The 71,556-nt window shown below is 41.5% G+C and overlaps 3 protein-coding genes across 8 annotated transcripts in view; all 3 read left to right on the top strand.

Moving 5' to 3' along the window:
• Positions 1–22,439: 22,439 nt before the first annotated feature.
• Positions 22,440–29,270, top strand: fgf17 (fibroblast growth factor 17). 2 transcript variants are annotated; one of them, XM_071481829.1, is made up of 5 exons: positions 22,440–23,078; positions 23,171–23,207; positions 23,511–23,655; positions 25,265–25,371; positions 28,513–29,270. In XM_071481829.1, the coding sequence occupies exons 1-5, from the start codon at positions 23,047–23,049 to the stop codon at positions 28,801–28,803; spliced, it is 612 nt and encodes a 203-aa protein (XP_071337930.1). In that variant the 5' UTR covers positions 22,440–23,046; the 3' UTR covers positions 28,804–29,270. The 2 variants fall into 2 exon arrangements, with proteins under 2 accessions (XP_071337930.1, XP_071337929.1); XM_071481828.1 differs by having other exon boundaries at positions 22,446–23,078; positions 23,478–23,655; positions 28,513–29,268.
• Positions 29,271–31,732: 2,462 nt separating this feature from the next.
• fkbp15b (FKBP prolyl isomerase family member 15b) lies at positions 31,733–58,498 on the top strand. Of its 4 annotated transcripts, none has more exons than XM_071481824.1 (30): positions 31,733–31,913; positions 34,147–34,250; positions 34,327–34,405; positions 34,634–34,703; positions 34,791–34,865; positions 37,545–37,643; positions 37,872–38,021; positions 39,635–39,703; positions 41,051–41,194; positions 41,325–41,479; positions 41,568–41,616; positions 41,700–41,816; positions 43,238–43,322; positions 43,640–43,734; positions 43,837–43,924; positions 44,158–44,267; positions 44,357–44,455; positions 44,598–44,692; positions 45,672–45,774; positions 48,110–48,142; positions 48,846–49,017; positions 50,163–50,299; positions 51,312–51,467; positions 51,678–51,830; positions 52,029–52,121; positions 52,351–52,464; positions 54,352–54,459; positions 55,077–55,678; positions 57,116–57,224; positions 57,412–57,916. In XM_071481824.1, the coding sequence occupies exons 1-30, from the start codon at positions 31,864–31,866 to the stop codon at positions 57,487–57,489; spliced, it is 3,591 nt and encodes a 1,196-aa protein (XP_071337925.1). In that variant the 5' UTR covers positions 31,733–31,863; the 3' UTR covers positions 57,490–57,916. The 4 variants fall into 4 exon arrangements, with proteins under 4 accessions (XP_071337925.1, XP_071337924.1, XP_071337926.1 ...); XM_071481823.1 differs by having other exon boundaries at positions 41,325–41,485; XM_071481825.1 differs by lacking the exon at positions 48,110–48,142 and having other exon boundaries at positions 41,325–41,485; positions 57,412–58,498.
• Positions 58,499–70,706: 12,208 nt separating this feature from the next.
• ccn1l2 (cellular communication network factor 1, like 2) overlaps positions 70,707–71,556 on the top strand; it is a 5,721-nt gene continuing 4,871 nt past the window's right edge. Inside the window, exons 1-2 of one of the 2 annotated variants that reach the window (XM_071481821.1) lie at positions 70,707–71,014; positions 71,187–71,403. In XM_071481821.1, coding sequence (XP_071337922.1) covers positions 70,946–71,014; positions 71,187–71,403 — 286 coding nt within the window. In that variant the 5' untranslated portion in view covers positions 70,707–70,945. The remainder of the gene's footprint in view (positions 71,015–71,186; positions 71,404–71,556) is intronic. The other variant, XM_071481822.1, reaches the window with a different exon arrangement.

The raw sequence follows: 71,556 nt of genomic DNA, 5'->3' as shown, positions 1-71,556 counted from the left end.
CAGGAGTTTTACAGTAGGCTACAGCTACAATAAATATTATTAACACAACAATTAACTCAACTTCAGAAAGTATTCAGACCCCTTCACTTTATTGTGTTTTAAATAGATATTTTCCCCATTATTATACACTAAATAACCCATAATGACAAAGTGAAAACATGTTTTTAGAGTTTTGCAATTATATTAGAGACCACAAACTAAGCCTTTGCGGTGACTCTTCAAATTGTAGTCAAGTGCTTTCTGTTTGCTGTAATTATCCTTGAGATGGACTCCAAGTCAACAACTTGACTGGAGTCCATCTGTGGCAAAAATTAACAAACTGGACATAGTTTAGAAAGACTCCCACCTGTGTATATAAGGTCCTACAATTCACACTGCAGGTCAGGGCTAAAAGCCAGCCATGAAGTCCATGGAGCTCTCTGCAGACCTCCCTGATAACAGGCTTAGATCAGAGCAAGCACAACCTCAGACTGGGGCGACAGTTCACCTTTGAGCACAACAATGACTTGAAGCACACAACCAAGACAATGCCAGAGTGGCTTTGGGGCAAGTCCCTGACTGTCCTTGAGTGGCTGTTCACAGATGTTTCTAATCCAATCTGACAGTGTGAGAGGATCTGTCAGGAAGACTTGGCAAATCCAGGTTTGCTAAGCTTGTACCCAAGAAGACTGGGGGCTGGCTCAAAGAGATTTGAGTTTTTGATTTTTAATACATTTGCAAAAACATCTCAAAACATGTTTTCATATGTTCTTTTTTTTTTAATCAGATGAATTAGGTTTGCTTCCTCTGAATCTACTCACACCCCGTACTGGAGTGCTACAAAATTGCAAAGCAACAATTATGCAAATTTGTTGCAATGAAATATTTGCTTATATGAAATATTTGCAAAAACTATTAGTATTGGTGAAGGTTTATAATTTTTTGGACCATGACCTTGTGGCCTTAATGCTTCACATCCACTAGAGGGCATGGTATTCTAATTTCTGAATGGAAGTTCCAAAAGGACACAGGATTTACTGTTTTCCAGTTCTCTCAACAGATTTTCGAATTATTTTAAGATAGCCTTTATTAGTCCCACAGTGGGGAAATTCCTGTATAAATATTTCCTGTAAATGTAAAAATTTATAATGCTGGAAGAACACACACTGACACTGAAATAGAGACATCAAACTGTAAAGTCCCATTATCTCCTTATGTAGTAAATATGCTGTTTTTATGACCTTATGTCTTTTTTGGTGAGACAAATTAAAGCATTTTCTTTCACAAATTAAAAACTTTTCATATGCATTATACAACGTGTGCAAATAGGCAGAGCTGGACTTTCATTCTCACCCAGTGCACAATAAACACTGGATGAACATATGGATCTGTGCAGTAATATTTTAGTGCATAAAAGTGTATAAACCCTGACCTGTATTCAGTTATCTGGTTGGTGTTTAAGTCAGTAATTGTATTCATAACACAAAAAACAACACAAAATGAGCCTGCTGAAAAAAAAAAAAATGCATCTAATGACCACTTCACAGACTCTTTCCTCAGCAGGGATTTGAATAGAAGTGAATCAAAGCTTGACTGTTTGTGCGATGGCTATTTATTTTTGATCAAGTGTGTATGTGTGTGTACCGAACTGCAGATGACACTGCAGCTTGAGGTGTGTGTGTATGTGTGTGTGTGTGTGTGTGTGTGTGTGTGTGTGTGTGTGTGTGTGGGGGGGGGGGGGTTCTCTGTGGTTGGTAGAGATTGGGGGTGGGGGTGATTGCCTGAACAGAACTTTGGGGGTGACACAAATGGGAGTGAGGTGAAGAGGTCGGCAACATAATTCTGAAATGCACAGATAAATCAGAAGTGTCCATGCCCAGTGGTCCAACCAGCCACCTGATGTTTCCTTTCCAAACACTCACCCCTACCCCCAAGAGCTGCTACACTGTAAAAAAAAACCATGTTTTTCCTCTTGAAAAATGTGTATCTGGTCTGGTGTGACCTGTCACTCATGGTAGTTACTGGTGGATAATTCTGGCAACTGTTGATAAATATTCCAGTAAAACTGATATTAATGACCCAGTTCCCTTGTTTATTATTATTATTATTATTCTGCAGTTTTTGTGTTATTCCATCTTCATTTTAAACAATAATCTTTAGTATATAGAAGAAAACAAATCACACGGCTTGTTTCATGTGATGCTGTTTCCAACACTGGCTCAATATGTCTGCTCTCACCAGGTCTACACAAAGATAAACCCGGTCTTTTCAATTACTGTATGTGCAACAAATTTAGGATATTTCAGTCATGCTAACAGTGTGGCTGCAGGGGTGAGACTGTTATTCTGTCCACTTTGATTCAAGTATCTCAACAACTGGGTGGACTCTGAACTGACTTTGACTTTGTAGCTCAAAGTGAAATATCTTGACAACTGTTGGATTTATCAACATGAAATTTGGTTCAGATATTCTCTGTCTTTGTTAAGTCCCCCTCACTCTTCATCAGGGTGAAATTTCAAAGAGTTCAAAATCTTATTTACCTGTTTGGTTTTAATGCAACGACACAGCCTCACAGAGAGACATTAGCACAGCTTTAAATGCTTAATCATGTCTGAAACTTTTAATTTAACCAAATAGATATGTGACAGAAATAGTATTGTTGCTGGTTATGGGGGCTTCACTTTTTGCAAGCTGCACAAAAAAACAACGGTTTTCCTAGACTATGTATAGACTGGAGTTTAATATTACTATTATCTATTGAAATTATGTAACTGTGATAGCATTTTCTGCAGTAGCAATATTTCTAAAGCCAAGTCACTCATCAGTTGCTTTTCATGGCTGCAATCAACTTCCTTCATTTTGCACTTGTCAGGCTGAACCATACACAGACATGTGACTGACTCCTCACAGTTGATGACCATAAGAAAAAAGCCATGAACGTCTTTCCTTCAAAGATGAGCATTGTTAGAGTTTCACCAGTTGATCATCACCGTAAAGAAAACAATGGACTTCAGGTCCCTTGTTGATTGTGTTGTTATGTTTACCATTCTCTCTGATCAATTAACATCCATTTATCCAGGCTTTCAATACACCAGACCTTCATCAGAACATCGAGTCATACTCAGGTAGATCAAACACTTTGGCTTAATGGATGTAAATGGTGTAAATCTGAATGTGAATTGGATGTGAACTGGTCTTTCTGGTGTCTTTGTCTCAGTTAGGTGAACACACCCCATCTGAATCACTGACTTGTATTGTCAAGAGGTGGCACATTCAGACTGAGAAGTCAACCTCTCGCCTGAATCAACATTTTTTGCAGTGTACCACAGGCTCTAAGAACTTCCACAGGCTGCCCCTGCATACTGGAGAGCCAGGGCACACAGAGGGCATTCACACCTTGTTAAGTTTTACAACTTGTGCATTTGTCGGTCCCAGGCTTCTATTGCCCCTGTGACTCAGTCCCTGCTTTGAAGTGACCATCTCCGTCAGCTGAGGTGATAGAGAAATTTAGGGTTTTCTCTGATGAATGTGAATGCAGCACACATCAGGGTGCATATGGCCTGCTGAAGAACTCAGAGTCTAAACCTGGATGAGATTATCTTTAGAGACAATTAAGGGTTAACGTGACATTAATGTAATTACAGTTGACTAACAGGGCAAGTAACTAGCAGGGGGCTTGTCCTGGGACTGTAAATTAAAGGGTAACACTGCTTAATTACAGCTTGGCTCATATCTTTGTGGTTTTAATTGTCATTGCTACCAGCAATAAATAAACTGTACTTACCACAGTCATAGTGGAGATCTGGGGCAAGAAAGATCAGCAGCCAGACAGTTAGGTGGGTTACAAACACTTTACTGTCAATAAACCAGTGGATCTAAACCTCTTTGAAACCATGACACCAGTTCGTAGGGATCTGTAGTATTATTTTCATGGCATGGTCACTTTTGATTCACTGTTTTCATGCTACCCAGATTTAAACAATGGATAAAACAAAGTATTGTGTGGTCATTAGTTTGAATGTATTTCTTCCATTGAACTGTAAAAGTAAAATGAGCTTAAACTGTACTGTTACAAGTAGAAACATTTGGAGCCTGTGCACACTCTCTTGATGTGACATGAAGTTGAAGACAGTTCATTCTGAAGGTTTGATTTTATTATCAAGTGATTCCTTGTCTTGATTTTCATGTTCTCCAGAGATAATGGCGTCAACTCACAACTCAAATGATGCTCAGAGCCCGGACAGTGATGATATCCCTGTCCCCACATGCAGCCGAAAACCACGTCTACTAAACTGCAAGCTAAAGGCAGAAACATGCATCTACGTGCTGAGTTGAGTTAGAACCATGGAACCAGCGACCATGAGCTGTCATGTCATCCAGCTGTGACATCAACTGAATGTTGAACAGGGTTGTTATTAGAGTGGGCTGCTGTAAATGTTGCCTTAGTTGTAGTGAGACATGAAATCATGTGGAGTTTCTGACAATGAGCTGAGCTGTGGAGAAATGCTGTGATGAATATGTCTGTGTTTTATTTAGATCATGCACAGGTGCAAAGAAGTGTAGCAGAAAACTGTGATGTTAAAATGCAGCATTTACAGTTACTAAAATAAAATAAAGTGATTTATGAAGCTGGAATAACATTCAACACATTTTGTTAGACCTCTGGGATGCACACACACACACACACACACACACACACACACACACACACACACACACACCATCACACTGTGTTTTGGTGAGAAGCACATCATAATTCCCCAAACTCCTGTGGCAGTTTTGGTTTCACGCATAGCTGGATTATGAGAAATGGGCCCCTGGGAATGGACAAGTAAAAGACCCCTCACTCCTCCTACATTTATCAATGTGTGTGTGTGTGTGTGAGGTGGTTTGGAGTGCTGTGGCAGGTGTTTATATGTCTGTCTGTCTGTGGACTTACTTTGTCACCGTGATAGCATCACAACCATGTAACACACAGTCATGAAACTTCACAGGCGTGTAGCTGAGATCAAAACGAAGACAGAGTTCGGAGATGAGTGTGGTCCGACGCATGGGTTGGAACACCAACCTGTTGACAGGACGTCGTGGCTGCTGTGATCCCATAGCAAGGTGGTCTCGTCTTGGGTCATTTTGCATCTCTTTGCGTATTTTATGTCTTTTCACTGAACTCTACAATTTTCAAGCCAGAAATATTACACTCACTTCATGCAGAGGCTCTGTCTCACCGGCCTGTGCCTGGTGGGCCCATTCAGTAATCAATCCATGATTTATCACTGCTTCACTTGGTGGTAAAACTGAAACAGTTAGACACTTTGCTTTGTGCACTTGTTTTCTCTTCTAAATAAACCCAGAGGTTCGCTACATCTGAGCAATTTAAATATACATGAAATGAAGTAGGTGGTGCAAATACAGGTATTTCATGTCAAACATACAGATCAGTGAATCAGTTTGGTTTCCATACTTCATGACTGAGTCTTCATAGAATCTAATAAGTGAAGTGCTCCTCTTGTCCAGTGTTGGTTAGAGTTCCAGCTTCCACTGATTGCTTCACCTTTCCTTTGAAAGAGCCCCCCCACCCCCTTTACCTGTGCACGACGCAGCACCGTAAAGTGCATGAAGGAATTCCTACAGAGGTGATAACAGGAGCAGAGAGCAGGTGACATTTAAGAGCAAGGGGAAATTTCATGTGAGGCTCAAAGCGCTGCAGATGAGGCTCCTGTAATCCTGTACCACCATGCCATCCTTTCACATGCATGGCCTACTGTTATTTGTGTCAGCCGCTCATCAGTTACACATACTGCAGCCAGGAATGGTATCCTTGTCGATCAGGCCTCTGTGAAAAAGCACGTCCATTTAGTGGAGCACGAGTGAAGGGTCCTGATAAGGATCAAGTTCCCCCTCTACCGTGTTCATCTGTGAAGGAAAGAACTCACATACACACACACTGTGTTTTTTTAGGAGGTAGACAGGAGGCACCTGAAACAGAGTTGTATCCACTTTTTCAATATGAATGACTTTTTTTTGTCGGGTCTGAATGTGGGATTAAATCTTTAGAGCACACCCACTGTAGAAGCTGAGTGTGAAATAAAGGCTGCTATTGTGTGACAGTGGCTCTCCCCAAGGGCCCTCACAGCTCCCCCGGCCCTCACAGCTACCTCACACACTCTCTCAGCCCTGAATTAGACAATAAGATGGTCAAATCAAAACCTTGGAAACTCGGGACTAATTGTTTATAGCAGGTCTTTGAACAGGGGCATGTTGTTCATTCAAGACAGCTTCCCTGCCTCCTTGTGTGTCATACAGGGGAGGGCACTGTTCCAGCTGGGAGATTAGCCACAGGCTCTTTTTTTTTAATACCACAAAATAGACTAATTTCCACCTTCCTTTCATGGTTCAGGTGCACTTGTGTATTGAGGCAGGCAGAAGTTGCAGTGGGTGGGTTGGCCTGATGGATAGTACCTGGCAAGTCATTCAATGGTGTTAAAAATGGTGTGAATGGGGATTTCACTGCTGTCCGGCTTTTTTCTGCACTTTTTCTGGGGGGGGGGAGGGGGTTCTAAAACAATTGTCTCGACAGTTGTAAAGACTGTGTGGCTGTGAGACATATGGTGCATTCAGAAAATTTTCAGACCACTTGACTTTTTTCACATTTTGTTATGTTGCAGCCTTCCTCTTCAGTCTACACTCAGTAATGACAAAACAAAAACTGAATTTTACAAAATTTTTTTTGCTGATTTATTCAAGCCTGAGGCTCATAGCAAGGGGGGGGGGGCATCATATTACTTGCAAGTGGCAGTCATGCATAGTAACTGTGAAACCATTCGGTGGTCTGCTCTCCAGCAGAAAACTGAAAAAAAAAGCACAAAAACAGCGCGTTCTTTTTTGCATTCCTGACAATAATCTGTCTAAAAACTGATGACAAACTTTCAGTGTGCGAGTGATGAGTGACAGGACCAGATCACCTGATCCTCAACACTGATTGTTGGGTGTCGAGAGAGAGAGAGAGAGAGAGAGAGAGAGAGAGAGAGAGAGAGAGATTGCTCTGACCTTTCATACAGTTTTCAAAAGTCATCATTAGACTTACACTGATGACGGAGAAAACATTGACATGCTTTTATATGAGAGAGGGGGCACAGTGAATGGAGTTGGGGGCACTGCCCTCTGGTGCCCACACTGACATATTCAGACTCTTTAGTCCTTAGTTGAATCACCTTTAGCAGTGATCACAGCCTCCAGTCTTTTTGGTTATGATATGATAAACTTTGCACATCGGGATTTGGGGAATTTCTGCCGTTCTTCTCTGCAGGTCCACTCAGGCTCTGTCAGGTTGGGTGGGGACGTCAGTGGACAGACATGTTGAGGTCTCTCCACAGATGTTGCATTGGGTCCAAGTCAGGGCTCTGGCTGGACCACTCAAGGACTGTCACAGAGTTGTGACAGCTACTGGCACACTGTGTTGTCTTGGCTGTGTGCTCAGGGTCATTGTCCTGTTGGAAGGTGAATATCTGGCCCGTCTGCAGTCCTGAGCTCTGGACCAGGTTTTTATTCAGGATGTATCTGTGCTTTGCTCCGTTCAGCATTGCCTCAGTCCTGACCATTGTCCCTGTCCCTGCTGCTAAAAAACAGCCCCACAGCCCGATGCTGCCTGCACCATGCTTCACTGTTTGGATGGTGTTGGGGAGGCAATGAGTGCTTCCTGTTTCCTCTAAACATAACATGTAGAACTGGGGCCAAACAGTTTAATCTTGGTCTCATCAGACCAGAGAATCTTGTTCCTCACAGCCTGAGAGTCATTAAGCTGCTTTTTTTGCAAACTCCCACTAAAGAGAGGCCTCGTCCGGCCAGGTAGTGAAGGGTGCAGTTTGCAGTTTGGTGCTGTCGCCTGTGTGATGGACAGTCATGCAGACGGGTCTGTCGCCCTCCAGTCCTGGAAATGTTTCATCAGATTTTCATTTGATGCTTATTGCACCTTCACATATGTGACATTATCATGAAAGCTGTACTTAATTGATTTTAAATTGATTATGAGTACAAAATGCATGTTGTTGTGTTCAGGCGCACCACTCCTGTGTCAGCACAGGATGAACGATTGTTGCATTGTCATGTATGTCCATGCATATAGGTGTATGGTCTGTGATAAATATAATAGCAGACGGGCTGTTTCAAAAACAACATGAGTGTGGTTAGTGTATTGCTGTATAATGTCCTGGGGAAGACTCTGTTATTTACATCATAGAAAACTCCTCCATGATTACAGCCAAAATAAAAGCTATTACTCATATTTTGAAACATCTCTCTCCCAACAAGTCCAAACAGCCATGATGAATTAGAGGTGCTCCTTCTTCTTCTTTGGTGTAGAAGATAGACGCTGTCAGGAGCGGCCGTCTGATTCTTTCTATCTGTTTCTGACCTGCTGTCTGCACTGGCCCTGAGAGCAGGGAGCTGCTTCTCTTTTAATTGGAGTGTGACTAGAGCTATACTGGGAGTGATGGGGAGCGGGGTAATGCTTGTCTATCACACACATACACACACACACACACACACACACACCCACACACACCCTGCTGTGGACCTCTGTGTCTGCTGCTTAGCCTGTCAAATTGAAAGGGAGAGGGAGGGAGGGGGTGCTGGAGTGCTGAAGTGAGGTATAGGCAGACGTTTTCTCAGGAATGCTGGGAGCTATCAGAAGTGACATGTAACCGTATCCACTGTCAGATCTCACGCTTTATCTCTGCTCTGCTGTTGACTGTTCCTTCAGTCCGCTGATGCCTCCTGTCTGAACCTGAAGCCTCGCCAGGAGCCGATCCTCCCGCCTGCATCCCCGCAGAAACATTTCAATCTGGACATCAGGCTGAATAAACATTTGTAAGAGCCCCTGTGGTTTCATTACAATTGTCTGCACTAGTGGGTCTTAAGGGTCTGGTTATATTCAAGAGTACACTGAGATGTTATCAGGGGGGTCCCACTTAGGACCTAAATATTTCTACACTATTAAACAATTAAATTGACCAATTAATTGTCTCAAAAATAGATTTAAAAATAGATTAATTTTGGTGTAAAAAAAGGTGTAAGAGTCCATAACTCAAAGATTGAGTTTATAATTACATAAACTAGATAAAAGCAGAAAAACCCCAGATTTAAGAAGCTGGAATCAGAGGATGTTTGGCCTTTTTGTCCAGGCTTGCAGGGATGGCTACAGCTGTATCTCAGTTCAGGGGCCGCATCCTTCGACCATAGGCCCAACTGAAATGTGACGGTCTGGTCTACAGAGGATTTCCGCTTTGTGTCATCAGCTGTGCCCGCCCTTACCGTTGCGTCACAAATCAAAGTTCCTGTTTTTTTTTGTTTTTTTTCACAAAAACCTGAGGTTGAAAAGCCTTTGGTTTTAACTGTTGTACCGCTAGCTGTTGAGCTGAAACCCAATACTTACATTCAGAAGTGCAATCCTCAGGCCCTCTGTTGGCATCATTTGCTGCTATATTCTTTTCATTACTATTGTGTTGCAATAAATCTTATTGTGACATCATCAGTGACATCATTTTAAGATTTATCACATGATTGGTCCTGCTTTGCTGTCAACACTGCATTTCCTCAGATCACCTGCCAAGTCTAAAGGTGAGGTCTAAATTGTTGAGAAAATTGAAGGACACACCATAATCCAACATTTAAACCACCTAGTTTCTGAATTTCCCCGAAGGATTAATAAAGTATTCTATCTATATATCTATATATCTATGTATCTATCTATCTCTCTATACATGGTACGTCACCTTCTTCCCAGCAGGTGCCATGTTTACCCTGAAAAACAACTTTACTCAATTACAGTTTAATTAAAAACCAATTATTCAGCACATAACCACGTGCTAACGCCTGTTTGAAGCTTCACCTCCATCACCCCATTAGTTCATGCACTTGTGACCCAGCTGAGTGGGCTAATGGCATTACTGTAAACGTCTTTGACACCCAGCAGTGTTTGCTTTCCACTCAACAAACAAGATCAAACGCCGTTATCAGAGCTCCCTCAGATTGAGGCCTCTTGACCACCAGCTACTCAAGAAGTGAGAGCCAACCGTCTGACAGCAGTGATGCTGGCCTGTTGCTCCCTGGATAACACGGGTCCTGCCACAGACACCTACAGTGGATTTTTGTGTTGATATCAACTCCGCAACCAAGGGCGTTGGTTTGGTCCCAACACTGGTGGGAACACAATATACACAGCAATAGATCAAAGACTAAGAGAGTGAACTTTATCAAACGACTTGTTAGCAGAAAAGAGAGAAACATCAAAGAAATTTCTTGCATCCAACATTAATATTTTTAATATTCAGTAGTCTTAACGGTGTTGCAGTTCCCCTTGATCTCCCATGTGAAAGACTGATGATGCTGGGCCTCTACAGCAGGTTTTCTTTTTAAATCACTGTGGATGCTCACAGTCAACAACCAAACCACCCAGGCCGAACCAAAATCAGACGGTCTGGATTTTAGCCTTGTGTCACCAGTTGTGCCCCGCATCCCGAAGCAAAATGTGACTCCTGTCGCCTAGCAACCTGGACAACATTGAATTTTTCACAAAAGCTTGAGGTTTTTAGGCTCTTGGTTTTAACAGTTGAACTGTTAGCTGTTGAACTGAGCTGAAACCCAAAATGTATATTTCAAAGTGTGGTCCTCTGCTCTCTGTCAGTGTTGCTTGCTTTCATTACCGGCATACAATAAATCTTGGGACAGGTTGGGCCATGAGAGAGCCACACTTTGGATCCTTCACTGCAAGAAAAGAATGCTGCCTTTGAAGGAGCCTTTGAAATGGGACCGTCAGTGACACAATCGGTCTTCAAATCTAGCCTCCGAAGGTTGTGCCTCCTGAATTGGGACACAGCTGTAGTGCGAATGAGTTCACTCAAATATTGGCAAAGACAATTATGTCCTCCCAAAATGTTGGTAGGGACATGTCCTACACCCTTGTTCGTAACATTAGACATGTTATCAGACCATATTGTGCTGTGTATTGTGTGTATATAAGGTACCAGAGCAACAGTGAGCACACAGAGATTTATAGATGTATAGAACTGGAGTTACATCCAGTGCTGAATTTGAGACCACCACCATGTGATCACTGTGTTTGCAGTGTAATCACTTTGTTGGATGTTTGTCAGTGACAGGGAGAAATCTTCTGAATCTTTCTTGATGTTGCCTTCACCCTCAAACTCCACCACCATCAAGAAGATGGAGGAGAAAACACAAGCAGCTGGTCACAGCTCTCGCACTCCTTACATTTTAGTTCCGTCAACACTGTACTGACGATGTGTAGTTACATTCAAGCTTAACGGAGGCGCTTCCTTGCTTGCAGCCACAGTACTGGCTCCTGTAGCGACTTGCTCGGGGCCTGGTGCTGGGGCTTCACAGGTGAGCAGAAATGAGAGACGCACTTGTAGGTTTTTAAGTGTTTAAGTGCTGTCTTTGAAAGTGTCCTGTTACACTGCTCCCTCCATGGCCACCTGACCCCAGCCCCTCCTCTCTTCCTGCACAGGTAAGACACTTCTTCCCTCTGGTCTGGACAGAACTGTCTGGTTGACTCTGCAGTATTTCAGCAAGAAACTTTAATAGGGAAGATTTTTTTTGAGGATGTCTTCATCTTTCACGTATTCATTCATACACACAGTCCTGCTTTTATCCTGAAGACTACAGACAGAGAGCAGAATAAAAAAGATCCCCACATCATCATCAGCACCTCCACCAAGTGATGGCAGGTTTTCCTCCTCTCAGCTGAAGTAACACCAGGCCTTGTTTGTTTATGTCATTATGTCGGAGGAACATGTTACTGATGGCTTTCTGAGTGGCTCTGAACACAGAGCCGCCCTCTTACCTGGCTGTGACCTCCACAAAGGCTGCCATTGACCCCTGTCAATCGTCAATCTCTGCTTGCATCTCACCTCCTCTGGCCTATTGTTCTTCTCTGAGGCTTCTTCACAGCCAACGAAAACTGAGGCTCAGCGGCCCTGCTGACACTGGTGCTGGGGACAGATGCATATCCACAGTCACTGAGAAACAGCTGCATTTCCCTCTAAGATAGTTCTGCATATCAACCATTTGTTTTATTAGTTTTTGTAGTTGTTGATCTGGATCTAATTACTTTTTTATCACTTACACAATATATTTTTGAAAGTTTTGACTTTCAGTGTGATAATCTAACAGTGTGGCAACTAAAACTACTTGGTTGAGGATCTGGAAAGATTTTGGCCATGGTCTCGACTCACTTCTGCTAAGACATTCACAAACACTGCTGCACACGTTTTATTTTGAAAACTCTGTAGACTGGAGGATCCCTGATTGGGTAATTGATAACATGGATAATGAATTACTGTGTTATGTGTTACTGACCTTATTGTCTTTGCTAGCAGCAGTTGAGCAGTTGGATGGATCATTTTCGTTTTAAAACAGCGTTTGAAAATGAAAGTGTATAGTGTGGATGTAGCCTCAGACAGCAGTCAACCCACTGACAAACCTCTTTTCAGGATTCAAACAAGTAACCACTGCTGGTCACAGGACAGGTCCTAAAACAGAATGTGGAGGCAAAAAGCATCAAAATTAAAATTTTAGCTTTGGGACAAAAAACTATTCCCTTTACTCTAAAAGTTATAATGTTTAAGGTCTATTTTATAGTCTTTGTTTGTCGTAGTGTTCGCTGTGAAGCAGGATAATGGACGATAACAGGTCTTGCTAACAGCTAATAATCATTCTCACCATTTCAACTACTGTGAAACGGAATCCTTTTAGTTTCCTGGAGATATAAAGTAAAATCAGTGTCAAATGCTGCAGAAATAAGAAAGTGACAATGATGTTTTTGTTCAGGTTGAATTAACTTGTGATAGTGATGTACTGATGCCAAAATGCTAATCATAGCACCTTTAATGGTATTCTTCAGCTCCATGTCTCCTCACTCTAATTTGGTATTTAGCATTTTCACTGTCTTTGATCACTTTACATTGGTGGCTTTTGTTACTATTGGAGGAAGAGTAACTCTCCATTCCTTCCACAGCAAGAGTCATGGAAGCAGGCCTGACATACCAGGCGTGCTGCAGTTGTAGGGCACCACTTGTCTTGCCGTTGGTCTGGGGCCCATTGTGTGGTGGGGCCGTGCTCTGGAGGGTGACAGAAAATAGAAAATGGAAAATTCCTGTGTGAAGTGCAGTCGTTGTTGATCAGGTGTGAACTGCAGAGCAGAGATCAGAGCAGTAAGGGGAGGAGGGAGCAGACAGCTGCTGCAGCTCCACATCAAGCCCTTCCACTGCAGTACACTAGCTGGGACTGGGGCCCAGCACTCACTGACAGGGGCCCCGGCTTTCTCACCAGAGCAGCCAGGGTGGCCATGCTGTGGTGGAGAGAGAGTAGCTCTGGGTAAGATGAATGCAAGGCAGGTGAACTATAGCAATTAACCTCCACTTGGGCATATTTCCTTTATTTTGCGTTTTGGAAACAGCTTGTTTTTAATGATTACAGTGAATATATTTTTCTTTACAGTGCACATACACATTGAGTATATGGCTTTCTAAAGACCAGCTAATGCACACACAATCTACATAAAGTATGCACATAGATAATATATGTTGTTAATGCACATATTTTCATCATGTTGGCTTATTTGCATGCAGTAATTTATGTACTTAAATAATGACATTTATTTACTCACATATTCTATTTTTCTTTGCTATGTTCTATTTGTTGCTACAGTCAGAGTGTGGCTTACTGCTTCCTGTTTACACAGTGTACGTGAATGGTCATGTATGAGTGTGTTTTCAGGTGTGTTAGTGCGGATGGAGATTGTTTTCATCTTTTTAAAGTGAAAATGTGTTACAGTGGACGTGGCTTCAGTCCTCAAAGCATTCAACATCCTGTGCATCACGGAGGCTGCTAAAAGGAAAGACATAAAATCGATGCCAGAAGCCGCAGAGAGAGCCACTAGCTGTCTATAGATCAAGAGGGCTGATCTGTGGGCAGTTGCTGCTGGGATGCAAGTCAGGGTCTGATTATCTCTGGCTGGGTCACCTGGGTGAGGGGGGTCTGATGTTGAAAGACATGAAACCTCCACTGACCCCAGGAACATGACTGAAGATGCATCCTAGAACACCCTGGAGATGTATCTTACACCACTCTCTCTGAGCACTTTATTAGGAACACCACACTAACACCGGGCACTTCCTCCCTTTGCTCTCAAACAGCCTCATTCTTCATTTCCCGGATCCACGGATGTTATAAACTTTCCTCTGAGACTCTGCTCCATGTTGACTGCATCACATCATCTCTGCAGATTTGTCAGCCGCACATTAATCCTACTAAAACTACTTGGTTGAGAATCTGGAAAGATTTTGGCCATGGTCTCGACTCATGTCGAATCCTGTTCTACCACATCCCAAAGATGTTCTACTGGACCCAGGTCTGGAAACTGGGGGAGGCCACTGAAGTTGACTGAACTCACTGTCATGTTCATGAAACCATTTTCTGTGTTCTGTGTTACAGCTCATCTGCACTGTTTTTCATCCGGATGCTTTTCTGTTCACCACAGTTGTTAAGAGTGGTTACCTGAGTGACTGTAGCCTTTCTGTCAGCTCCAACCAGTCTGTCTGTTCTCCACTGACCTCTCTCACCAACATCAGCTGCTGCTCACTGGATGGTTTTTGTTTTTGGCTCCACTCTGAGTAAAAACTCTAGAGACTGTGAATGCCTACCCGTTTCCTAATGATCCAAAATTTCAATAATTAAAATGAATTTCAAGCTTTAATAAATGCTCACAGCTAAATGCCAAGTCGATCCCCTCCACCTGAGTACTGGAAACATTTGACATAAAATGATCCCTCAGTTCATACGGAAACAGAGACATCCTCAAGTAAAAATAACAGAGAGGGAAAATATGCAGAGGTTTGGCTGATCCAGGTTTGAAATTATATCACTTTATGTTTGTGTCTTTTTCTAAACTGGTTCAGTGATGAGAAATGAACTAGAGCTTGTAATAGACCGGTACATCTGTTCCCTTTGAAACAAATATTTTTTACAGATTGATCTATTAGAAAATGCAAAGTGGTCCAATTAGCATAGTCCTATGAAATACTATATCTTTTTACAACTACTTGAAAACAGGGGTTTGTATCTGTAAATAGTGTTGTAAACGTATACATTGAATTTTGTGTATGTGAGCTTAGTTTTGTAGACTTTGTAGAATTTCCTCTGCCTGCAGTCTCCATGTTGTAGGCCTGCACACAGACACAGGTTTGCAAGCTCACTTTCATCATTCAGGGTTGGATGAAATGACTCAGCACTGCTGAGATCAGTGTGGACTCGCCAACTGTGCTGTGTTTTACAATTCCAAAAACACTGATTGGTCAGAAGCTGGAGACCCCAAACTCTCTCCCTTCTGGCCCATTTCTTTTGTGACATCCAGCGCACAGAACATGACCAGAAAATAAACCTGTCAAAAGTCTGTGAGCGCAAGTATTATTGCTGGACAGCCTGTGAACATGACACACAGTTACAGGCAGAAAACTACATGTACAAATTTACAAGACTATGGTTACAGATACAAAACCCTGTTTTTAAGTCCACCTTTTTGAATTATAGAATATTCTAAACACACTGAATATATTTAGTGTTAGACTAAAATTGACCAAATGAAGATGAAGATATAAGTTTACCCATACCCATAGTAAAATTTGTATATATATCTATCTATCTATATATAGATAGATAGATAGATATATGTTAACAATATGTATTTAATTTATATATGTTTGTTTATTTATGTTTTTCTTCCTAATTCCTGATTAATTTAAAACATAGGGTTAGGGTTAGGTACAGAGAAAAATAGATGTCAGAGGAGGTGACTGAGAGTTTGTAAATCTGGAATATTCAGCAATTCACCCATAAATCAACAGATACACAAGCAAAACACAACATCACTACAATCTGAAGTGTTGGCTTCAGGTTGATGCTCATGTTTCTGACAAGTAATGCCTTGTGTATATGTTGAAAATCAATTACCATTCGCATGAGGGTTGGACTGTGCTACATTCTCTGTTTTGTTATTTGCACAGTTATACTCTTTCACAAATTTTAAAATGTATGTTTGGCTGTTACGTCTCACATTACAGATGACTGTCATTGCTGTTGTGTTGTTGACTTCTATGGAGTGAAGAAAACTTGCCTCCTGGCTGTAGCTGGAAACACTTATTTTGAAAGGATTCTTCTGAGGGCATTCCTCGGGGGTCTGAGACATGTTTTGACTGTGAGGCCCAGTGACATCAGTGACGTATGTCTATAGTCTCGTTGTCACCTGATGACAGAATAAATCTTGAAAATGGTTATCAGTGAGTCCTTGAAATCCCAAACCAGTCAAATATAATAGCCTAATGTGTCCTCTGGGAGCAGGAGGTCACATGTTTCTCCATCCATAACTAATTTCTAATAAATGGCCGGTTCCCCAACACCAGTTTTCAGAGGTCAAATTGTTTGCATGCTTTTTTCCCTCTGGTCACAGATTCTCAGAGTTCTTCTTGGCTTCTGTGAGGATGGTGTAGATTGCAGCTAATATGTCATAATCAACACTGTAAAAACATGTTTAAATATTTGACCAGCATGGTGTTCCTTCGATATCTCATTACTTGCATGTTGTGTAGTAATTAGTGCCAAAATAAATTAGGATATTTTCTTAATTTAGTGACACAGAAAGGCTTTAAAAGGTACTGCACCTTTAAAACCATTGATTTCATTGCAGGAAGCTGTTTTGAGCTCAAATGTGAAATTAAATTAAAAACATGTAACTAAAACCGATTTAATGCAGAATTAATTTTATTCACCAGATCATCATCATCATGGCTTGTCAATTTACTGAGAGTTTTAGATTTGTATTATATTTGGGCACAAATACACAGTTCAGTAGTTGTAGGAAACTCTCTCAGGCTCAGGGTCTTGATGGCAACTCTGCATTTTAATGCCACAACTTATTTTGTGTCTCCTTTAACTCCTAGCTCCTATTTTCCAATTTGTCAGAATATTCCTTTTACAGTCAGATGCCTCAAAGGGAAACTGTCCATTATGAGGGTTGTCTCAATAACATTTTACTCACCACCCCCACTGCAGAGGTCTGGAAAATGTGGACTCAGGCAGAGACAAACATAAATCATCTGCAACACTTCTCTGAGTCCAAGTGAATCAGTAGCAGTGCTCTGGAAACACCTGTAGCATAGGTGTTATAGTGAACTGCTCTGCACTGTTGTGGTTAGGCTCCACCTCTCCCCCTTTCCCACTGAGCCTCTTCCAATTCTGCTGGATCCTCCACCTGATTTACCTGAAATTTTACCACCTGAAATAGATCCAGTGGATCCACAGCTACGACACAACTTTCTGTTTTCTGTTTGGACTTAAAGAGAAGTTGTTAAAGAGGACTTCAAAAAGAAATGACACTGTATGTTTGTATACAACTAAACTGCAACAGCCAGTGTAGGAAACATAATCGCTGCCTGGATTGTGTTCAGAGAAGATGTCTAGAGTGAACTGTTTCTGCATTAAAGCAGACCAGCATCTCTCCATGAGCTGAACCAGGAGCTGTGAGAGTCTGAACAGCACCTTAAAACTGTTTCAATCAGGAAGACTCTCTCTCTTTATTCACAATTTTCTCTCCCTCTCTCACCCCACTTCTGGAAATCAGCTGATTTCAGGTGTATCCAATCACGTTGTCACTGCCAACCTTCAGTGTATATCGCTGCAACCCTCCTCCACCCTATCTACCTGCAGGCTTCACATCCAGTGCCAGTCCGAGCTCATCCCCCTTTTCAAATACGATGACATCACCAGTGACTCTCACATCTCTTCTCTTGTTTTGCACATGGCAGTAAAAGCTTATCTGTTGACTAAGAATGAAGACTCTCCTGATTGAAATCATGCTGGAGTCACTACAAGATCTGATATTTGACTTGCCTAATAAAAAAATAACGGTTGCAGTTATATTTCTAACAAACAAAATGTATTTGCCGGTGCAGTTTAGTTGTATAGAAACATCATTTCTAGAAACCACATCCCGCCTTTTCCAGATCTCTACGACCAGAATACCAGAATTTATATTGAATTCATATTTACTGTTCTTACAAGCAGTGAATAAAGTGGACTAAAAGAGAGCGTTTTGTTTTTTATGGCTTATAATATCCAATAGAAATAGTTTATGCTCATACCAGTACAATCAAATAAAAGCTGACAGTGAATTTTTCAGGAGCTTCATTACGACTTCAAAGCAGCAGCATTTGTGTCCCCCTCATTTGCCAAAGTGTCCGTCCTCAGACAGGATCTGGCTTTGGCGCGACCTTGCATATAACCCTGTTAGATATGCGCCTTGAGCATGTTCATCGCTCAGTGACATTTTGCTCCTTAAAAATAACACAGATGCTGGGCCCTGTCTGACTCTGTGGTCTCCGTGTAGCTGGACAGTGTCCGGCTATTTTCATTACCACCACCTCTTGTAACCCCCCTACCCCCATGCCTGCCCCCCCCACCCCCCACCCCTCTGTCAGTGTCTGCGGCTCTGAGAAGGGCAGTTGTGTGAGTCACTTTATTAGTTTTGAAGTCTGACATGTTCCCAGCTTCTTGGCCTGTGTATGAAACAGTCAGAGTCTGTCTGGCGAGTGTTAATCACGGATCAGCAAGTTGGGTTTCACCTGTCGGACATCCCAGCGCTCAGGGACTCAGGGGGATTTGCACAGTCTGGTTGCTCTGACAATGTCTGCCTCCTGTTAGGTCTTTCACATGTTCATTAGCTATTCGCACACATCAGTTGGACCTGCAGCGTTACATTTGTAGTTGTCATCACACGTTTCAGCACTTCTTCAGATTCACAATTTTGCCGATTGCTCATGTCTTTCACTGTATGATACAACTTCATCCCTTGCTTATCACTTTAGGGTTTCTGGTGTGTTTGTGTGTGTGCATGGGTGTGTTTGTGTCTGTGTGTTCAAAGGCTTTGCAGGGCAACACTCATTATGGATAAAGGGGGTGGGGAAACTAGTTCAAATTTATTGCCTGCGTCAGCTGTGTCAAATTTGGCAAGCTCAAATGGTCAGCTTGCAAATGGCAGGGCGATACCTTAGGGTCAACAGCCTTTGTAATAAGCACAGAGTTGTACATCTTCTCCTCTCAGTGTATAGCAGTGTTCATCTGCGTAAAAAAAATGACAAACGTACATTCACAGATTACTGCTAGGTTCACACTCCCAGGCTGCTGTATCAACAGAGCAGTGACCTGACGGTGGACGTGAAAGAAGAGGAGTAAAGCCTTTTTTTGGTCTTTTTTTCACTTTTCTCTTCTTTTGATCATTCATAAATGGGACCACCCACTTTCTGAACCCTTGCCGCTATTTTCGCAGGGTCAGAAAGAGTGGCCAGTTGCTCTTTATGGCGGAGATTTTTACGATGTGGTCAGAGCTGTTTGGAGACCACCAGTTCTCCTTTCACTTGTCACTGGAACAACAGTGGCCCCGAGGAAGACCCGAGCTGTGTGGGACATGGGGTTACTGTTTTGAAGTCTTGGAAAATTTGGCAGCCACTCAAAAGTCTGCTTCCTCCTCGTTTCAGGAAGGCGACACAGTTTATTTTTTTGAATCATTCACGTGAATTCATTTTGTGATCTTATTAAGAATTGTTTCCCACTCACTGTGCATTTTGATCCAACACATCTTCACGTGTGAATGTCCGTCTCAAAAGGGTTGTGTGTTTGCCTCACACCACAAAAAACGCACGCAAATGAGTATGAACTAAAGCTCATACACAGAAAACTGACTTTAAACTCATTAAGAAAACTGAGGGAGTTGATTTTTAAATCTCAAGAACTGACTGTTGTTTCAGAAACGTGTACTGTCCACAGTGCAGTATACTGTCTGTACACCGTAATTTACAATGAATCAAATGACCACAAAGTTAAAGCCGTAGGAGCAGTTCCCTGCTCTGTCTGCCTTTGTCCAGATCTTATTAGACAACATCTGGAACAGATTAAGCACCAGTGCCATCGTTTGTTTACATCCAATACATTTGTTTTTTTAATATAAAAAAAGTTGATTGCAGCCATGCTAACACCTCTATCACCGGCATGCTAACATGCGCAAAGTAATAATGCTAACGTGGATGTTTCGCATTTATAATGTTTACCATGTTCACCACCTTAGGTTGGTATATTAGAGTTTCCTAATATTTGCATATTAGCCCTAAAATACAGCTGAGACTGACTGAAATGCCATTAGTTCTGAGGGTGTATGGTCATAAACCAAAGTATTGGATAAATTAAAAAAAAAGTCAGAGAATCACCAAAGTTAAAAAAAAAAAATCTTCCTCAGTATAACATTAATATTTGAACCAAATTTCATGACAATCCATCCAATAATTGTCACTCAAAGTGTCCTGGTGGTGACTCTACAGTGAGGGTATCACCAAAGTCTTTAGTATTCATCGCCATGGTTATCTGCATGGCAGACCATCCAATAGGTGTCTGGATGTTTCAGTCTAAATGAAAGTGGCAGAGTGACCAGGAGACGGACACTGAGTCATGTTGCTAGCATGGCTGAAAACCTCACCTGTTCTGCCTGCATGTCTGTCATCATCGAGGTCTTCTGTTCCAGCCCGAGTGGCTGCTTCAGAGACACACATAAATATGATCGGGTTACATGGCCTCAGATCTCTGCATCACTTCACAAACCAAAGTGCATGAGGCTGATCCTGTGGTGTGCCCAAGTTTCCCTTAAGCCACATCCCATTTCTATATCTCTCTGCTCTGTGGGTACACAAACAAAAATCATGTATATTTGTAAGTGTTAAGATTCATCCTCTGTGGATCATGAATATCGACAGCAGATTTTATGGAAATCAGAAATTTTCAAGGCATCTTTTCATGGGCCAAAGCTGAGTTAGTTAGACAAGCTAGTTAGAGTAGGTACATGTAGTATGTCGTTCATTTTCTACCATGTATGTTGGCCATAATTCATCCTAAAAACTGACCCAAGTATCAGAGAAGCCTTATTTTGAAAGAAATAAAATGCGGACTAAAATCACTTTTAGTGGTTATTTAAGAATAATAAAAGTGAAAGTAATAACATTAATAATGAGCCTCTTAGCCTGTTTCAGGATCCTGTTGTGCATGCTGGGTCACTGTTAAGACTGATGGACACTTAAGTAGAACTGTGCCTTTGTTATATGGTATTAATTCCACCTATGCTTTTCCTGCTATGACATGTTAAATGCCAGCTGTAAAGCCCTGTTGTTGGTTTCTGAAGTAAGTATGATTTACATTCGTGCATGCTTTTCATTATTTCCTGTATTGCATACTAACTGCCAGGTTGGTGAGTTAGTAAGTTAACTAATAATCAAAGCTGAGAGCAGAAACATATCAGTGTAGATTCATGAGATTATCAATCAGTGTCAAACAACAAATCATAGGAATGATGAACAGATGTATTCACAAACATCAGTTAGTAACATGTATGTATGACAAACATTTCTGCCCTCTGTTTTAATTATTACTCAGTTGTATGGCTTTAAAGATCAATCAGCTAATCAATCATTAAATTGGCAGGTTCACTGTTTCAGTGTTATGTTTATTTCTAATTGTACAGACGGTTGTCACTTAAGAACAAGCTCGTCATGTTTGCTTGCCGATTTGATGGTGAGTCATCATCATCTTCATAATACACCAACATCCAGCTGTGTGGACGTCTCCCTCCCCTGCAGGTAAAACTCCTCACACCTGCTCGACCGTGCAGCGTGCTGCCACATCATGAACTGGCACTACACATCGGTCACTACACACACACACACACACACGCGCGTCTGTTTAGGTTTCTGACAATAATGACACTGACTGTCGTGATGTGAGAAGAGATGGACTGATGAGATGATAGAGTGTCACAGTGAGAAGTGACACCAACAATTGGAACCAGTAGCTGCTGCTGGCTCCTGTCAGAGATGTCTCGCTGCTGCATTTGACCACTTTAGTGCCCTGGACAGGGGCGGTGGGGGTCAAGAGAACGTGAGAAGGGCAAGATGTGGAGGGACTTGAAGCTTCATGTTACACTGTTGTCCACAGACACAAACTGTAACTCAGAAGCTACCAATACATGCAATAATATGTTATATATGTCATATAGTAATGCTATCAAGCTCTTCTCTTCTCTTCTCTTCTCTTCATTAATGAATGACCTGTTCATTAACTCAGAGGAAGAGGAAAGGCAGCCTCCTGCTCATCTCAGGATGTTGATTGCTCATTATTCTAAGGTGAAACTGGCTTTTTGTCTGAATGATTTGTTTCGGCTCTTTTTACATGAGCTGGAAATGTGGCCAGTCAACCTAAGATAAAAAGGAAGTGTGTGGGGGGGTGAGTAGGGCAATGCTTTTCTTTAACACCTAATTGCCACACCCATAAGGTGCGATTAGTCCCCTCACTTTTAAATACAATGCTGCAGTAATGATCTACATTAAAGGCAGACAGGGGGACAGTGAATAAAAGTTTGAGCAGTTTTCTTTTCTTTTCCAATTTAACGTAACGTGAAGTTAAAGGACGTGAATAATCTGTGTCTCTCTGTTAAACCCTCTCAGGGGTCCCGTGGCTGTGCCCACCCACAGCAGGCAGACTCAGGGAGGGACTTTGGCTTTCAACATTTAACCAGTGAGCAGTCTGATCCCGGTGACTCAGAGGGCTTTTCAAAACCTGGAATTAACCCAAGCAGACCTGCACAGAGTCCGTCACATTTAAACCCCTGATGTAAAAACTTTTTCAAATAATAATAATGGATGTATGTGGTTCTGATGCGCTGCGCGGGTCTTCTGAAGAGCTCCTCACGGTTCAGTCTGCCGGATCAGGGTTTTGAAAGCCTAAATGTGAGGGGAATAACTCGTCGGTGGTTTTTTTAATCAGAGACTCAGTTGGTGTGGATGGACAGGTCAGAGGAGCATATGCAACACTGTGGAAGCACCGTTGGATTTACTCACCGCGTCCATCTGGGACTATCCACCTCCAGAGTCCGCTTCTTGATCGGATGAAATAAACAGGAGAATGTATGGAATCAACCAGCGCTGTATTTACATGTAAGACGACGAAGGGGGTCGTAAGTGTGATCGCACGATTGCCACAAAATGACTTTTTTTTAATAATAACAACTCTTCATTTGTTGTTGCAGATCATTTCATTTCTTCGTGCTGTGGTGCCATGCTCAGGTAAAACTCTCCAAAATAAGAACTTATTTTCTTATAAGCAGGAATAGTGAAAAGCTTTTTTTTAAAGTTGTAATAACTCACTTCTGAATAGGCTATCACTTTCAAATATGAATATGGCGGATATTGTGAACTTTAGGCCCAGGCTACTTGTGCAGTAGTTACAACGGAAATTTCGACCTGTTGTGGTGGTTGTAAAATTGGCTACACATTTCTTTATCCCAGATTAGAAAGAAAAAGTTATGTATTTTATTTTTCCCTTTACATAAAAAGGGGGAGAATCACCCGTCTCCTAATTTTAACCAGTATGTGAGGACGCAGGGCGCAGTGACGGACCAGCTCAGCCGCAGGCAGATCAGGGTGTACCAGCTCTACAGCCGCACCAGCGGGAAGCACGTCCAGATCCAGGGCAAAAGGGTCACCGCCACAGCTGAGGATGGAAATATGTACGGTAAGAGCTGATCCGAGGCCTGCTGTTCACCTTGTACAACATTCGGCAGTGGTTGTAGTTTTTTTTGATCAAAGATCTGTTGGAAACTTTTAACAGAGAAGATCCACAGGGATTAGGTGCCTTATTTCACCGCTGAGGGTTTGCACGCTTTCACTAACCAAGCTGCATGCAGGAGAGCAGAAGATATCATCAGATAGGTATTTCTTTAAATTTGGGACTAAAACAACTTTGGACTATAGCCTCACTACCATTACACTCCAGTCACAGAGCTAAGCCGATATTTTTTGAAAAATAAATATTGATCTCTGAAAAACCCTGAAGACACTTGATGCTCAAATCCAGAATCCTCATAAATTCTTCTCATCTCCTGCATGAAAAATTATTACACAACTAAGTTTTTCTAGCTGCAACTATTCAGGTAACAGGCAATGCCACATCCTTGCTCTGTCTGTCTGGCAGAAGCAAAAATATGAATGTATTGACAGGTAGAATCAATGTATATCAATATAGCTGAGAATACATTTTTAAAGTTTAGTTTATGATGTGTGAACATTTTTATTGTGATAATCAGAAGAGACTGGTGTGTTATTTACTGACCCTCAGAGAACTTGAAAGATTGCTTAATCATTTTTTCATTTGCCTTGTGACCTGGATGTAATAATACATGGCACAAAGTGGGGCTGGTTTGGACTCATATCTACACCATGTTTGAAAACAGTGGATGTTGGTCAGTTAGCTCTGGTTGTGGTTTTTGCAAACACACCACGCAACTGGTAAACACAGATTGGTCTACAACAGAAATGTTAAGAGATTCTCCAGAGGAACAATCAAATGACACTTTTCTGGCCCCTGACACTAAAGGCTCAAACTCCCTGCAGGGGACTGCAGCTTCAGGCACAACCAGCAGTTCCACCTCCAGCCTGCTTGTCCCTCTGTGAGGTGTTTTCAGGCCTATATGTTAATTCAGCCTCCCTGCTGTATCCATGAATCCATCGTCTGGCAAATTAGCGGCTGATTAGGGCAAGTCCTTTGTCTCTATAGCCCTAATACACAGGGCTGTTGTAATGCCCAATGGCCATAATTAACTGCAGGACAAATTCAGCTATGGATGTTTATTCTGCTTCTGCTCTTAAATGTTCAGCCATTCAGGGACATTTGTTTAATCATTTGGTGTTAGGGGTGATTTCCAGAGGCTTACCTGGGTCAGTGAATGTCTCAGGCCTCTTACTGACACAACAGTTTATCCTGTCAGTCTAATGGGAAAATAAAAGTTCATGACATGACTAGTGGAAAAAGAGAGAAAAACCAATTCTCAGAATAACTTTACAGAATGCATCATCTACTGACATAGTTTACTTAGGCAGAGCTTAAATGCTGTTTATGTCTGACACTGTGCAGTAAAGTAGAAATTATAATCTTTCATATTTGAGCATCAACATCGTTACAATAAGCATCTAAATAGTATTTGCTAATCATAATGTTTGACTGTACACTGTTTGTATTGAATATTACATGAAACTCCTGAAACAAATATTTAAAAAAATAAAGACAAAATAAGCGTCTTGTGTTTTCTGATGTCCTGACTTCCTCGTCTGTTTTTCTCCGGCAGCTCGTCTGTTTGTTGAGACGGATACCTTCGGCAGCCGAGTGAGGATAAGAGGTGCAGAGAGTGGGCGCTACCTCTGCATGAACCGGAAGGGGAAACTTGTAGGAAAGGTACGATAAACGTGACATTATACATTTCTTTTATTTGAGAGAAAAGAGACCACAGTTCAAAACTGTACATTGATTTTAGTTTAGCATGGAAAAGTTTTGAGTCAGTACTGTGATAAGTAAAAAACTAATTATACTGTTGTAGTGTGGTAATATTACACAGCCAAATTGTACTGGTACAAGCAGGAATTGTATCAAATAATCCACAAGGGGGCATTTATATATTTTTATGTTTGATTATTTGTATTATTATTATTATCGTTATTACAATTTTACAACTTCTCCAACCTGAACAACCATACAGGTCATTTTTTTCCCAGCCCTCCGATACGAGCCATAGGAGTGTCTCCTGAAATGCTCCTATGGCAGCAGGCGTAGTGGACCTTGTTTGCCATGGTAACAAAAATAAACATGCTGACTTTACGGAGAGTGGTGTACCTACCTTTGTCACCATGGTTACTATCAAATCCAGAATCCTCATAAATTCTTCTCATCTCCTGCATGAAAAATTATTACACAACTAAGTTTTTCTAGCTGCAACTATTCAGGTAACAGGCAATGCCACATCCTTGCTCTGTCTGTCTGGCAGAAGCAAAAATATGAATGTATTGACAGGTAGAATCAATGTATATCAATATAGCTGAGAATACATTTTTAAAGTTTAGTTTATGATGTGTGAACATTTTTATTGTGATAATCAGAAGAGACTGGTGTGTTATTTACTGACCCTCAGAGAACTTGAAAGATTGCTTAATCATTTTTTCATTTGCCTTGTGACCTGGATGTAATAATACATGGCACAAAGTGGGGCTGGTTTGGACGTAACTGTAAAACGCAACTACCCGAGTGTAAAAATCAAAACAACCAGTGTTTGTTTCACTTCCTAGCAAAGCACAACGACATTCAATGTTTATCCTCATCCACTTAAGAGCGAAGTCTTCTGCAGAAGATGTACAATCTGTGCCCGGCCACCTCAGCTCCTGTCCTGAAGCGTCAGTGTCAGTAACCCCAGGACATGATGTGCTGGAAAAAAGCAGTCCTCAGAGAACTGAGTGACATCACTCAGTCTTACCAGCCACAGCTGACAGTGATGAGGGGGAAGTACCATCCCATCGTGCACTGCCTGTGTGTTTGGTCATAAGTCAACTGTCCACTTCCTTCATGGAAATGGAAAAGATGGGTCCACATATCTGGCTGACATGACAAGTCGCTAATCTTTTTCTCATCAGGGTTGAAGGTGTGGCTGCTCTAATGTCTGTTATAGACACTGAGGGAAAGACTCAAGCTGTAAAATTCACATGAGATGTTACATAACTCCAATTACATAAATACTAATGAGAGTTTATTTTAAAGTTCATAACTGAAATGTGCAGCTGTCAAACTTTTTCTGCCGTAGTTATTTTTATTTAGACTGAGGTTGCCTGTTACTCACATACCATAAAACACCTGCAGTACATTTACATCTCTATAGATGTTAGTTGCCCAAAATTGGTGCATATAAGCAGGTTTTTTAAAAATGTGGCTAAAAAAAGGTGATTGACTCCTTTCACACTGCCTGTTTGCCTTTCTGAGAGGACACAGACACACAACTACAGGCAACAACGTCATCACAAGCAGTCACAGAGCACTCACATAGACACAGGGGTCGGAGCCTCTGTGTCAGGTGCTGCAGTCAGTGATTGTGTTATTTTGAGGTTCTTGCTCACTCTCAGTTGAAGGTGTAACAGCACTGTGCTGGGCAGGTGACAGGTGCATCACAGAATGGAAAAGACGCAAAAATGTGCATGTTCACTCGTGTGTCGTGTTTACATCACTGCTGATTGGAGCTGGAGCTGATAAATACCCATGACTACTGCAGAGTCATTTGACCCGGGAACAAATATAGATTGGACCCTTTCACACTGATGACAAAAGCCAGATGTTAGCAAGTGTAAGCAGGTTCTCAAAAGGGGCTCAATTCTCATTACATAACAGAAGTTAACTTAACTTACCGCTAGCCTCTTTTACACAGCAAATGTTGCACCTTTCTGCAGAAAAGGAATGAACAGTGGGGGAACATTGTTGTTCCGCCCCAGTTGTGTTACAAATCACAAAAGGGGAGATAAAGCGAAACACTTTATGCCTGGTATGTAGTGTAAAAAGCTAAGTCTAAATAATGAGGGGTCTTTCCAAAGGCAATATAGCAGAATCTCTGCTACTCTCAGGTCTATGTGGTAATCATGACGGCCAGAAGCCCGTTAGCTTAGCTTAGCATAAAGACTGTAAGCAGGGGGAAACAGCTAGCCTGGCTCTGTCCAAGGTTAACAATATTCATGTACCTTGTTGTCTTGTTGTTTATTTTGTAAAAAAAACAAAAAAAAAAACAGCAAATGTGGTTTTACAGGAGAATCATGAACCAAACGAGTTCTGTTAAACAGATTAGATATAATGTGTTAACTCATGAGCTTCAGAGGCGGATTTTGTTTCCTCTGGAGAGAACCAGACGACTAAAAACTGACTTGCTGTAACTTCACATTTAGTGGGCAGATATGATAGTGGTGTCCATCTACTCATCTTACTGTCAGCAAGAAGCAGATAAGGGTATTTCCCAAAAAATTAACTGAAGATATCAGCGTTTTTGTTTTTTGTGTTGCATTTAAAAAGTTCAAACATTCTGTATATACTAATTCAAAACTTAAAAAACATAACCTTGTGCCAACTGGGGTTAATGCTAACTGCTAAATGCTAAATATCAATTACAATATCTACTTAAAGTTTGCTAACATTAGCCACCATAAGCAACTGGTCAAACCAGACCAAGCAAGACTGTGACAGCAAAACTCCTCAATGTATTTAAATTGAGTGAGGGTGTGTTTTATTGCTTATAATATCAACTTGTCATTCGTAAAAGGAAAGCTGGTTTATTTTCAGACACTGCGTAGTCTCACTTTAAGAGGATTTTGATAGTAAAAAAAATGTGTGAAATGATCATTTGCTTACTGTAGATCGAATGACTTACATGGAAATATAGCGGTTTACCTCTGAAATCCAGTGATCATTTTTGTTTGATATGAACAAATCAACATACATGCCTCTATATGTCTGTGACTCAGTCTGTGTCTGTCCAGCTTTAACATCAGAAACCTGTTCTGTCTCCTCACGCAGCCCAATGGCCGGAGCAGGGACTGTATCTTCACTGAGATAGTACTGGAGAACAATTACACAGCGTTCCAGAATGCCAAGTATGAGGGCTGGTATGTGGCTTTCACCAGGAAAGGGAGGCCCATCAAAGCCTCTAGGACAAGGGAGAACCAGAGAGAGGTCCATTTCATCAAGAGGCTACACACGGGCCCGCCCCCCTTCCCCAACATGGACCAAAGCAAACACTTTGAGTTCATCCGATTTCCGTCCACACGTCGAGCGAAGCGGAACAGGAAATCACGTACCTCTTCCTAACGCGCAGCAAAAGGAATGGACTGATGCCAGCTGTGATATAAGAAAGAAACAGATGCAATTTTATTTTTGTATAATTTTGATAGGTAAACAGTGATTAAACTGCCATAAATCTAAAGTAATTTTGCTGTAAAATGATCATGTGTAAATACTGACAGAGTAAACCAGATGGATTATATTTAATCGTCCTGTGTGCATGTGTTGACTGGTGGGGAGCTGTGGAGGATGAAGGGACATTATGACTTGGTTACAGTAATAAGTGGTGGTTAAACTGCAGTTTAACTTTAAATAACTCTCTCTGGGATATTGGGCAAATATATTTCCAAGGTTAAAAAACTGCTCCAAGGATTTAACATTCTGCATGAAATCCATCTGTATGAAACCAAATTACGTTTTTTTAAAGTTATCAGCTTAATGTCATGTCATTTCATATAATATACAGGTTTCCATTTAAGTATGCAGCCCCTATTATTTCACATTGTTTAATGCAGGATAAAATGAAACTAAAACCTCATGGAAAACCTTTACAACCGTTAAGTGGCTTAACAGTTACAATGCTTGAATGTAGTAGCTGATAGGGCAAAATCCAGTTGTCAGCTGTAACTGAAATCTTTGATATATTAATTATCAAAGTGACGTGGAATGATTAAAAGAGTACATATTATTTCAAACTGTTCCACTGACAATGAGGAACAGTTGTCATAAGCAAATACGCCATTACTATATATATAAATATATATATATGGGACCAGTTTCATAAAACACCTTAAGTTGAATCAGTCTTAAGGTTTCCTTAAAATGTCCACTTAAGTATTTAAGTTTTATCCTTATCTTAGTCTTATACTTAAGGAATCACTTAAAGTCACCTAAACCTTTGCACAAAAGACCTGAAGGAAAAAAACTAAAGGCACCTCTGATTCTACCTTAACAGCAACATGACTAAGTTTATGGGGCTAAATGAAGAAAATTAACTCATCCCAAGAAGTGTTCTGCAAATGGGAGACACCTTTTATGATGCAGTAGAATTTAACCACTGTAAGATCTTTGTCATTGCTGCAAAATACTTTTTTCTTAACTAAGGAAACCATTGAAGAGATTCTGTACAACAGTGTTAAGTAGCTCCCTCATCTAAGGAAAAATTAAACCTTAAGTGTTATACTTAAGTAGAAACCTTTGTACAACCTGCCCCTGAGCTCTTAAAGTGACATTTAACTTTAAGATAGATATTGCTAGGTTATTTTAAAGAGACACTGCCTGATGTTGTTGTTGGGACCAATAGCACCAAAGTCCCCAGATTCTACTCTGCGTTTGGTGTTAAAAAAGCTGAGATTCTAAATAGCACCTGGAAGCAAGAGCTAGAGGTAAGGTTTTGGATTTTGGGACTCTAGTGAAGCCCATGGTGGCACTAGAGTAAGACAGTGTATGACCAAAACCTCTGGGCACCAAACATATCTGTACCAAGTTTCATGGAAATCCTTATTGAGATGTTTCAGGCTGAACCACAGAGATGGACCAAGTGACAGACCTAATGCTGTGCTGCTAGCATGGCTAAAACATAAGGAGTGGTACATATAAACTCTGAGACTTTCAGAGAAGAATGAACTGTAACTTGTGTTGCTGGATGTACAATATATAATCACAACTGCTAACAAATTTACGGTTTACAGTGAAGTCAATAACAGCCAAGAGCAATGGTGATGCTGAATGAACAGATTCTCAGAGCCAAGGATGAGCAAATATGGAAATAAAATAGATCAAATTCAGGAGCAGTGGATTGAAGGGGACATGGGCAGGATGGGATGAGTCAGTGTCGAACAATAACAACCTGTGCAGCAGTTGTGGAGTTCCTTCAAACACCAATGCTTAGATGTCACACATCAGATTAGACTGTGTTAGCTCAATGTGTTGCCAGGACTGACACAATGTTATGACAGATCAAAATGCTATTTGGATTTCAGCCATCTAATGGAGTCATTTTAATAAACTTGGCAAAGACTGAGGACATGAGCCTTAGATTGAATTACCACTGATTGCAGGAATTGTGGCTGTGAATGTAATGAGATCTATTTTTAACATGATGAGAGGAAAATATTTGATAAGAGGTTGGTGGGAGCTGGGATCGGCTGATTGTATTCCACATCTCATACAATTAATGATCTGATTATCAGTTTTAATGAGTCTCACTGGAGGCTTTTGAAGATAACGTGACCTGAGGAATTTCAAGTTTGAGACAAATCTGTCTCATCTTCTGTTTGAGGATCTGTCTTTAATAATTTCCTTATATATATATCCAGGAACTTTATGCCGTATTATTTCTTGTTCCTCTGTCCATTTTATTATCTCTACTACACATGCGTAATTATATTTGTAATTATACACACTGCAAGAAACATAAACCTGAAACGGTGACATAAAATAATTCATCCAGAGAACATGTTTCACTTTATAATAAAATAAGTATGTATATAATAGAATAGTAAAAAGATGAAGAGTAAATACAAATCTAATAAATATTAAAAATAAATCAAAAGATGATAAATGAAGGAAAATATAACTAAAACATGAGTCATTATTTACATCCACATATAGATTTCATGTAAAATTGTGAGTTGAGCTTCCTTGGTCTTATCAGGAATACAAAACTGAAATTGATTTTATGGGCTATTCTATTGGCTCCTCCTTCTCTAAGCCCTTCTGTGAGGTCAAAGGTCAGGGTTGGCTAAAGGGCAGCAGCCTCTGACAGTCACTGTGAATACTTGATGACTGAGGAACACTTTCAACTCATGATGACCTTGTGCCGCCTTCTCCCTCAGGACTGAATCTTATCCTGTTAGCAACAGTTGTCTCCGTGGGTCTGAAACATGGAGTATAACAGCCTGTGATAGTCTTTGGCGCCCTCCAGTGGTGGTGAGACGTAACTAAATCTGGATCAGGTGGAAAGTCAGCTGACTACACCACAAACAGGAAGGGGAAGTCACAGTTGAAGAAACTAGTCATGTAAAAATAACTGACTGTACTGTGCACTTGTTTTATTTAAGAAGAAAAAGGCTTCTGACTCTGAAGATGTTTGGCGGAGACGATGAAGACGGAGATTTTCTGTCTCCATCAGGAGGGTGAGTTTGTTTTTGTCCACCGAGCTAACTCTCTTAGCCCGTGAGCTAACTAGCTTGCCCCACTTAGCCGGTGTTAGCTGTGCTCGTCTATGGGCCAGATTTCATTTTAAATCTGGCAAATTATCGCGACTTTCGTTCGAAGGTGACCCCTTTTAGACGACAACTAAAAATCTAGGCAATTTAAGTTGTTCTCTTATTGATCTTACGTTTTTCGGCATGAAGCACATACCCCAAGAAATGGTTATAAAATATTTTATTGTGTGTCTTTAAGTATTCTTCACCAAAATCCCAAGGAAAGCAATGTGAAGAATGATGAGGGTTTTTTTTTCGATGTCCCCTCTGAAGGATTTATCTGCGACCCCTGATATTTATAAAAGTCCTGCTGGGTTTGAATTAACCCTCATTATCCTGCCAGGTGTTTGGAGAGAGTTGTGGAGAGCGGAGGAGTTCAGGGAAGCTGGGAGTTGTCTGATCCCTGTTGACTGTTATCAGTATGGATCGGTTAGCGGCTACAGAGTATTCTCGTCTTAAGGGGGCATCTGTAACTCACCAGGAAGTGGAGCAGCTCATGGAGCTTTCTAGGATATTATATTAGATACATTTCCACTGACTTCACATCCACTGCATCTCTGCTCTGGTCCTCTGGTCTGATGGGTTGTCACATGCTTTCATAAATCCTCCAGATCTGCTCTCTGCCCAGTAGTTTTGAATGAAGCTCCTGATGTGTTCAGGTCTGCAATTAAAAATTTGATTTCACATTCATATTTTGGCCACTGAGCTTACTGCTTCATGTTATGCAGACACTATCAGACTAGTGGACTTTATCTTATAATTTACCATCTTTGGTAAATGACAGCCTCATAAACCAAATCCCTCAGAGCTTGCTCAACATTTTCAAAGTTGTTACATGTGTAGGTTATATTTTTTCTTGGTTTATGTGCGTTTGTTATTACATGTTACACAAATTCAACTGTTGACTCATGTTAATTCACTTATTATTAATATTCGTCAGCTGTTGGTTGTACGACATTCAGTTAGAGCTTTGCCACATTCTCAGACTGACAGCAGAGTTGTGCTGTCTGGCTCTGCTCGACTATTGTGTGTATGAGCTGGTGGACTAAGCAGTCAGTGCAGGGCCTGGGCTGGAGGGAGGAGTGTTCTGGCAGCTAATTCCTCTCACATGCTGCTTGTTAGAGGAGTAAGGTGAAGGCTTCTGCCACAGCCCATCTCTGCTCGGTGGAGACCCAGCACCAAGTTGGAGCTCCTCAGTTTTCCTCTGCTATGCTGTTGAATCTACCACGGTGGTGTGACTGCACCGGGGGAACGAGAGATCAGGGGTGGCCCAGAGCAGAAGCGTTGGAACGTACACTAGAAGGATTTTGACTCACACATGCAAACAGGTAGCCCCTCCTCATCCCAGTTCCTTACCGTCGGAGATGAGGGCCTCATGGCGTTCAACACGGTCATTCTGGGAGATACCACTGATTACCAGTGGAAGGAGTTCCAGGGGTCAGTACAAGGCAGCTGTGTTGTTTTGAAGCCTAAGAAACTTTTCAGAAATGTTGGTCTAGACTCTGCATGTTTGATCCCAGCTGTTTAAAATGAGGAGACTGGTGCCAATGATTTAGGAAGTAACTGTGATGATGTTACAGCATCTAATGGTCGAATCAGTGTAAATGACATAAATAATGAATATGAAAGTTCATTCTTGTCCTTGGAATCAATAGTTTGACAAAAAAACCAAACAAAAATCTTAACACATGGTCTATTAACTAGTTGTTTTAGAGCTTACAGCACACTGAGTATATTCTTCAGTGGATGGAGTTTGCTCAGTTGTCAGTTATCTCCATGATGTCAGACAAAAGCAATTTAAGCAGATCAGTTTTGGTTTTGGAAAATTCTTAAATCAATTTCTTTCTATCTTATAGACTAAATGAAAATAAATAAATGAAGAATGAAAATAGATAGCACATTTGTGCAGATCGAATGCACATAAATGCACAAAAAAATGGTGTTAGGAGCTGTTGATTTTTGACACAAAGCTACAGCAGCAGCTGAAATCCTGTAAATAAAGATGAACTAGAGCCTGGCCATGGAGTCGGTGCTGTGTCAGGTCTTATCTTACATCTGAGGCTAGTTTTACTCTGAGTGTCACCATAAAGTGGAACAATCTCATATCATAAATTTCATGATGAACATATCTAGCTGATCTTTCCACTTGTTCTCCTTGCAGGGCCAAGCTGGCCTCCCTTTTTGGACTAGACCAGCAAGCCAGTCAGGGGAACGAGTCCTTTCAGTACACAGCTCCCAAACAGCCCAGGAAGAGCTCCAATCCAGGTGAGACCATCCCACCAGAGACAGAAGTGAGTTAAGATGTAGATGTGAACTGAATATGTCTTTTGTGTCTTCACAGCACCACCCACCCAGAAAGTAGCTCAACCGCCCGGAGCTCCAGCAGTGTTGTATGCCACAGCAGTCCAAGCCTTCAGATAGTGAGGACCCTGTTTCTGATATTTGAAAGCCTTTTTATAGTATTGATTTAAGTTTTTCATGTCTTCTAAATGGAAAAACAATCAGCAAGTATTCACTCCTCATTAAGAAACTTTCTCTACAAAGCTTCCAAACCTGATTCTAATTTCTATAAATCAAGTCACAATCCACCAAATCATCTTATAGTCGAGTCAAACGAAAAGCTTCTCTGCCGTTTTTGTCTCGTGCAGTATTAACGGCCAGTATGTGAAGCAGGGAAAGCTGGGAGCAGCTGCGCTGGGCAACCACACAACAAAAGAGGTTGGAGCTTTGCGAACTGGTCACTTGTTTGAGATTACTGGTTTGACTTTTGATTTTGATGAATAATGCACCTCTTCTTCTCTGCAGTACAAACTGCTTCTGTACTTGAGCCAGCAGAAACAAGTGACGGCTGCCAGGATTCATATGGGCTTTGCTTTCACGGTGAGTAGAGACGTAAAGAAGGTTGAATACGTGTGGATGAACAGATAATCTGAGTTGTGCTTCAGGAGTTTAACAATGTATGGAAACACATTTAGCTCATTTCTAGGTCTGAACATGCTTCCTAACTGAGGAAAGCTTTGTCACATGCTCTATTTTCTGGGATATTGCACTACATTGTCATTATACAGTGCACTCGGAGAGCAGGATTACCCATAATACCTCTGTCCCTTTTGGAGTAATCCTACTCCTATATACAGTACAATGTGCTGTAAAAAGACAAATTGATAAATGTAAAATAATTAAAACAGTTCTTTGAATTTTTTTTGTTTTGATTAGATTGTATTTATTATTATTTAATTAAAATGATTTTAATAAGTGAATACATTTTAAAAAGCCATTATAAATGGATTAAAAATTAATCCAGCAACAGGAGCTCAGACTTCCCCCAACACATCACCTCAGGCCAGTCACTGCGCATGTTTCCTGGGTTTATGTTAGACTTTAGTGAAATCTTAGGCTCATTGATCATCATGAAATCATCAACTGGAAACTGTAAAAACTAAAGCAAATAGACAAATGGGTTGTCAGATGGGAGATGAGGAGCAGAAGATAAATAAAATAATAAAAAAGTAAAATGCACTTTTTAAAAATTCAATTATTCATCATTATTTAAAGACAAAATGAGGAAACAATTATCTTTTGATGCCAATGATCTAACCCTTTTTTAAGATTATTATTTTAATTTGATATTTTTTACTACATCATTGAAAGTCAGATTTAATCAATAGATAATTGTCCACTCACTAACTTATGCAGAAGAAACTGTGTCTCATGGTCTAAAGCTCATTATTGATAACACCATTACCTACACAGCTGTTCCTGGTCTTTCTCTCTCTTTTCTCCTCTCTCCTCCCCTCTCCCCCCTTTTTTATCTCCTCCTAAACCCAACCGGTCGAGGCAGACGGCCGCCCACCCTGAGCCTGGTTCTGTTGGAGGTTTCTTCCTGTTAAAAGGGAGTTTTTCCTCCCCCCTGTCGCCAAGCGCTTGCTCTTTGTGGGAACTGTTGGGTTTTTTCTCTGTAACAATGTAAGGTCTTGACCTTACCCTGTAAAGTGCCTTGAGATAATGTATATTATGATTTGGCGCTATACAAATAAAATTGAATTGAATTGAATACTTTGATCGCTTAATGATAACTGAGGTATCGCTATGACAACTGGACCAACTCCATCCACTGGTAGAAATGTGTTTGAAAGTTTAGGAAAAAGCCAGTAAGATAGTCAATAATATCAAATATTGCAATATTTCCCACCATAAGTGATATGTGAGTCTGACCCTCATTTCACTGCTTTGAAACTTTGAACACCTGTTTAGTCGCAGCATCAATTATATCTGAGACATAAGATATAATAATATGATTCTATATTATAAAAACACCTGAAACATACAGTACAATAATATAATGATTGTTATAATATTAAGATAATATCATATATTGTGATAACTCGGTGGCAATGAGATTTCGGATGTTGCCACAGCGTAGGGTGGTGATTTATTTTTGCTGCAGTTGCGTAACATTAACAGAATATCAAACATCACAGGCCTGAGCTATAAAAGGGAGGCTGAAGAGACAGAAAAGAGAGGGGACAGATGGTACTTTATGTACTAAACACGCATAAACACATCCCTCAAGTATAATTGTATGCAAGCATTCCACTTATTGTATTACATTGAAATGTAAAGAGCCCCTCCTCCTTTGGATTAGGTCATGTGGATCACATGGGAAGTGACTAGTCACAGAATGCTGGGATCCAGAAAACATGTTCCTCCTTTTTAGTTTAGGACTGAGCCTTCCCATTGGAAAAACTCAGTATTACAATTGGATGTTTTTCATGGCTCCAGTGAAGTAAAATGCAATTTCTTTGTAGAGAAAATAAGTTTGTAGAGCAGTGTCCAAGGTTCCTCCTGTAGGTGACCACACTCATAAAAACCGGTGTGTGTGCTTTAAAATGATACTAGTCTCCTGGTTGGTTACTAAACTTGGTTATTAAAAGTTACAGAGAGAAGAAAAAGTGAGTGAACTCTCTGTAATCATCTGCATTTATGTGGGAATTTATCTTAAAATAGGATCAGATCTTCATCTAAGTTACACACATGAATTGTCTGTATTGAAAACTCCATTCAAACATTCACAGCAGAGCTGGAAAAAGTATGAGAGTCAGGAGTTATCAGAGCTGGAGTCTGGTCAATGAAATCAGAGAGAAGTTGTGGGTCAGAGACACTTTGACTTATAAACAGCCCTCAGACATTCAGAGAAACGTCAGCTGATGTGAACCAGGCCTCACAACAAAGATCTCAGAGACTGAGGATGAAGAAGAGTTAATGATGATCATGAAGCTGAAAGGCTCACACAGTCATTTCAGAGGGTTTAGCTCATCATCAGTCCACAGTCAGACAAACTGTCTACAGATGGAGATGATTCAGTTCTGTGGAGTGGATGTCCAGCTGAGATGACTCCAAAAAATCTGGGTCACTCTTTAGACTCTCAACACTCCCTGTGCCTGTTTTTCTTTTGTTGTAAACACATTTCAGAGTGTAGATTGGCAGATCACTGATGAAAAATGAGTCACGATGAGCTCAGGTCTGTGTTCCTGACCACACGCTCTGTCTCTGCTGCAGGTCCAACCAAACAACTACTGCACTTTCTACGACGACCAGAGGCAGAACTGGTCCCTGATGTTTGAGTCAGAGAACGCGTCATCAGACTTCTGCAAAGAGGTGGGTGATGCAGACCTACAGCTGAGACTCTGATTATTGTTTGACCAACAGAGCGAGGAGCTAAGCAAACAGACTGTTTGTGTTGATAAGCACGTGGTCCACAAGTATCAGGATTGATCTTCAAAAAGCTCTTTATCAGTCTGACCTACATTTGGTTCAAGATTTCACCAAATACGCTGAGTTCTATTGCTCGTCAAATGATGACTTATTCTCTTTTGTGCGCTTCAGGTGTGTTTGGCAAAAGCGAACAGCGCAGCCTCCTTGGACTCTGTGGTGGTTCAGGATCTGAGTCTCGGGGAGGGCCAGGGGGTGGAGAATGGAGACTCCCTGGAGGTGGTGTACACAGGCTGGCTCCTGCAGAACCACGCCATTGGCCAGGTCACACACTTCCACCATCATTTCATCAGTTTCATCACTGTGTGTAGCCTGGACACCAGACCAATCAGCAAGCTCATGATTATTTACTCTGGCCCCGCCCCCTTCTCACTCAGACACATTTTCGTACACTACATTTCCCTGTCGCTTTGCGCTGCGCCACACGTTTTGCTGCTCTGATTGGTCAGTCTGCAATTGTTGGTAACAGGTCTTGCAAATCAAAAATGACCTGAGTGGTTGTAGATAGTGACGTGAGATATCACTGCTTTCCTTTATGATCCGATACCATTCAAACCTGATAGCGGTATGATCCCAACAGTTTAAAAAAAAAAACCATCAAGAGTTTTTCAGAGTCATAAACACTTTTTGCCATGTAATCTTTTAGCACACAATCAGACTGAGATAGCAAACAAGTATAAGGTGTCGTCTGAGGGCAAACTGGTCCAGCCGGCGACAACGAAAAAGTTCCTGTGGCACTGATAGGCCTAGAAAACAACAACAACAAAAGCTTTTTAACATTTTTATGTTGTTCAATATCATTTTCTTTTAACACGTTAAAAAATATGCATATATTTATTTATTTAGTCAGTTTTTATAATTACATATTTTCACCGAAATGGTATTGTTTTGCACACCATTTATCGGCCCACTTGTAGTACCTCCATGGCCCACAAGTTGGGAACCAGTGCTGTTGAGTAAATTATTTAACATGGATACACTAGTGTGATTAAAATATACAGACCATGTCAATAAAACATTTCATCCCCCTGAGCTTCAAAAATAGTAAAACACCTGAGAAATGTTTTAGTGAATTGATGTGAGTTGATTTTTTTATACAGCTGTTTATTCTGTCATTTATTTATTTATTTTATTACTTTCGTCATAACCATATTTACTTTTTTTTAGCTGTCATTTTTATTTATATCAACTTGAGTGAAATAGCGTTCCATGCTTTTGAGGACACAGAGAACTCCAGACATTTGAACATCAACACACAGACTGAAACCTGGACAGATGTGAATCACGTTGCCACGGTGATAAATGCTCTCTGTACCTGGATAACGGCTGTCAGCAGCAGCTCTCCTCTTCTGCAGACCTCATCATACTCTGTGCTGTGATTAACCTCAGACAGTTGTGTTGCTGCCACAGAACCTGACAGTCCTCCCACACACATCACACACAGCGTCGCTGCTGTTGTGAGAACTGAAAAAGTTCCACACAAGACCACATCCATGTTCAGCTGTCATCACTGTCAACTCTCTGCTCAGTGGCTTATTCTTGTACAGAGCCATAGTTCACATAAGACTCTGACAGGTGGCAGGAGAAGTAGTTCCTATCAACCAGGTGTAATTTAAAATAGATCCTGATGATGGTGTATCTGCTAATGATAAAAGACACATTTGCCCTTTATTATTATTTTGATTTTTCAATATGAGAATTGATCCTAGAACAGAAAAGTTTGTGATCACAGGCACTGATATTTCAGGATTGATCACCACTCACTCTAGACTTGTTGGTAAATGCGCATTGGTCTGGCATCACCAGGTCACATGTTGTCTCCAGTTCCTGTGAATTTTCTAGACACACGACTCATTGAATCTCAAATATCATTTCAGATGTTTGACTCCAACCAGAACAAAGACAAGTTGCTGCGACTGAAGATTGGAGCTGGAAAAGTGATCAAAGTGAGTCAAGACATATGTACAGAATAAGAAGAGTAAACTCCATGGAAACACGGTTTTAAAACAACATTTTTATTCCCTGATTTATTTTCTCCTTTTTACATTTCAGTTGACTTGCATATTTTTTTTTCTTGATGCCTGATGTTCATGTATTGAAATATCTTCAAAAGTTTTACTCTACCACCAGAAAGTTCAGTGTTCCCCATCACAACACGATGTTTATCTCAGGTAGTGCACATGTTTCATTAGGACTGAGTGATGTTGAAACTGTAGTTCAGACTAACTCATCATTTAAACAGTTCAATTACAGTTAATGTCAAAATAATGAAATCATATATAATGTTACCTCACAAAGTCAGATTAGCGGCCCAGCCGGCCATCTTTGAGCTCAACTCAAGTTTTCAGGTAGCTGGCTCACTTTTAACTGGATAGATCACCATGGTAACGGGTCAACCTGCTCTGGGGCACGTTAACGTCACAAGAACCAATCAGATCACTGCTATAAGCTACGGGTGAACAATTAATCAAAATGTTATCGAAATTGCAATGTGGCCAAGTGCAACATCCAAATCACAGGAGCTGCAGTTTTTTTGATAAAAGTATCGACAACAGACCTTAAATGAAGCAGTGTGGTGCTATAGAGACAAATCATATTCTCCAGACATAAAGACACGTTTGTTTGGAACAAGACCCAACAAAAATCACATCATCATCATTTTTACTTTTTTTCAGTGAAAATGAAATTCACAAATGAGCACTGCAACTGAAGTTGTGACTCATATCACAATCACAATATCAGCCAAAATAATCTCAATATGATTTTTTAAAATCTTGCATATGGACTTTCCTACCATAAATACTTCTTGACAGAGAGAGTAACTTTTTTTGTCCACTGGTTTAAGCAGGGATTATTATTTCTTTTTTTTAACCATCTGTTCTTTTAGGAAAGTTCTTTATTAAGTTGTTCGAATATTGTTCCTAACAACTTTTTGTTGAATTCTAGTTTTGTGTTCATGTGCATTTTTATTTATATATATAAAAAAAAAAAAAGATAAATGAAAAGAAAAAAATTGAACTTTTCTCAAACATGTGGTGATTTGCTCAATGCATTGCAGTGCTGTATTTTTTCCTGAGTATCCCTATTTAAGTTTCATGAAGCAGAGTAAGACTGCAAGTAAGATAAATATTTCATTTTATTTAGTTATTATTCTTCTCCACGGGCTTCAATGATGTTTGCCAATGTTAAAAACAGGGTACCACTGTTTTTCTAAATCAGCTGACTGACATCATCGTATTATTGTCATGTTATTAGCTGGTTAACCCCTCTGCCTGTCCTCTCTGTGTGAGCAGGGCTGGGAGGAAGGGATGCTGGGGATGAGGAAGGCTGGTCGCCGTCTCATTATCGTCCCACCCAGCCTAGCTTATGGATCCAAGGGAGTCCCCAACTGCATCCCGGCTAACAGCACCCTCATTTTTGAAGCAGAGCTTCGGCGGGTAACCCACCCCCATCTGTTCCTGTAGTTAACCCTCTCTAACACACCTAATCTTTCTTTACTTACTTGTCTTTACTTTTACTCTGCTGTAATGATGTAAGGTGTGAAATGAAGCTTGTTTTGTGCTTTAGGTGAAGTTTTACAAGGACAGTGGCTCTGATCGGGCCAGTGCCAGCTCCAGAGACTCTGCTGCCCCCTCTCCTGCTCCTCCCTCCGTCTCCAGTGTGGAGAACCTGACCCCAGAGCCTCCAGTGCAGACGGCCGCCCCAGGCCCAGGCAGACCAGGGTCAGAGTTAAGCCTCAGGAAACAGTTAACAGCATCATCCTCAACTCTTTCACCACCTCACCTGAGTTGTCTCTGTTCTCTTTTTCAGGGAGCCTCCACTTCGTGCAAAGTCAAACTCCCTGAGTGAACAGCTGGCAGTAAGCACCCTCACTGGTTCTTTCTTCTTCATGAAGCATTTTTAAAATAATTGTTTATGCATTGCGTCATTTTCTTTTCCAAGAATCCAGATGCCACTAAAGCGAAGCTGATTTCTCGCATGGCGAAGATGGGCCAGCCCATGTTGCCCTTCCTGACAGGAGCGGCAAGCCAGCCGGAATCCAGCGACTCTGAGCTGGAGGTGGGAATTCTGTGAAGGAGGAGAAAATGCAGGAGATATTCTTATTATCAACAAATACTGTGAGAGGATCTAAACATTTAGAATCTGATACAGTATATCAGTGGTTGGCAACTGGTGGCCCGCAGGCCAAAACTGGCCCGCCAGGAATAATATCTGGCCCGTGAGATTATTTTGATAATCTCATTACACATTTAGTTAAAATGTCTAAATAGTCCCCCACCTGAAGATTCTTATTATACTATTATCCATGTTGAGACTGAATGACAGACACAACCAGTCACATCGGGCTGTGGGCTGCACTGTAGTCAGTGCACAGCGCCTGGTGCTAAAATAGATCTTTGTCATGGCAGCAACAATCCTCCACAGAATCAGTCACTTCCTCTTTTTTGCCTACAAAATAAAAGCGAGAGGAAGTTCCAAAGGTTCTGTTGTTTGCTTGACAGACCTCTTAGAGCCACAGACAGGGACAGAAAGTTTGCGTCTTTCCATGGTTTTCATTTGTTGACAAAAAGAAAAATAGAGATGTAGGACCACTCAGAATCTTTTTTGTATCCCTGACATAAAACCCTGTCTGTCTGTGTTTAAAAAACATGATGAGAAACATCGAAACCTCCAGCTTCCATTTGCACAAAAGCTCAAAGGTGAAAGAAAATTACAGTATTGAATTATTTAAAAATAATCAGCTGAGCTCATCATCTGCTGCACTTGAGGAGTTTGCTGTTTGCAAATCTGATCAGATTTGTCCCTGAACATGTGAACATAAACACATAGGATCACGTTCAGTTTCAAATGAGTTTGAGTTTTAAATGTTTAATATTTGACTTGATAATTGTGAATCACGAACTGATGATCAAAACTGTGCGTGTGTGCGCGTTCAAGTGCCAACTCATGAATGGACTAATAGTTAAAGATGAACAGACCTTTTCCCCAGCAGATCTTTTGTTTTGTCATTATTCTATTGAAGCATCCCAGTTACCCAGTTGTCCAATACCAGGAGCCTGAAGGTGACGCAGCTGAATGGAATTCAGCCTTCATTCATTATTTTATAGTTATTTACTTTTTTACTGACATGTGAAAACATCCTCTGTTAAAAAAGATCGTTGGTGCAAAATCCAACTTTTCTGTCGTTTTTATTTTAACTGACGACAGTAATGAAGTATCCATTTTAAAGTGTGTAGAAATGTAACTGCTTAGAAGTCAGTTTACAGCTCATGGGGAGCGTAGGATCCAGTGTTTTTGGAGCTTGAACAATACTTAAGTAGCTTAAAGTCAGGACATCTCAGCTTCTGTGACTTTGAACCATTTCAAAAAAATCTGTGTCTTGCTACTTGAAAACATGATACAAAACTACCTCCATAAAATGACTCTCTGCCACATCTGGAGTCATTACTGAGTCTCTGCCTTTATGTATTGCTCTCCAGGACACCAGCAGCAGTAGAGTGAAGGATCAGCCTGTAGCTTCATCTCCAGTGCAGATCACCACTGCCGCTCCAGCTGCAACACACAGTGAGCTTCTTCTACCTCTTCATATCTGCATATCTATCTATCTATCTATCTATCTATCTATATACATATATATAACAAGGCTAGAGAGCCCCACTGTTGCTGATCAATTGCACCAATCACCAGAAAAAATTCCTTGTATGTGAAAACATACTTGGCAATAAAACTGATTCTGATTCTGATTCTGATTCTGATTCTGATATAGATATATATATATATATATCCTGCAGCTTAGTATTACAAAGGACACAGTGTCTTACAGTGATGTATAGTCTTTTTGTAGGTAAATAAGTTTGATCTGTTCAATTCTGTTCCCGCAGTACATCCTCATCCTCACGCTGCTCCACCCTCTGCCTTACTTCCTGTTATGACCACTCTTGCCCCACATCTGCCGGACAGCAGTCGTGCCTTTCAGGTGAGAGTTCACCACAGTCTTTACTGATGTATCATCAGTAAGAGCTTAACACCAGAACAACAACAACACCTGGTAATATCAGTGCATTGTGCTGTTTTATAGCCTTACTCCTTCACTCAGACCTCTGTGGCTCCATCTCAGCTGCAGCCTGTGGGCCAGGTCTACCCTGCACAAACTGTCCCGTACGTGGGTAAGAGCGTTCAGTTCAATTACCAGGAAGCCATTATGATCAAACCAGTAGCTTGTACAGAGCTTCCGTGAGACACATGTACCTTGATGTTTTGGGGCCATTTTACTGATTCATGATGCAGCCCTTCAGCAGCAGCATCAGTCGTTCATATTATCACACAGCTGCAAGAGAGTTCTGTGCTTGATGTAAGTGTTGCAGCCCTGATATGGTTGTGACTGTGTTGCTCTCTCCAGGCTCTGGTGATCTGACTTCCTTCCTGATGACTGAGGCACGCCAACACAACACAGAGGTCCGGTTAGCTGTTGGAAAAGTAGCAGATAAAGTGGATCAACTGGCCTCAAAGGTATGAAATGTCTGGACAAGAAAATATTCATGAAGTACTTTAAACAGAAAAGACAAACAGGTGGTTCTTGTCTTATTTCACTTTAACAGATCGACGACCTTCAAAGGCAGGGGAGTCTCTCCATAGGTGTGTCCGGTATGTCGATGGAAACCTCCATGATCATGCACAACATCCAGAGAATTGTGCAGGTACACACTGGAATCATACTGGAGGCTCCTCCTACTTGTGCTTTTTTTCCTCACCTTGCTTTGGTATGCTTTAGTAAATCTTTAAGTGTTGTGTGACTGGTCGGTGCTCTGAAAACTCTGAACAAACCTGCTTTGTTTTTAGGAAAACGAATGTTTAAAGAAGGAAGTGTTTGAGAAAAGTTCTCGCATCGAGGAGCAGAACTGTAAGATCGGGGAGCTCATCAACCAGAACCAGAGGTGAGTCAGAAAATGTCACACTGTCAAAGTGATGGCTGAGGATCACATCCTGCCAGTGCTATGTTTAAATCAACCATCAGCTGATTCATGATACTATTTTGTTGTGGTTAAAATAGCTATCAGGATAAAATGGATCAAATTTCAAAATGCATTTTATCCGTGAGATGTGTTTTTGTTTTAAACTGATGTTTTTTCTCAAACGTTTTCCTTCAAGTCAAGTCAATTTTTATTCATATAGCAGAACAGAAGTTAAGGCACTTTTGAGAGAGAGAGAGGAGACGACAGGAAGGAGGAGGAGAGGGAGAGAAGGGAGGAGTGAAACTGAAACTTAAAATAGTGGATTAAAACCAGTGTAACTGTTTAAATGAATAAATCATTTTAACAGTTACAGTTGGTGTACATCATGTACTTAGATTGTTTTGTACAGGCCACTTCCTGATCTTGTACATTACATTACATTACTAAAAACTGAAGTGTGGAGGATGTATTGAAAAGATTCCATTTGTCAATATGTCGGTGTTAATATGTCAGACTGACTCAGGCTTAAAGAAATGTTTTTGAGGTGGCTGTGATGTGGTTGTGCTGTGGCTGTAACGTGGTTGTATGTGGTCATGCTGTGGCTGTAACGTGGTTGTTTTGTGGCTGTAACGTGGTCGTGCTGTGGCTGTAACGTGGTTGTATGTGGTCATGCTGTGGCTGTAACGTGGTTGTTTTGTGGCTGTAACGTGGTTGTTTTGTGGCTGTAACGTGGTCGTGCTGTGGCTGTAACGTGGTTGTTTTGTGTCTGTAATGTGGTCGTGCTTGGGCTGTAACGTGGTCGTGCTGTGGCTGTAACGTGGTTGTTTTGTGGCTGTAACGTGGTCGTGCTGTGGCTGTAACATGGTTGTAGCGTGGTCGTGCTTGGGCTGTAACATGGTCGTGCTGTGGCTGTAACGTGGTCGTTTTGTGGCTGTAACGTGGTCGTGCTGTGGTCATGCAGGTACATGGAGCAGAGTAACCTGCTGCTGGAAAAGAGGAACGACTCCCTCAAATCATCCAGTGAGCAGAACCAGGCCAGACTGCTACAGGCTGAGCAGGACAAGGTGAGTGTTTGGCTTTAGTGCTGATACTTCAGATTGATTGTGCGTTCAGTGTTACAAGAATTTGTTTGTGATGGACACAAATCATTGGATACACCAGAGCAACTGCAAAATGATTTTATTCTTTATTTTTTTATTGGTGAAACACAGTGTGGCAGGGAGCACAGAACACAAAACATCTACAGTGACACATACACTCACTCAGCACTTTAGTAGGAACACAACACTAACACTTGGTAGCTCCTCCCTTTGCTCTCAAGCAGCCTCAGTCATGTTGACATGACTGCATCACATCATTTCAGCAGATCTGTCAGCTGCACGTTAATGCTGCCAAGATCCTTTCTACCACATTTGCAAAGCTGGTCTACTGGATCCAGGTCTGGAGACTGGGAGGTCACTGAAGTTTACTGAACTCATGTTCATGAAACCCATTTGAGACGAATTTAGCTTGGAGCATTGTCCTGCTGGAAGCAGCCATTAGAATTTAGTGAACTGTGGACATGAAGGGATGAACATGGTCAGCAACAATACTCAGAGAGACTGTGACATTCAGACCAGGACTGACTGGGATTAAGGCCCAAAATGTGCCATGAAATTATTCCCCAGGAAATGTTGTAGGTCAAACTCTTAGCAGGGTGCTGGCCTGTGGAGGAGGCTGCACCGTGTCTTAGTCCCCAGATCTTCCGAAGAAGATAATCAGATTTTTCTAAAATACAATATCGAACTGACAGTCTCACATTAAACTGTCGCTAATGTCGAAATAGAGAATCTCCTCCCACCTGAAGATGCTTATTATACTTTTATCCATGTTGAGAGTGAATGAGCTTGACCATGTCACATCAGGAGCAGCACACAGCGCCTGGTTCTACAATAGATCTCTGTCATAGCAGTAATGGTTACCCACAGATTCACTTCCTCTTTAGCGATTTTATCTACAAAATAAAAGCACAAGAATGTTATTTTTTCTGCAATTCTATAGTTCAAACAAGCTTTTATCTTTTATCATGAAAAGTTCTGACAGGAAGTTCCAATGGTTCTCTCACCTGCTTGATAGAGCTCTGAAATAGCTGACATATAATGTGATTGAAATGTGATATGAAAAAATAAGTTTTAGTTCTATGAGTTAGTGAAACGTATAAATGTGACTGTGGCCACACAACAAAGTAAATTTATGTTGCATTTTCATCAGGCAGTTTCTTAAAATTTGCCTTTGATTATGTTCTTGTACATGTAATGGTTTAGGAAAAAATTGGCCTGAGGCCAAACTTACTTGCTGACTCCTGGTGTAAAGGATTTAGTTAGGATATTTTTTTTGCCATCCTGTGGTCACTCTGCCTGGAGTCTCAGAATGCCAACTGGGCCAACGTGAGCTACAAATCCATATACAGTGGGCTTGCTGGGTAGTGGTTATGGAGCCGGCAGAGTTAAAGGACTAAAAAAAAAAGGGTGGCATGTAGTTCAGTTTGCTGACAGCTGTGGACCGAGGCGTTATGTTCTTTGGTTGTCCGTCTGTCCCTCCCAATTTTTGTGAATGTGATATCACAGGGCTCTTGAAACTCTCAAAAATATTGGCAGCCCACATCCAACCCCATAAAAAATACAGAGGCCGCACAATGCCTTGTCAAAGCACTTTTCATTTTATGATATCGACTGAACATTCAGGACTGAACTAAAAGCAGAAGGAATATAAGAAAAAATAATGTAAAAACATGTTTAAGAGAACATATTTTTAAAGGTCATTTTGTTTTAAAACATTTAAAAATAAGATGTAAATTTTTTTTATGACATTCTTTTCGTTGAAATTGTACTATTTTGCAAAGGATTTGTGGGTGTACTTGCCATACTTTCGCAGCCCTCCAGGGGGCTGTGGCCCACAGGTGGAGAACCACAAATTTGACACAAATGTTCACCTGGATTTCAAGATGAACTGATTGGATTTTAGTCGTCAAAGGCCATATGCTAATAATGACACAGTTTAACTCAAATGTCTTAATAGGATAAAATCATGAAGAATGATCAAAGGTCAACTTCACAGTGACATCATAATGTCCTGCAAAACCACTTCTGGTCTTTAATCAACACTGTAACTCAGGAACAGGACAAGAGTAGCTTCTATTCTACACAATCTGAATTTCACATGATCCTTTTCCACTTCAGAAATCCACTGATACATTTTGTGTTTATACTTGGTTAATATTTTCTTAAGCATGCACTATCTGTTTCCTGTTGCAAATCTGATGCTAATACTAAATGCTTCAGTGTTTGCCAGTTGCTCTCTCCCTGGTTGCCTGTGTTGTACTCTGAGGAAAATCTAGCATTTACTGCTCTCTCTTCTCAGCATGCACTGCCTCAGGACCTGGGCTCTGGCCAGGTGAGCCTGTTTACTCTGTGTACTGCTACCAGACTGGGGTCAAACAGTATCTGTAAAATAAGAAAATAATTTATCATCAAAGCAGCAGCAGCTTCACTGAGGCAGATTCTGTTTGAAGGCCACACAGCTCCTTGGTGAGATTTGTCTCTGACAGATTAAATTCAGGAAGAAAAACCTGCTCTTTCTGCCTAAAATCATCTGCAATGGTGTCCATTTAGAGGGAGCTCAACACACAAACCCCCGAGACAGTAAACAGTCAGTTCACAAGTCAGAGGACACAGTTTAGACAGTCTCTGCAAGTGATTTCAAATTCACTTTAGATGTGATTCTGGGACTAAACGACTGATCTGATTACCTCCCAGCTTCCAAAAATGCTGCACAAAATGACAAGAATCACGTGGAACTACTATTTGACCCAAATCTAACTGCTTTCACTGGTCAATAGTCCTCTTCCTATCACACATCACTGACATCTAAACTAACTTTTCTCTCTTCATTTTCCCGTCTGTCTCCTTTCCCATCAGCCATCTCTCTCTATTTTTGTTCCACAGGTTCACGCTGCTCACACCACCATCACCAGTAGCCACTCATCCAGGCTTTCACTGCTCTGTTACACTGTCTGTTTGTGGCCTGGGCTTTAATGAAATATGGACAGCCACCAGCACATCTCCTCCTCTCACCCCTCCCTCTGTCCTCCCATCAGGTTCGTCTAACAGAAGATCTGGCTTCGTCCACAGCCCGGCTGTCCCAGATGCAGCTGGAAGCTACGGCTCACCAGCAGAAGGCTGTGGAGCTGCAGAGTAAACTGAGCTCAGTGCTGCAGGACAGCGAGAGCCACTGCCAACGCATTGCTGCCCTGGAAACACAGCAGGAAGGTTTGTGTTGATTTGCCAGATTATTAGGTACACCTGATGCAGCCTAAGAAATTTACAGAATAAAACACAACACAAATCAACAGCAGCACCAATTACAACCTCCAAAATAAAGATAAATAATAAGATAAATGTTTTATTAATCCCTAGGGAAATTCAAAATTCAAAATGAACATGAAATTGAATTTTCTTCTCTATTAAAAGGTTTCTGTAAACTATCTAACACATTAAACAGCAACAGGAGTGTATGTGGCTACACTCATTCAGCCCTCTGCCCTGTTCTTCATATGTGGTTTAACTAATCCTGATTTTAGCTCAAACAATCCTGTTAATTCTCATCTAGTTAACAATCTTAAATATAGATGAGAGTGAGGATTTCTGTGAAAATGTGAATCTTTAAAAAGTCTCTAATTTATTAGAACAGCTGGTCACTTTAGTTTTTAAAAAAAGTTACTCAAACAGGAGTGCATTTGTTAGGGGCGATTTTCAGAGGCCGGTGAATCATTATTTTGTGCTCTAGCGTTGTGCTTCTTAAAGTGTGGTCTGGGGACCCCCAAGAGTCCCTGAGGGGGTCCCTGGGGTCCCCAGCAAAAATCGCTATCATTTATTTCCACTATAATTCCATCCATAAGTAACACAATGACATTTTGGTTGTGGGTGTCAAACACTGTATAATAAAACATCTAAGAGCAAAAATCTTTGCAGATGGGGGATCTGGGACAAAATCTTATCAGATGGGGTCCATGGTCAAATTTCTGTCAGTTTAGGGACCCTTCATGTAAAAGAGCTTGGGAACCACTGCTCTAAAGAGTGATTGTGGCAGCTTATTTTGAAAATCTAAAACCATGATTAGTATTCTTACAACTGGTTGGTCATGTCAATGTTTTTCTGTTGGTTGGTATAAGGAAAGGAGTCATTTGAATCTGGAGATCAGGTATGAGGTTCACCTTGAAAGTTCTCGGTCTACAGATGTATCAACAACGTGTTGCTTTAACAGCAGCTCCAGATAAACTTCAACATCATCAACAATCAAATCAAAGTAACACCACGTACAAAGACCAGGACCCTGCAATGTAAATGTGCTGAAAATAACTGATGCTACATGCTAACAGACTCAAAGAGACGCTGGTGTAACGAATGTGTTTCAGAGCTGAAGGAGACAGCTGAGAGGGCTCAGGCCCAGTACCGCTCAGAGAAGCAGCGACGCAAAGAGATGGAGCTGAGAGTCAGCAACATGGAGGAGGAACTGCAGGACCTGAAGACCGACAAAGAGGGTCTAGAACGAGTGAGTACACATGATGTTTTTGTCAGTGAAGGGGGTCAGGACTGGTTCTGTACTGAGGTTATGCACTTGATATCACAGCACACAGACGTCACCATGGAAACAAGGATGATGTATGCAATTGCTTCATAAAGTTGACAGCTGCTTCCTCTTTGCTTTAATTATTCTTGAAATGTGTTTTGAACCTGTTTGTGTACATGTGGCAAACTGAACTGTTTGGACATAGTGGAGACACACCCGTGTGTGCAAGGTCCCACTTTCACACTGCATGTCAGGAACCAAGCTGTGGAGCCCAAGGACCTCTCTGTAAACCTCCACAATAAAATTGTGGCATGGCATAGATCAGGGTGAGGGTATAAAGCTTAGAGTGTTCCCAGGAGCACAGGAGGACAGGAGGACCGGGGTGACTGGTCAGTGAGTTCATACCCAGAACGTGCAATGAGCACTCTCATGTGCACCCTGAAGGACAGACACACAGAGAATGCCCATAAAAAGTTTTTGACGGTCCACCAGTCCACTGATGCCGTGGTCCACCAGGATTTGTCCTTTTATGCTGTCCTGCTGAAAGGACAACCAGTCAGCAGAATCAATCAGGTCTTAATAGTCTTAAGAGACCAGATTTCTGAGCAGCAGGGACAATGAAACTGAATGCAGCCACATACAGAGAAGAAGAAAAACCTGCTCCAGAGTGCACATGACCTGAGACTGGGGCGACAATTCACGGTTCTGCAAACAGCGAAGACAACGCAGGAGTGGCCTCAGGACAAGTCTCTGGGTGTTAAAAGGACAAGTCTCTGCCCTGAAGAATGGAATAAAGTGCCCAAATCCAGGTTTTCAAAGTTTGCAGAGACGAAGACTCAAAGCTGTAAATACAAAGGGGCATCTACAAAGCACTGAATTAAGGGTCTGGATACTTATGTAAATGGAAGATTTCAATTTTTGATTACTAAATTTGCAAAATGTAAAACAGTTGTCCAGTAAATTCTGACTAACAGTTAGATCTCCTTCCTTTAAGACACTACTGGACAGAAAGAAGAAGTGGCAGGCTGAGCGCCAGCGGCGGGATGAGGAGGTGGAGGAGCTCCGCAAGAGCAGCCAGCAGGAGGTGGACAACCTCCGAGCCCAGCTTCGCAAGGCCAGGACCAGCACTGACAGCGCTGTATCTGAACAGGTGGCATTCGATGAAAAGGCTGTTCAGCAAAGAATATACTGTAGGAACATCAATGATAATGTTCAGTTAGTCTCTCTGTCAGTAAACCTTAAATATCTTCTAGATCAGGTGATAAAAGCCAGTTTATGGAAGCGTTCATCTCCAGTGGCTTCATTGCCTACATTGCATCACTCAGGCGTTCTAACAGCTCGACCCCTCTTTGTGTTGCAGTTGTCTCAGCTGCAGGCAGAGCTTGACGATGACTGGAAGCGGAAGTGTGAGCAGATGTTGGCCTCTGCTAAAGAGCAGCACAGGAGAGAGGTGGCTGACCTATCAGAGCAGAGGGATGCTCTGCAGGACAAGCTGACCCAGCTGGAGGAAAAGGTAAAACACACTCACACAGTATATACAGTATATATACACCAAATAGTCAAATGCTCCAAGGGAGCTTTGACATGAGAAAAGAATATATAATTTAATCACTATCAGACAAGTTCCAGACCTTTGCTTGATCCCTGTTGTGTGGTGTGTCTAAGTGTGAACATATATGTGAACATGCTTGGCGTCTCTCACTCTCTACAGTTTACAGTTCTGAAGCAATCAAGGGATTCAGAGGAGCAGAGGTTTCTGCAGCAGCACGGGCAGACAGAGGAGCTGCAGGCCCTCCAGGAGAGAGTAAGAGGGGTGACAGTCATCAGTCAGCTGATGCTGCTGATTAGATTAAATGATCATCATCACGATCATAATCGCATACAGGAATTTTGTAAGACATTGTCTTTAAATACACAACTGCTATTCATTCCTTAGGAACCCCCACACACACACACACACACACACACACACACACACACACACACACACGTTCTGTCACACACAGTCATTTGGTCATGTTCTTCTCTTTTAGTACGCAGCCTTGGAGAGGCAAGGAGTAGCTGTGAGGGAGATGCTTGAAAGAAGAGTAACTGAACTGGAGAAGAAACTGGCAGAGCAGGAGAGTTCAGGAGACACTGCAGCAGAGGTGAGGAGTAACACGCACACACGCACAGCACAGCACAGCACAGTTACCCTTCACGAGGAGACTGTGTGTGTCACTGTTACAGTCTCAGAATGACACATTTCTTGAACCTGGCGGCGTGGCACAGATCAGTCAGTTTACTTGTCCCTGGTATTTTTGTGGCACTTGGAAACGAGCGGGATCTGAAAGAGTACACTGTCACACATTACAGGTGGCCAATCACATTCACTGCTCTCTCCCCATCATGATGCACTGACAGTTTGGGAATCCTGTGGAGGATGGGACAGGATGTGATCTGGGACGTACAGGGTTTCAAAATATAAATACATCTGCTCAAACAGACAGTGGGGTCCAAGGGTCCGAGACCAAAAGTGGACTCAAGCTTCAGCACCACACCGCAGCAGATGATGTCTCTTGAAGAAATTCACCTTTGAATTCTCTTTGGACACGCTGGCAATTTTACAATCATCATGTGTAATATTGCACACATTTTTTTTTTCATACAATGAACCCTAACCATCTGCTGTTAAATACCAGCTTAGTGATTTACATACATTGAAAGTAAAATTAAAACTGCAGTCTAGTTTTTTTTAGATGTTCTATTTATTTTATTTTATTAATTTCTTAAATTATTTGTGATGTTTAATTTAGTTTGAAAATCTGGTAAAGAAGGAAGATGCCTGCTTAAATAAATGAGCATTTTTAAAATAACAGTCTTCTTACTCATGTAGACTACAGAGCTGGTAGAATCACTCATTCATCTTTATTTTTTTATTTAATCTTTATTTAATCAGGCAGTCTCGTTGACAATAAAAACTCTTTTCGAGAGACACAAGATGGTGTCAGCAACAAAGTCAACACAACTACACAATACAAGAAACGAAGAAACAAAGAAATTAACATTAACATTTACAATAGTTAAACTTTAAAATCTCCAAGGGAAATGTAAGATTCCAGTTTAAAGGTAGTTTCCAGTTCATTCCATTTAGTAGCTGAAACCAGTTCTGTGAGTATTAGTGTGAACATGAGGGTCAAGTAGTTGGATCCTGGATCGCCCCAAAAGTCATGAAGGTCAACTACACAGTAGTGTTATAGCTGGAAGAGGAAAGACATCCTTCAATTCTATACAGGGAACCTAGTTTGGTCTTTAATTTTTGAATTTTGATTTTTGAAGTTTTGAACAAGTGGAATACAAATACACACTTCTCTGTTTACGTGATCACATATCAGCTGGTTGGGAAATCTACAATGAGTGGAAAGATGAGTAAAACATAAATAAAGGTGGTTGTGTGATTTTTAGGGAGGTTTGTGTAGCCTATGTGTGACCAAAACATGATGGAACTAAAGTGTGCTGAGCAAAACACAAGACACCAAGATCACAAAGTGCCACTGGATTCTTGTGGCCAGTCACACTCACGCTGGGCTGCTTTTCACCACCCATGAACAGGAAATCACACATCCAACTCAGTACAATGTAGTAAAATTAACATGTTCAGTATTTGCTGAGATCAAATCAAAAGTGTTTTAATTCAGCTCATTGGTAATTTATGGGGCTGCAGTTTGCAGTGTTAGTGTAATGAATTATACTGTTGTTGTGCACCTGTTGTTGTTGTTGTTGTTGTTTTTGTTGTACTGATATATTGATATAAACTTATACTTATAAAATATACTAGATTCCATTAGACTGCAGTGAAGTTGTGTCCCCAGCTGGAAGATTAAAGACACACGAGACAACAAACCATTTCACCTACAAACTGCCTCTAACGTTGTACAGTGGAACATCTTCATGTGCCTGCAGCAGATCATCTGTGTGTGTTTCTGCACGTGTGTGACATGACTCATTATCACTGAGCAGTCAAAGTGAGGCCAGCTGTGTGTGTGTGCCTGCAGGTGAAGCGCGTGATGAACGGAGTGTTTCATTCTCTGCGGGGGGAGTTTGACCTCAGTGAATCCTACACAGGCCAGGCTGTGCTGGGGGTGATTGTCACCACCATCAAGGTAGGCACCACTACATGTGATGATATGGTAACATATAATACTGAGGTAGGCTGTTTTTAACTAAACAGATATTTATTGAAAGTAAAAGTTCCTTTTTGGAAAAATGAAAATGACAGCATGTATTTCCACAAACATTACAGACTGACATTTAAACTCTGGATCTCACTGCTCCTTCCTGGACAGAAACAATTTTAAAGCTCATGACGTTTCAAATTGGTAAAATCTTACTTCATCGTAGGAGCTGTGAGCAGTGCATTGATCTGCTCAGGCCCCCCCCCCCCTCCTCTCTCTCTCTCTCTCTCTCTCTCTCTCTCTCTCTCTCTCTCTCTCTCTCTCTCTCTCTCTCTCAGGCTGTACAGAGCGTATTGTGTGTGTGTGCTGGGACTGGGCTCACTAGCCAATCACGTCATGTAATCCACCCTCACTGACCTGACCCCAGTTGGTGAGGGGTCAGACCGCCACAAATGAAATGTCATTTTGTGGGAAACACTGGCATCCACCTCAGTGAAACGTCACTGTGTTCACTGTAATGGAGTTGGGTGACACTCACTGGCTGATGCTAGTGCATGTTTTGGTGAATTATTCAGTCATTCAATCTTAATTTTTCTTTTCCCAAGAATGTAACTCTGCAGCTGCTCAGTGGCACAGACGGATCGTCCTCCCTCCGTGAGAAGGAAGAGGAAGCAGAGGAACAGGAGGAAGAAGAAAGTGATGATGTGAAACAAAAAGAGGAGAAGCCTCTTCAGAATGCATATGTGAACGGAGAGAGACAAGTCAAGGAGGAAGAACATGAGGTAGAGCCAGATTCTCACCGGGTCAGTGAGACCCAGACGAACCAGGAAGTCGCAGCAGAGGAGGAGACTGAGACAGCAACTGAGTCAACGACACAAAGCCTGACAGAGGATTTACAGGCCACTGATCTCCAACCAGCTTCATCCACTGAACAGAAACCACAGGAGACAGCAGCAGCAGAGCCTGAAGCACAGCAGGAGCCAGGAAAAACCCCTACAGGGACTGGAGGTCCAGATGATGGCCCTGATGAGAGTTCACCCCCTGAGGATGAACAGGAACCTGTGTCAGACAGAAACGCTGCAGTGAGCAGTGAGGTGGACAATGTTGGGCATGAAAACAATGCTGCTCCTCAAAAAGCTTTTGGACCCCCAGCAAACCCACCCCCACCTCCAAACGCACTTCAGGACGGCTCAGGAGACGACACATGGTAAGTGATGGCAGTCAGTAAAAGACGTTCATTCTCAACAAAGTCTGGCCTCCAGTGACGTGAGTTAAATAAGAGGTGGGATGAAGGTGTTCCAGGGTACGGGTGATGCACAGCCACACACACACACACACACAGAGACTGAGACAGTAACACTAACACACAAACGCGTACTCTAGGAGGACATCAGTGTCATCCAGGAGCCCACGTAGCCACTAAAAAAAAAAAAAGTATTTAATTTAAGACAGTTAAATAAAAGGCAGCTCAAAGTGGTGCTGAAGTGGTCCTGAAAATAAAACAGGCAACAAATATGAAATGAAACCTTAAAAATGAACAATTGTAAAAACACAAGGACAGATGATGACATCACACTGAAGTCTGGTCTGAACTGTTTGCTCTTAAATCTTTTCTAGTTAAATTACATGTCAAACCAACTGCATTTAAAGGGCACTGGCCTTTAAAGTCTCTTACATCTGAAAGTTTCCTACTGAGCAGACACTCAGCAGGATTGTCTAATAACCTGAATGGTTCTGATTTGTCAGATGTTACATTTGCTGGATTAACCTGTAACAAACATTCATGTCATCTTATATGATCCAGAAATAGTTGAGAAGGAGTGTAGTTACAGTGCACAGCATGAAATCAGCATTTATTAAAAGAGTGATGTCTTCACACTGATTCCAAGCCACACACTAGTTTCACTGGAAATGGAAGAAGAAGGACCTGACAGAGCAGGCTGGGACCAAAACATTGTTCACTTAAATACCTTTGTTTTAATCCCTAAACTGATTTTCCAGAAAATGTAATGTATCTCAATATGCTTCACAATAAAATTACACATACCTGTGCACAGTATGAAACATAACCTGTAGAGACTTGAAAGTTGCTTTAGGCAGGAAATGCATCTCAGCACCAGGTCTCATCCTGCAAGAAATTATTGTTTCCTGTCAAACATTATTCTTGTTTCTCTGTTCTTACTTGTGCTTATTTCAGCAGTGTTCATATACTGAATGTTTTCACTCACAGTTCTTGTTTATCAAAGTGTCCTTGAAGGCACCACAGAGTTTTGTAAATGGTCTGCTTGCGGCTGCAGAAACCAACAACTGGTGGGGATGAAGAAAACAAATCTAAAATCAGCTGTTTGTATTTATTTGTTTGATAGGGTCAGATGATGAACTGTGTCTTTGAGCATCAGTCAGAAGTCGTTTTGACCTGCAGACATTGTCACATAGTCACATGGTCAATGTAACTTCATTTATAATAACTAGATGTCATTTAACATGACCCCCCCCCCCTCCCCATTCCTACTGATATACACATGTATTCCTGCAAACTAACCGTCTAAACTGTTGTTTCTTACTCGCTCCTTCCCCATTTTCCTTTTCTCTTTCTTTGTCACTGTGTTTGTGTACGACCCCGCTCTGTCTGCTGTTATCTCAGTCTGACTGGGGGAATTGGTGAGAAAAATGGAAAGGAGCCATTTTTCCAGATCACAACTCCTGCCAACCCCCCCACAGCAACCAGCGAGGAGGACGAGGAGGAAGAGATGGTGAGGAAGAATCTGCAGAGTTCAGTCAAAGCTCTCAGATTTGATTCAGCGACTGCCTCACCCCAACTCCAGTCCCCCCCCCCCCGCCTTGTTTTTTTTTTTTGATTAAATTCTGTTCTGTATTAACTAAATCCATCAGTACACCACTGCTGGACAGTCCTCATGTTTTCATCTCTCTTGTGTCCAGAGCTTGAAGGGGCGTCCACCACCTGCTCCCCTGTTTGGTGATGATGAGGATGATAATGATCTGGACTGGCTGAACTGAGGTGGAACCAGAATAAAGTAAATCTGCATCTGCATTTTCAATACTAAAATCAGCAGGGTGCTCCGCCTGGTGGGGCAGCGAGGACGACGACAGAAGCTTCACCTCCGTGTTGTTCTGCTGACTGACAGACCCACCGCCTGAGGCTCTGATTCTGGTTGAAGTCACAAGCCTGTAATTCACAGAGGATTTTAAACAAATCCCTTTCATTAATTATGTGATATCTGTCTGTGATGTCATTTAATACCAAATTTTTACATGCGGCACTGTAGCAGATTAGTTTGTTGAATCAGCAGTGATCCTGTTGTGGTTGGTTTCAGAGTGTACCATGGTTATTAATTATTAGCTTGCTGCTTTAAGAATAGAACTTTTACACAAATTTTGCTAACCTGAAATTCATTTCAGAAAATAAATGACATGGAAAATGTGACCTTCTCTCTCTCAAATCAGTTTGTCTGCAGTTTAGTCTCATTTAGTCTGAGTATTGAATTTGATGTCAGTCTTTTGTCTGTCAAACAAGGTGTATTTGTTGCTCAATTGTTATAAATTAAATAGATTATAGAATTGTGTATTTTTTAAGTTGGGGATGTCTTCCAGAGGTCAGTAGCGGGTGGTCGAGACCCTACGAAACATTACTGTTGCTAAGCAACACAAACAATGAACAAACTGCATGAAGCTGACAGACTAAAGTGAATCATGTCATTATAGTCACATGAGAGTTAAGCTGTGAGTGTTTATCATAGTTAATGGATTTAGAACAATGCTCAGTTCAAAGTAAGAAAAAAATACAGCTGAGCCAAACTGCACTCAAAAAACATTTTGCTTTTCCTTGTGAAAAGATGTGTGAAACTTTGTTTTGTGTTGTCTCATCTACGACACCGGTGTGTCAGGGGATTTTCAGGTGGTTGCTTGTAGTTAGACAGTTGTTGAAAACAGAAAGTGAACGCCATGGTAACTCCTCGTGAATGCTGCATTTTCCATCATTAATCTCATTAAAAACCTTTGAGTCGTCTTTGCAATTTGCAGTTTCGTTCAAGTACAGACGTGTCACATACAATAAGTGCTCAATCTCATTTTCAACGTTTCACAGAAGCTGTTGAAAATGAGCAGGAGCGGGACCAGAGCAAGTAGCATCATAAGTTTTCATTGAATCTGTTTGTTGGTCGGAGTCCTGTTTGAGTGAACAGGTAACATGCACAAAATGTAGTCAGCTGCATTTTGACCGTGAGAAAAATGTGTATTGGATGTGTCTGAAATGATTCACCACTAACATAACTCTCTTGATGAGTAGAGAGTAGGCCGGTGAAGAGTGAACGATTTCAAACCATCGCTGTGTCTGGACTGTCCACTCACTCACTCACTCTCTCACTCTGTAGTGTTTGCTACATAGAAGATTCACTAGGGGATAAGTGCAGACTGCAGTTGATACAATTTGGACACTACTTGGATGTTGAATTATTAAGTAATTATGCATCAGATATTAGTTATTATCTCATAATGTGCCATAAACAAACGCCAGACTAAAACACACTAAAACACATACATCTAATGTGCTAATCTTCCATGTTTTATGTATATTTCAATTTGTGTCAACACTGTGTCTTCACTGTACTTCTGGCTAGACTGCAACTGCTTGGCCAGTGGCCAGCTTTAGGATCATGAATGTCTGTGAGCAACTGACTGACTTTTCGACCATTTGTCAGCCAAATGCAAGATGACTGAGTTGAAGATTCCCCCACTGGCTGTTGCTCTTTCAAAATGAATTGGCACAAACAGTTTCTATCACTGGGTTTACAGCCTGCAGTGTTGCCACCTCAGAGCATTTGCCACAAGATTTAGAGACTTTTGGACTGGACTGCCACAGCGGATCTGGGCCTTTATTTACCTCAACTCCTGAAGGTAACAGGCCTTTATTTGTAATTCCCTCTTTGATAGGTAGTGTTGGTCATAGTGGAGGACTAAGGAGGATCAGCCACCAAGGGGAGCAAAAAGGCAGTATTTTACTTTTTTTCAATTCAGCTTTATTTGGAGTTGATCATGTGTGAAGTACAGATGTAAACAAATGAAGCAAATTATCTTTGACACTGCAGGGAAAAGGTCCAGATTCCTGATTCCAGCGCAGCCATGCCTACTCATCCAGAAACACACAGACCAAACAAGATAGTCCATGTTGGTTCTCAATATCACTGAGGGCTGCACAGCAACATGGGGGGGGGGGGGCGAGATGGAGAGAGAGGACTCCCTCACATATTTATAGTCCCTGATGTATGAAAAAGTAGTACCAAGGTATGCAACTATGTAGGTTAATACTATTTCTGTATTGTAGACACATTTGGGGATCAACATCTTAGACAGTGCTTTCCACCACCACTAGTATTAATCACCAAATGAGGGGATGATTTTCACCTGCCCCCCGCCGATGTTTATTTTACTAGCTTAGCAAAAAAAGCTGACATTGTCCCACTACCACCAGTATGTCCCCGTCCTCACAGGCCACAGGGGTGGGGTTTCCCACTTCCTGTTATATTTACAAATCATGAATCCAACACAGATGATGCACAATCCTTCTGCAGTAATGAGTCCAACATGACACAACACAACATGACATAACATATAGCAACAACATGATGTCACGCAACATGATAGAATAAACACGTAACATGGCATTGAACTCCACAGAATGTGCTGTGGTACTTTGATAACTCTCACTCCACAGCCCAGTCTTCCAGCCTCATATTTTAGTGGTAAATTGGTGGCATCTGATGAGCAAGCTCACACTGATCATCATCAGCTAGTGATCAGACTTTGGTTGCTGTGACTATATCACACTGGGTTGGGTTGTTGTGTCCGTGGGGCAGCAGGTGTCACCATAGAGTCACTGAGGCTTATGTGAAGACAAACCTGTAACTGTCTTGTACCAGAGAGAAGTCTCATTTATATAAAATAACATAATATAGTGCTTGACTCATCTATATATTTTTTTGTGACCATGATTTTTTCCACAATTTTGGAACGAAATGTGTGGAGGCCCAAAGTCTTCCATATGAAGTAAATAAACAAAGCATAGTGAAATGATCATAGAAATAAGTACAGATGAAATTTATAATATAATGATATATAAAATATCAATTCTATACAAATTATTATTATTAATAATATTATTATTGTTATCACACATTATTACGAAATATAATTTTTGAATTTTTAAATGAGATTATTAAAGATCATTTAATTTCATTCCAGCAATTTTGATTGCATTTAAAAACAGACATTTTGAAATAAAAGCTATTGGAACTGAATAAAAATGATCTGCAATACACTCTTATTCTGCAGACAAGCACGATAAATAATTGCATATACTGTATATCATTATTGTCTTAAATTAAACCAGTGATAAGGGTACAGTGTCCAGAGACCAGGTATTCAAAATGAAATAAATGAATAAAACGTCTTGAAATTAATAATCGTGAATAAATATGGAAATAATATTTTTATTATTATGAAAAAAAGCTGTAAAACTAAGTAGCAGACTGAACAACACGTTAAAATGTTTTTGCATATTTTGACCAGGACAGGTTTCATGCTGCTCTTGTCAGCAGTGTACTGACTGGAATTAGGGGATTTTCGTAGTGAGACTGAGAGACAGCTGATGATGTGTCATTTCCTTTGGCTGGTAGCATGAATCACCGTTAACAGAACTGTTGTTAACAGAACTCACTGAAATCGAATACCATAATTTGTTGACTGAATGCTGTAATGTGACCTGGAGTTTCCTAATTGCTGATTACTCGTTGGCTCATTTTGCCTTGAAAGCCTGCTGAACCCAATAAATGTTGGTGTTATGTTGAGCTTTACTGTTCAGTGACAGTGAAATCCTTTGTTAGGAGCTCTTCTTCTTGCCCCAGTAAGCTCATAGTGCGGGACAGCATATCTTGAGGTGCCAAGGTGGAAGTTGGGGGGGTGGTGGATGAGTGTGGAGCGCATTTGATTTTCATGTGGGAAAGACTGCAGTTCACAAACCTGTAATAACAGACAGTTGATGTTTGCTTTTATTAATCGTAACCACAATCTGTCCCTTACTTTAGCCACGTGTTTTAGTGGCCTAGCACTAACCATACTATAACCACACCATAGTTGTGATGTTGCAGAAACATAATTTGGGTTGGGTTTGGGTAGTTTGGTTAGAAATAAAGGTTTCTGTCACAATGTCACCTACTTCCAAGGTGCATAGAGAAAGGAAAAAGTCTAAAGAGGTCAAAACTCCAGCAAAAGTTACAGTAAACAGAAGAACTTCATAGTTAGACTGGTGCCTTTCTGCTTGTGGCCTTCATCAGGGTCATTGCAAAACACAGTACAACCCCCAATGAAGTCCACAAGCCGAAACACGTCGTTCTAACAATAAAGTAAAGTAAAATAAGTTGAATATCAGTGTCCTGTCTGGCAGTTATGTTGCTTTGATGACTTATGTATTCGTAACAACTCATATGGTGTGAAGGAAAGAGCTGTTGAAACCTGGTGGATCAAAGATCTTAAAGACTAAAACAGCACATACAGTTGCATGTGATACAGAACTTTAAGGCCCCATTTCCACCTGGTGTTAACATGTGATCCTTACATCCTAGATATATGATCTGGATAATAACCTTCGCCTTTACACCTGGTGTTAATAACCAATGTATGTCAAGGACATGACATGGACAGGCATCATTCATTTATACTCCACTTTGTGCGTGGAAGGTCCTGCTAGCTGCTGCTACATGTAGCTTCCGTCGGGCAGTTTAAGCTAGCAGGAGGAATTTTCACACCCCAAACCTTGAAGAGGTTTCAAAGAGCCCTTTGAATAAATGACCTCAATCCAGCCAAATATCAGCACAAACACTCCTGTCTAATTTTAGATGCCAATAACACTGAATGTTTGTCATCGGGTATTGCATGCTGCTAGCTGCTGAGCAAACAAATGATCTCGCTGGTTTGCCGAAGCAAAATGTCAAACGAAGGAAAAAAGGTTGAGTGGTGCCAGGCCTGTTTTTATTCACAGATACATACAATGCCTTCTGTGCGGTCACCTCTTGATCAAAAGTGAGTTCATTTCCATTTACTGTATACTGGTTTTCCAGCAGCCTCAGACACAGTGAGCTTTATGTGTTTGTGTCCCAGTTCCCTCGTGGGAGCCCTGGAACGTTTTCTGTTTACGGCTCTACTGTGATAACATTTTCCCCTCTGAATCACAGGCGGCTCTGTGTAGTGGTGCCACCTTTCCCCTGCCCACTAACAGGACACTCTCTGTCAGTTGGCTACACCACCAGCTCCCACACTAAAGGCCCTTTGAAATACCAGTTTGTTTATTCTAGTGGACTAAATGTGCAGTGTGCAGTTTAAGACACCTCAGATTCACTGGAGGGAAAGGCAGCATCTGTGTTGATGGCTCGGCCTCTGTCATTTTTAGCGAAGTTGTGCTGCGTCTTCGTTTTTGCTCAGTGTGTTTTCATGCATACTCACAGTATCTCCTCACACTGTGTTTTACTTGTCCACTTGTCTTTTTGGATCTTTATTTTAAGTCTGGGATTCTGTGGAGTGAGGGAAACTCCACCCACTGCCCACCTTTGTATTTGCAAAACTAAGTTTACCTCCTTTTTGGCCTTTACGCAATTTTTCAAAATAAACTCAGAGGATACATGTCAGACTACAGGACAGACTGAAATATAAAAATCCACACACACTAATCAACAAATTATTATGCTCAACTACAAGTGGTATAAGCATTTCTGTTCAAATGGTCTACATTCGAATTGTGGTCTATGTGATTAAGTCTACATGTGCCATTGTACAGTCAAGTGATGAAACACTGACATTTATAGTACAAATTTATGATTCTGACATTTGTTGACTGTGAATTAGGGCTGGGCAATATCACCTCAAATCAATGTCACAGTTATTTCAAACTTTAACCTGGATTACAATTAGTTTGACACATATTGCTCTCTCCTTTCTTGAGCCACGCACTCTTCATGTTCTACAGTGTGATTGTGTTCCAACTGATAAACAACAAACTGGTGGTGTTACCTATGGTCACTGTCCATGTTCTATTCACCTCTGTCTGACAGTTGTGACTGAGAAGATCCAATCAGGAGGAGAGGTGGGTGTCTGTGTCATCGTTTCCAAAAGTCTCCGTTTCTGCTCGTTCAGACCAAGCAGCAACCTCTGGGGTTAAAAATGAAGCACCAACAGTGAAGAACTAAGAGCTGCAGTTCCTCTAATGACCACTAGAGTCTGGCTCCAGCAGTGAGTCAGTCCCCATAGACTCCCATGTTCAAATGTCCAACTTTACAGCAGAAACAAACATGTTTACAGCCTGGTACAACAACTGTTCTGCTCTCTAGAGCTCATTTCCTCCTTCATGACAACTGTACGGCTGAATTTTATAGAACTCACCTTTTTATATTTTATTAAGGACTAAAGTGGGTGAGCATATGTTTGCCACAAACTGGCCTGCACCAAGGTCTCGGCTCCACACGTCCCACCTCTTTGCCCATTTTTGGATTAACTGGGAGTTAGGGGCGGAGTCAGGCGCCGCTAAGATGGTGGTGGTGGAGCAGCTCTGAGCTTCAAAACTGCTCTTCAGAAACCTGTGGGTGCCTGCACAGAGACTACGATAGAATTTAAAATCCTCCTCCTCACCTACAAAGCCATTCATGGTCAGGCACCATCGTACCTTGGAGAGCTTATACTTCCCTATTTTCCCAATAGGACACTTCGCTCTCTAAATGCAGGTCAACTTGTGGTTCCCAGAGTTTGTAAGAGTAGAATGGGGGGCAGAGCCTTCAGCTATCAGGCTCCTCTCCTGTGGAACCAGCTCCCAGTGTGGGTTCGGGAGGCAGACCCCCTCTCTACCTTTAAGATCAGGCTTAAAACTGTCCTGTTTAGTAAAGCTTATAGTTAGGGCTGGCTCGGGTATGTCCTGACCCATCCCTTAGTTATGCTGCTATAGAGCTAGATTGCTGGGGGATTCCCATGATTCACTGGGCTCTCTCTCTCTATTTCTGTCTCTCTCTCTCTCTCTCTCTCGATGACTTCATGCCATTAACTTTGTATTTTTTTTCTCTCCTGTAGTTTGTGCTTCTCCTCTCTCTCCCTCTCTCTGTCCTCATTCTGCAGGTCTCTCTGCCTCGGGAGCAGCAGGATCCAGATCCACCACTACTCATCTTTACTATTAACCACTGTTATCTGTCATTATTATTGATAACACCATTACCTACACAGCTGTTCCTGGTCTCTCTCTCTCTCTCTCTCTCTTCTCTCCCCTCTCCTCCCCCTCCCCCCCTTTTTTATCTCCTCCTAAACCCAACCGGTCGAGGCAGACCCCCCCACCCTGAGCCCGGTTCTGTTGGAGGTTTCTTCCTGTTAAAAGGGAGTTTTTCCTCCCCCCTGTCGCCAAGCGCTTGCTCTTTGTTGGAACTGTTGGGTTTTTCTCTGTACCAAAGTAAGGTCTTGACCTTACCCTGTAAAGTGCCTTGAGATAATGTATATTATGATTTGGCGCTATACAAATAAAATTGAATTGAATTGAACTACGTCCATCTTTTTTTTTTTTACTGTATATGGTCCAGACTACAACACAACGACAGAGTTTTCAAACTAAAACAGGTTCAGCAGTGTTTTCAAAACTCTCTGTTTTAGGGGCTCAAAAACTCTGGAGACACCAGGGGTAAATATGGCAAAATGATGTGTTTTAAAACTAAAACATATGAGTTGTACGGGATGGAAGCACATGACTATACATGAGGTAGTATTTCTTTAAGGGGACAGTTCATGAGCGTACACATTGGGAAAAGTGTTAACTGAATTAACATGAGCTGATTAAGTCAGTTAGTGGTGCTAAATGTTGGTTCCGATGCTTTTTCAGTTAATTGCCCAGACCTACTGTAAATATGTACACACTTACAGAATCCACTTTATTTCCAACAATTTAAATCATTTCAGCAGCTGGTGAATCCAACCTCCAGGCTTCAAAACGTCCTTTCAGCGTTCAGCACATCACATCACAAACAATGTGGTATGTTTTCTTAAACTTGTTCTAATCAATATTTCTATAACACCAATGGATCAATAGACTGTGTGGAGTGTGCAACCAGTCCTCCAACCTGAACTGCAGACGTTTTAGCTAGTGTGGCTGGTTCATTAGCTAGTTTTTGCTAATATACTAGCTAAACCATTAGCTAGTTTATTAGCTAATAAACTGCTCACTCAGTGTATGTAGATGTTAAATTCATGACTTGTTGAACTGCAGCCAAGTTGCCAAAAACAAAAATAACTGCAGGTTCGATTGTCTTTTCTTGTTTGTTTCTCAAAGAGATGCCATGAAAAAAAGCTTGTAACTACTCCTGTAATAGTTAATCACCACTGACAACTAGTATAACTGGACTGTCACAATCAGGGGCAACTTTAACACTTAAAGTTTGTGACTAAAAAATGAATTTGTTACATACCCCCACCTCTCTGTGGAGGGGTGTCCGTCAGCACCTGCAGCACACCTGCTCATGCCAGACACACAATGGCCAGGTTATTGCTAGCATTGCTAGCACCGTGGCCAGTTATTGCTGCTCCACGCTCCCTGCTGTCATCACTCCTATTAGATGCTGTGGAGGAATGTGCAGGCCAAGCCTTCCTCTGCCCTGATGCCTGCAGCTGCCAGCTCAGATCACGGCTCCCTTTTGTACACGGCTGCAGGGCGGCCACACCTGCAGCCACCACATGCAGCATGAGCCCACGTTTTCATTAACTGTTACTTGTGCCAGGACTTTAAGAGTTTGTGGAACTGCCTCAATCTGCTAATGAAAACCTGTCCAACCAAACCCTCATTAAAAGAAGTGAGAATAGAACTTCAGACCAAATTCCTCTAAATGAAATAATTACTAACAGTACTTCTTTTTAAATTACAGTGCCTAAAATTGAATTAACCTCCCAGCCTTTTTGAGACTCATCAACTGCATTAGCTCATTTCCCCATTTTTCTGTGTATTCAAAGTGTTCAAAGTAAACTATGGAAAAGTATTGTCACGAATATATCCTCCTATCATGCCCCAATCACATGGCTGGGGGCTGAATGAACAGCTTACAGTTCTTAGTAGGTTTGTACAGAGGTGTAATGCATTTGCTTGTGAAAAAAAAATATTTCTGTAGGTTTGAGATCTGAGCTGCAGAAAGTGTGGAAGTTCTTTAACCTGCTGTTCCTCCAGTGACCACTAGTTAGTGGCAGCAAAACCCTCAGACTGAATTAAAGTGACCGAGATAACACTCAAATACAAAGTTTTTTTTTCTCTGAAGGGGAATTCATACTTTGTTGCTATTCCTGAGTTTTCTTCCATATTTTTCCCTGTTGGAGGTTTTTTAGAAAAATATATTAGGTTTGATTTCCTACAGAAAATGTGACTCACAGTTGAAATGCTCCTGGCCCCTCCCACTTTGCAACTCCATTAAGCTAATCACCCGTTTGCCCATATTTGGACTTTGTGTTGTCACATTATGTATTTCTTCACAGCCAAAAAAACAAACAAGTTAAAATTCAACCAACTTGTTGTTGGTATTAGTGCTGCAGGGTCAAGTCAAGGAAAGGAAACATCTGTAACATTGACAGTTTGAATCACACTGTGACACCAAATACATTTAAATAAATACATTTAATGTTGACCTGTCGTGAGTACCAATATGCAGGAAAGTGATGGATGCAAAAAATGACCAACATGAAGAAAGCCTTTATCCCTGCAGGCACCAGAGGGCTGACGTGCAGAAACCTGCTGCCAGTCATGGGCATCCAAATGCACCACAAATCATGACATAATCTGCTCACACTCATCTACGAAATCTAATACTCAGCTGGTGATCAGCGCTGGCTGCTCGGGATCAGTGTGTACAGTATAGAAAATATGTGTATGGAGAGAAGAGTGGAGCCCATTCAGCGGGACAATGGGATGAGTGATGACAGTGGTTACCAGGAGCTTTTTAAGGACACTACTATGAGGAATGCAACAGAGACGTAACCTGTAGAGGCTCGCACACACACACACACACACACACACACACACACGCATACCCACAAGCACTCATGCACACACACTCTCACGCAGCAGATTCCACACTGAACATACATTTACTTACAGTAATTGCATGATTGTTGCCAATGTATCAATGTATGTGCAGCATGTGCTGACATGTTCCTGTTAGTTTCTTCTTGTATCTACTGTAAACAGACAACCAGGCAAGAGCCAAACCAAAGCAGAGCACCTGCTGCGGTTTGGTTGTTAATTGATAATGTCAAAGCCTGTCGAGGCTGCAAGGTTTTACACCCAGTAGTACAACAAGTGCTGGGTGTTGCGTGGCTCTGACAACATACTGGTTAATTTGTTATTCTTTCTGCTATGATGGAATAAAAATGTTCATCTCTTTGAGAGTCTGAATATGAAGTCAATTCATCTATTAGTCTGTAAAATATTTACTAAGTCTACTGCAAATTAGTATCAGAAACGCAAAATTTTGTGTTGCTCTATTTTTTCATTTTATGCCTACCATACACTAAAAGACTAAATCACAGAGTTTTTTGACTCACACTGTAAGATTTTGAAAAGACTGGGGATCTTGCAGGGTCACTATTTGCAAGACTATATTCCTATTTAGAAAGAAAACTTTATTTACTTGTTCTCACACACACACACACACACACACACACACACACACACACACACACACACACAGCTCATTTCCTATGAGCCCTGGTGTTCAAGCATTAGCATTACTCCACCATTGTTAGCCCTGATGCTAACTTTGTAGAACAGCCTAAATTAGCTTATTCTGTTGTTTGATGTATTTTTAGCAGGTTTTTTACTTAGATTGAACAAGATTAATATATATATATATAGACAAATAATATATATTCATCATAAAAAGTTATTTTCGATTAAATTTCAGTCTTGGTTGATTTGATGATATCTGTGGTTACTGTGGTAACAGCAGGTGCAGATTCATACTACAGGTCCCAGAATTCTTTGCAGTGGTGTGGCTGTTTACAGGACAGCCCAACAGACTGTTGTTTTTAAAAAGGAGGTGCCCTTTCTCCATCTTGCCATGATGCACTGGGATCTGATTTTGTGCTGCACCTGGACAAAGTCATCTTCCACACCCCAGCAGGACACCTGCACACTGCACACACTTCCTGTTTATCCTCTGGGTTGCTTTGACAGTGTGATTCTGAGTTGTTCAGCCAGACTTGTCCCCTTTTATACCACAAGTTAATGAAACCTCACACTGAAAAGAGTCTGTGGTCACAAAATGACAGCAGGCTGCAGAAGAGTCTTGACACTAACGGGTTTGCAGCAGCTGGTTTGCAACAAGCGTTTTCATACAAACACGTTTCCTCGTTAGAAGTTTGCAAGAAAAAAATACTTTTTTATAAACACTTGAATTGCTGCTGACTCTTGACCTCCATGTATTTGGAAATGTTTGCCTGGCTGACAAACAATGGTTGGCACAGGGCCAAGCAGGAGGCTGCCAACTGGCAATCCCCCCTCCCACCCCCCCTCACTCTTCCATCAGTGTCTTACGCAGTGTGGCCAGTACACACATCCTGCCTTTGTGAGCCAGGAATGCTAAGAATCCAGACTCCTGCCCTCCTCCCTGCTGCTGCCCAACAAGGTGCTCTCACCCCACCTCCGCCTCATGCCCCATCTCACCCCAGTGACCCCCCACTCCAGCTTCCCCTTGCTTTTACAGCCCAGCCGGCTGGGTGTCTGGGTGGCTGCTTGCGTAAGCCTGTGCACTGTGTGTGGTTTGAGGTTGTCCGCTCTGTGCACACAGTAACATCACTGCTTCAGTCTGGAGCAACAGCACCAGCTCTCAGGAAGTGAGCTGAGTGGACTGAGAGCAACTTTCACTTGTTGGTTTCGGCAACATATTCAACTCTGATGAAGGTTTCAGGGTGGGCTGTTGGGGGCTGAGGTCTTCAACCACTAGTAGTGCTATGGAGCACTACATGTTTTTAAAAGTTGATCTCCATTGCGTTAGTATGGATGCATGCAATATTAATCTATCTATCTATCTCTGTTATTGAAATAAAATATCTAAGATGTTTTCTAGGTTTATGTCTCCTAAATTTTGTTCACAGGTGTGTTTAAATCCATGTTAGTGAGCATTTCTCCTTTGAACTATGGAGTTCTCATGACTTGAGCTACATATTAGAGTGGCCCGTTATTGAGACCAGCCCAGGGCACACCTGTGCAGTAATCATGCTGTGTAATCAGCCTCTGGATCTGCCTCACCTGTCAGGTGGATGGATTATCTTGGCAATGTTGCATTTATATTTCTATTCAGTGCACATATTACCATCTCATGATACATAGGTTCCCTCGTAAATGTTGTTGTTGCTGTTTTTCCACAGTCTCAGTGGTTGCTGTCAGCAGAGCGTGTGCAGCATGTTTTGAGGGAGACCTTCAGCAGCCGTATCAGATGTGACAAAGTACATTTCCTACGTTTCATGGCAGAGTGAGCCAAAGCTTAATGTGAGGACTTTCCTGCTCTCCAGCAAAACACTTTTTATGTGCCCATGGGATGACAATGGGAATACAGAGGTTTTCCTACCAATCATGGGAACCTGAAGATAGGTCTGTGTTTCCTGGAATGCAGCCCATTAGGAAAGAGATGGAGGGAACACAGGATGTCCTGAGCACAGTCCCACAGCCCTCTGCAGTGCAAAGGACTAAGTCTGGCAGGCTGGCCGTGGCTGGTGGAAGAGCTGTTCACAGGGATTTTCTCCACATCACCACTTCCCCTGTTAAAGACTCTACCAAGATGGAGAGGGATTCCCTACTCAGGTTTTCCATTACACCTGTCCTGCCTCTTGCAAGCGTAATAGACCTGTGTAATACCTCTGGGTATGAGCGGCCTACAGTACAATATATATTAATCACTGTTTGGTTGCCAGGATACACCAGTTGCTATTAATTATTAAAGATTTGTCTCATGTTTTGACACCTTGACATTTCTCCTTGAGGTCACACGCCCAGAATGACACAGTGATTTATCAGTGTTTGTCTGTCGGTATTTCACACCAGTATACCTGCCACTTCCTCCCTCTGACACCCTCCAGCTGTCTGGAGGGGAGAGTCAGTGATATCACAGCGGGGGCGGAGGCATGTGTGTCTATAAGTACAGGCCCTGCACAGGGAGACCTCTCTGTGAGGCAGAGCTGGGATGTGCTGAGCTGTGCTGACACCAAGATACAGTAGATGAGTGAACGAGAGCACTAGTGGACCTCTCAGTGCGTGGACCCTGATCTGTGGATACATTTTTATCCTGGAGCTGACAATCACTACTTCTTTGCTCTGGACATTTCATCTGAGCAGCGTCTTACTTCTGCACTTCTTTATTCCCATTGAGGGTTTTTCTCTTTTTGTTTATTTGCTGCGATCAGGATGTTTAACCCAGTGACTGTACAACAGATCATTTCCACCCTGTTTGTGCTTGGCAGTGCTGCAGTGATGGTGAGTTACAGTTTTTGTTGCTTTTAAAGCTTCTCTGTATTCTTGTCTGTTTGTGAAAGTTCATGTTGTTTAGTCATTATGGCTCATACTGGATGAGCTGTGGTCTTAGTCTTCTTTGAAATCACACCAACCACTGTCACACATCCTGACCTGACCTCTGACCCTGACCCAGTCTGCAGAGGGTGAGTGTCCGGCCGAGTGCTCCTGTGACCCGTCACCTCTGCCCTGCCCACGGGGCGTGAGCTGGGTGACTGACCACTGCGGCTGCTGTAAAGTCTGTGCAAGGCAGTTCAATGAGGACTGCAGTGCCACAGAGCCTTGTGATCACATCAAGGGGCTACGCTGCCATCTTGGGGCCGGAGGAGATCCCAAGAGAGGACTGTGTCGAGGTGAGGATGACAAGACTAAACATTAGCACATCATTACACTTAACTAACTGTTATCAAATTCATTGTCATAGGTAGATGATACAACAAGACAGCTTTGGATTTAAATCACAAAATGTATCAGTAGTTAGGTTACTGTGCATCTTCTGGAAAGTA

Source organism: Trachinotus anak, unplaced genomic scaffold (assembly GCF_046630095.1).
Source record: "Trachinotus anak isolate AG129_WGS33_773 ecotype Australia unplaced genomic scaffold, CSIRO_AGI_Tana_v1 ptg000008l, whole genome shotgun sequence".
Lineage (NCBI taxonomy): Eukaryota > Metazoa > Chordata > Actinopteri > Carangiformes > Carangidae > Trachinotus > Trachinotus anak.
The sequence above is the reverse complement of the archived record's forward strand: the minus strand, read 5'-3'. Positions and strand labels throughout refer to the sequence as shown.

Bases quoted from the DNA above. Each gene is read 5' to 3' on its own strand.
- fgf17 (XM_071481828.1), top strand. From the start codon at position 23,047: ATGTATGGAATCAACCAGCGCTGTATTTACAT. The intron at 23,079-23,170 runs GTAAGACGACGA...TTGTTGTTGCAG, and splicing joins AACCAGCGCTGTATTTACAT to ATCATTTCATTTCTTCGTGC. The intron at 25,372-28,512 runs GTACGATAAACG...CTCCTCACGCAG, and splicing joins AGGGGAAACTTGTAGGAAAG to CCCAATGGCCGGAGCAGGGA.
- fkbp15b (XM_071481823.1), top strand. From the start codon at position 31,864: ATGTTTGGCGGAGACGATGAAGACGGAGATTTTCTGTCTCCATCAGGA. The intron at 31,914-34,146 runs GTGAGTTTGTTT...TTCTCCTTGCAG, and splicing joins TTTCTGTCTCCATCAGGAGG to GGCCAAGCTGGCCTCCCTTT. The intron at 34,251-34,326 runs GTGAGACCATCC...GTGTCTTCACAG, and splicing joins CAGGAAGAGCTCCAATCCAG to CACCACCCACCCAGAAAGTA.